The 63,437-nt window shown below is 47.8% G+C and overlaps 2 protein-coding genes across 2 annotated transcripts in view; both read left to right on the top strand.

Annotated features, from left to right (window-relative positions):
* Positions 1-5,104: 5,104 nt before the first annotated feature.
* Positions 5,105-44,957, top strand: LOC119391365 (calpain-B). Its single transcript, XM_037659049.2, has 10 exons — positions 5,105-5,122; positions 7,048-7,191; positions 17,168-17,299; positions 25,379-25,572; positions 28,849-29,017; positions 39,042-39,214; positions 40,574-40,751; positions 42,480-42,603; positions 43,611-43,741; positions 44,745-44,957. Exons 1-10 carry the CDS (start codon positions 5,105-5,107, stop codon positions 44,955-44,957), a joined length of 1,476 nt encoding a protein of 491 aa, XP_037514977.2.
* Positions 44,958-56,937: 11,980 nt separating this feature from the next.
* Positions 56,938-63,437, top strand: part of LOC119391364 (clotting factor C-like) — a 30,151-nt gene continuing 23,651 nt past the window's right edge. The window contains exons 1-4 of the mRNA XM_049415259.1: positions 56,938-57,101; positions 60,343-60,503; positions 62,139-62,234; positions 63,310-63,437. The exon at positions 63,310-63,437 is cut by the window's right edge and continues 37 nt beyond it. Of these exons, the coding sequence (XP_049271216.1) occupies positions 56,950-57,101; positions 60,343-60,503; positions 62,139-62,234; positions 63,310-63,437 (537 nt within the window). The 5' untranslated portion in view covers positions 56,938-56,949. The remainder of the gene's footprint in view (positions 57,102-60,342; positions 60,504-62,138; positions 62,235-63,309) is intronic.

Here is a 63,437-nt window from a genome sequence, read left to right as displayed (position 1 = left end):
TGCCGTGAACAGCAGGTGCGAGCGTCAAACGAAAACGAACACGTGAAAAAAATGAGAGAGAAAGAACGAGATAGAAATAGAGAGAAAATAGAGAGAAAGAGAGACAGAGAAAGAAAGCGATAGAAAGGAAAAGGAAGAGAAAAATAGACAGAAATAAATGGAATAAGGAGACACAAGGATTAATAGACAGAAAAACATAGAGAGAGAAAGAGAGCGATATATATATATATATATATATATATATATATATATATATATATATATATATATATATATATATATATATATATATATATATATATATATATATCTATATATATATATATATATATATAGCACGAAAGAGGCAGCGATAAATAGCAAAAGAGAGAGATCAAGAAATATGGAAAGAGCGAGAAAAAGAACGAAATAGAGTCAGAAGGAAAGAAATAGAAAGAAACAGATACAAAATAGAGCTACAAGAAACATAGAGAAACAGAAGTAAAGAGAATACGAAAGAAAGAAAAAAATAAAGAGAAACAATGAAGGCCGCCCAGCTCCGCCCTTCCTTCAGGCTTGGCACCAGCAGCACGAAGCTGCCGTGATTTTTTTTCACGTTATTCGAACTACTTCTTTTTTTGTACTGCCGTATTTTTCAAACATTCCACCGGCACTTCCCATGCCGGTAGAATAAGCATTTTGTGACAATATTTCGCTTAACACGACGGTCGAATCTCAATTTAACGAAGCTTCGCTATAACGAAGTAAATTGCCTATTTTATCGACTTTGTTATATCGAGGTTTATATATGTAAACTTTCGACTGCGCACCTACGGAGTGTCGTCATACCATGGATATACGTTATTTCGTGGGTGTGCGGCCTAAGTTTGCGATATAACACGCATGGCGCTCGTAGGTTAAGAAATGCGGGAGGATACTGCAACCGTTGTCGGAAACAGTGTTGTCATTCTGGGCGTTTCCTAGTGTATTGCATGTGTGCTTTTCGGCGCTTCTGTTTCGCAAGGGAATTTCTGAGCTTCGTCAAGTTTCAACACTCCGCAGAAAGTACCAGTAGCCTCTTTTTTGAAATATCAAAGCGGCAACAGGCTTATTGCAGGAAGGGCTTCAAATCTCCCATTTGCCCTGGCCGACTGTCTTCTTTCTTTAAAAAGTTGATTATTTAAATTTCTATAGTTAGTGCCGTAAGTAACGTCTTGAGCCATCTTAAAGGGACACTAAAAAGCAAAACGATCTTTCTCATATTAGTAATGTACTCTTTCACGATACCAAAAACACCATGCACGCTGCGAGAAGACGCTTAGTAAGCGAGAAAATGCGCAAAAACAAAATGTGGGTGGCGACACCACCTTGAATTTTCCACACCATTCGCCGTGACGTCACATGTTTTGACGGTGACTACTAGGGAATACGTAGTTCCTAATCGGTAAAAATGAAGTACATTGTCCTCTGAGGGGGACATAGACTTAACATACCAAATTTGGCGTAATTTGGTGAGCCAATGGCGCCAGAATACGATAAATACGCTTTGAAATCTGTGACGTCACACGGGGAGGTTTCGGCGCGAAATTTAAAAATGAAACTTTGAAGGTTTTCTCCTCTATCAACTATGATGGCGAAATTAGCGACATTAGTGTTCTCAGAGCCCAATTTATTGATCTAGGCCGATTCATTGTTTCTCTTTAGTGTCCCTTTAAGATGTCTAACGCCGCACAAGAAATAATTACGAAAGTAGGGGGCAGAGATCGCATTTCCTTTATATGTGAGAATTTTTGGACGCGTTTCTCAAAACACCGGGCTTCAGGTCTGCTCAATACGGCAATGACTTCTTCGTTAGCTCGCTGTACTACACGCCTTCGGACAGTGTTCAAGGTAGCTTACGTGGAACGACCTTGGCGCGATCTTTTCTGAACCTGTGCAGAGTACTGCAGGCTATGGCCCAGTAGCTCAGGCCAACCACTCTGCGTTCCTCTAACAAACCCACTCTTTCTAAGCTTCAACCAAAAAAAAAAAAGAAAGATTGCCCGGCAGTTATGATTGCTCTGTCCAAGAAAACACTGAGCGAAATCGGCAATCGCTTAGCAGTGACCTCAATCGCTTTGCGCCTGCATCGGGCAAGCAGAGCTAAGTACTCAAGGGTCAGGCTCACGACATACACATATTCAAAGCACGTTGGAGAAAGAACTCGTTAAATGCTTCTTTATTTTTTCTGTGGCATGCGCGAGAAAAGAAAAGACATAGAAAAAAGGGTTTCTTCGGCGTGTGCCGAGTGCATGAATATAACGCCACCAGAAAGCGAGCATGAAAGACAATGGCTATGGGGCAAGAGCCACTTTCTTCTTTGTTCGCTCGAGGCTTAGCCGTCTTTCTTCGTAAAAGTGGGGCGCATGTTGGACAGGCCGGAAAAATATTAAAAAAGCAAGGCACTCTGTGCTCGGGGTAGGCGCTTGCAGTCACGCGATTGCGTACGGGGCTGCACACACCCGTGCATCGTCGTTTCGAGGGCGACGGAGAGAAGGCGAGCTCTGAACCCTCTTGTTGAGCCAACGCCGAAGAGGTCGGCGGCGGGACAGGACAGCAGGGCAGGGGAAAGGTATAAAAAAAAAGGCGCGCGGGAGAAGGGAGCGTTTGTTTGCCAATGTCGTGACAGTCGCTCGATGATGTCTCGACGCTGAAGCACTCAGCTCCGCCGAATGCAGGCCGTTGCCGTGCTGAGCGAGGCGCGTTTCAAGCGGGAGACTCTGGTACACTGAGTGTATACCCACAACCGGCGGCCGAAATGGAAGGCTGAAATTAACGTCCTTTCTGATAGGACGCCTTTCGTGCGCCGCAAGGATTGATGAGTCGCGCACGAGCACGCAGCGCCGGCCCGAACGCTCAAACTAGAGCGGGAATATGTAGGACGGTCGGCAACCGCGGTAGTCCTCGGGCTATCGTACTTACTCGAGGTATTTAAAGGTGGAGCTATAGAAACACAAATAAAACAAAATAATCAGAGAAATTGGCTCATGGTGCATTCCCCTTCTGTTAACTGCTTTAAATAACCTCGACAGCTTGCAAGATTCGCCTATATGGAGGACACGGCCATTAATCGTAAATCTAACATATATACAATGAGGCATTGTTCTTTTCGATAGTGTGTAATCCCCTGGCACTGCTCGTTCCCGTCGTCAGTGCGCCAGCGTGCAGTGCGCGCTGTGAGCACGCCCCTGTCTCACCACACGTGAGGCCTTGTGCGCCCCACTTGTCTGAAGGAATCGTAGCGGAAGGCGAGAACGCATCGTGGTGTGAAGTGAGCTGCAGGGCTGGTAAATTTTATCTGGCTTGGTGAGAATTAATTCCACTTGAAGAGCATATACTGTACAAGTGATGTTGTAGGCCGCCCTTCTTATTTTCTGTCTGCATTCGTGAGTGGGGGGCCAATTACTTTGTACAAGAGTGGCAAATTGAAGATACAGGCAGAACTTGATCTGCGTCATCATATCACTGCGAACAGCAACAGGTGCGTTATTTTTAACGTTCTAAACAATGTTAGTTTGACAAATTAAAAAAAAAAGAAGTTAACCGTGCGCTAGACTCAAGCCTGGGTCACTATCGTAATCCGCAGCTTTCACCGCCAATCTAGCTTACTGCAGAAAGTATGATGAAGCGCCGCACACGGTAACATACTTATCTCCGACACTGAAGAATCTCCGGCGTGCGGGTTGCCGCGCTGCGCATTGCAGTGCGCTAGTGTCACTGTATACGCAGTCTTCTAAATGAGGCATGCAAGGGACACACATGGCTTGCCTGCCTGGTTGTGTGTTTGCGTGTTGTCGCGTAAAGCACGGAATAGCTGTCACACGTGGGGCTTTGCTAATAGGTTACGAAGCGTACTGACCACCGTCTTACACAAACTTCCAGATTGACCATACGGCGGGGAGGAGGAGGCGACGCCGGTGGAAGATGGGGTGCGGGCCCTCGTGTTCGGTGACGGCGTGGCACCCCGAGGCCTCGGCGCAGGACCGCGCGGCGGGAGGTCGCAGCCCGCGGGCAGTGCGCGTGTGGCCCATACGTCCGGCGGCGCGAGTGGGCCCCGACGCCTCGGGCTACCGGTCGTCACAGGGACTGGCCCAGGACAGCTGCTGCCACGCTGACGATACTGCGGCGAGGCCGGACTCGGCGTACGAGGCCAGCTCCGTGGCCTTCGAGCTACCCGACGTCCACTCGCTTCACCCACTCCGAGTCACGGTGAGGCGACAAAGAAACTCAATGAGACGTCTCTGCGTTTGACATACGTGATATGAATTGCTATTGGGCCTGTGCCATTACATTATTCATACTTTACTACTTTTCACCTCAGTGATGGTACTTCTTTGAAGTAATGCACAGGTGAAGGTAAAGAGAAGAAATGACGTAAATGAAGGGAAGGTTGGAGCGGATAAGCGAAAAGAAAGGTAAAGAGTTCGCGGTCATTATCAAAGTACAACCGATTATTCAACGTGCCGTGCCCCTTAACAGCGTGTTCTGTAGACATCTCCATAAAGAACGCTCCGCGATCAAATGAAATCAGTGACACGAAAATGTATCGCCTTTCGTGGTACATCAAGTCTGGTGGTATATCAAGTTCATCATGGTGGTACAGTGGTTACGGTTCTCGGCTGCTGACCAGAAAGTCGCGGGTTCGATCCCGGTAGTCCGCGGTCGCATTTTTGATGGAGGCGCAGTACTAAAAGCCCCAGTACTATGCGGTTTCAGTGCACCTTAAAGAACACCGGATGGTCGAAATTTCCGAAGCCCTCCACTAAGGGGTGGCTCATAATCGCAGCGCGGTTTTAGCGCGTAGAACATCAGCTATTATATTATTGTTGTTGTTATTATTATTACTATTACTATTATGCACATGTCTTTTAATGCTTGCTAAGAAGCACGTTCATTAATTGAGTCTTAAAGTCGGCGTCTTAATATACACATAACTTGGCGCACTGTAAATGCAGGAATTGCAGAAACCAAACCGGCTTACAGTATAATGCAAGCAGAGTTTGAGGCCTTGCATGGGCTAAGGTCGTCTCCGTTGTGGTAAGATGCTAAATCTAAGACTACCTCCTTTTACGCGAATATGTCAGGCATGGCGCCTTACACATCGGTGCGTTATCGCAGAATGTCCCTGAACCAAATTTTGCTATGCGGCACAGTACTATGTCAGGGCAGTGTCATGGTCCTGCGGTCACCCCTGGTCACGCATCGGCAGTGAGTGTATTTGGGCCGAAAACAAAAGTCACAAATGAAAAAAAAAAGAAACCCAGGAAGGGTGCCGGGCTTTAGGCGCCGATGGTGGTGCCGAATCGACGGCGTTCGACTGCCGATCACGTTCGCAGTGCCCGCTGGCCCGGCTCCTCCAAGGGCGCCCATTACATTGGGGCAGCAGCTGGTGAGCGGTGTGACAGCTCTCATCAGCACCGCGGCCCAACCTTTTGCGGGGACGGTGATGAAGGAGGACGATCCCCTACCTGCCAATGACGACAGCACTGACCCGATTCCCCCATTCTTCGCTTGCCAGTTTCCTGTGGCATTAATCAGAAACTACATGCCCTTTATCTCCTGTTGGAGGGGGAGGATGGGAAAATAGCGCACTGGATGACAGCGCGATGGTCTTGAATTCCTATTAAGGGTGCATGTGCGTGCGCTGTCTGCAACTATTCCCGAGCAATAAGTTTTCTGAAGGACCTGGTGGAGTACGTAAGAAAGTATAAAACGTGAGAACTTCTTGCTGGGCTAGTGGGTGCATCTCACGGAAGGAATAAAGTGCCAACGAGACGAGACGAATACAACAAGCGACACCGAGAAGCGCTTGTCCGTGTCTTTTGTGTTCATCTCGTTGGCGCCTTATTCCTTCTGTAGTATAGAACGTGAAGTTTCGTGCACAACACGCGTATGACGTGGCCTTTCTTAATGCGATACATACCTTCGAGTCGAGGCATTCGCTATACGAATCGTATGCGGTGAAGACTTTTTTATGCTCGCTTCAATTCCTGCGCTTGTAAACGAAGTAAACTTCTGCGCGCACTTTTCTTTCCCATCGTTGTAATAAGTGATGCACCAAAAAAAGAAAACGCCTGTGATGACATATGTCATGCGTTGCAGTTCACTTACAGTCGGAAACCATCAAATCTGGGTGTCAGAAATTGTCGAGGTAGCCGCAGGTAGTCGTGTCGACAGTGTAACTCTGGCTGCGAGCTCACTTCTAACTTGGTTTCGTCACCGCTTGGACAGTTGGGCCGGATAGTCCAGTACTCAGTCCAAAAGCAATTCAACGGATGTCAGTTATGAGTAAATGCCGTTGAGGATGAGGAGGAGGAAAGAAACTTTGCTCTACAGTTATTTGGCGTGACGGGAGGTTTCGGTGGGGCCCTCAGTCCAGGGCTCCACTTGCTACTGCGACTCGCTTAGCTTGGTTCATGAAGGCCGACTGGCTATCCAGGTCCTTACTTGAGAGCCGTGCCTCCCGTAGCTATCACGAAAGTATTGCAACAAGCAAGGTGGCGGGAAATGAACCCGTAAAAGCGAACGTATTGCCAGGAAAAGTGGCCTGCATGTACTACATTCATTTCAGGAAGAAATATTCGTAGACCTTTCACAGGATTGCTTTCGAGACGGCATGCAAGAGCGATGTTTTCTGCCGAGTAAATATAATGGGGTATCGGTGCTGAAGCTTCGCAGACCGACAGCAGCGCTGTAGCACGAAGACTAGCAAAAAGTCAGCAACATTTATTGGCACGCCCTCCAATTTCAGGTCAGCAAAAGGTCAGCTAGGACAATGTGGGAACGCATGCTCTGATTGTAGCGTGCATTGTCGTGGACAGAGCTTGGACGGACGCATCACTAAAACAAACGTTGATAAAGGCACGCTTCTATATCGTTAAATATGTGTCATTTCCGGAGCCTCCTCACCGAACTCTGTCCACGCGCCTCAGCAGCGCACTGAAAATATCGTACAACGCCTCGTTGTCGATACTGTTTTCCCATCAGTGTTGTCCTCGAACCCTAAAGGCGCGTTCTTTGCGAGTGCAGAAGACCGCGCTCGAGGACGAGCAGGCTATTCGCAACCTGCCTCTGACGGAGCTGTTCGTGGACAGCCACTTCCCGCCTGCCGAGTCGTCACTATTCACGCATCGCAGGCCCGTACCTGGAAGGGTCACCTGGCTCAGACCACACGTACGTCCAATTGTTTCGCCGCTCCTTCGTCTATAACGTAATAGGCGCTTAAACGACGTTTCTGTTTCTCAGCTGAAGCCAATGATTAAGAGCGACAGAAAACGGCTGATAGTACACGGTCAGCTGTGACAGCTATTCTTCTTGCTATTATTTTGCGTGTGAGATGTCGCATGACGTAATGTGGAAGAGAGAGAGAGTGAAATGGAAAAAAAAAGAAGGCTTACTAAAGTTTGTTTGCTTGCACGCACGGAGCAGAGAGACGGGAAATTAAAGTTGGCAGACCAAGAACACGCGCTCTATAGGCAGTGCGCAGCGCTAATCATGCATAAGTCACATACGATCAATATGACACTATAGCGTCATATTGTTCGTATGTAACTTTTGAACAAAATTAAAGGGATTGTCTACCGCTCGGAAACAATTTTCTGATTGTGGTGAAAATCAGAAGATCGTTCGTCACATCGACGGCAACGAACATGCTTTTGCTCCATAAAAAAAGAATAATATTTTTAATTTGATGATGAAAATCGTGAAAGAATGAACGCTAGGGTCACCGAACAGCGATGTGGTCAGTGTACTGGTAGGACAAGAAATCCTCGCATGTAGACTCATTTTGCTTAAAAACAAGATGTATAACTTGAAATTGTATTTTACGCACTTGAGACAACTTTCGGTTGCGTCAGAGAGTTAATTTTTTCATTTTTTTCTCACGCATCCAAAAAGGCTTCAACTCATGCGCTATTCCATGCGGCCCTCCGCGCTGGTCGTACCATGCCGTTGTATTGTTAGGATGTCTCACATGGGCTGCGCTGTGAAGGCGTGCATTTATCGTCTATTTTTGAGGACTAAACATGGCCTGGATTGCGGCAGCAGTGTTAAAATAAACGCATAGACTGCGATTACAGCAAAACAAGTGTTCTGTAACTGTATAATAACGCTTCATTTAACCGTTAGTGAGCTGAGAACGACTGTTACATTCATTATATTAGTGTTCAGCGAAGGTAAAGTAATCCTACAGAAATCACATGTGCTTTGGGTTTTAATTTTTACCGGCACTACAATTTCATCGCGTCCAACAACCAGAGTCGTGGGCATGTTTCACGCCAATGGAAGAAGACGGAACGCAGATCGATAATTCTGTTTTAAAAATTTCTACTCACTTTCCAGAGAAACCGCTGCAAGGTTGGGCACTTCAGACGGTACGCTTTCTATTGCGGCACAAAACAGAAAAGCGCCAGGCCTGCGCTGAAACCGCAGCACAGTCACAGCGAAAGCTGGAAGAGCGGCGTTTCTAGAGCACGTTGTAAGCTCTCTTGGGGCTACTAATACAAGTACACTAGCAAGGTACCCACTACGCCATAAATCACAATTTTTGTGAAGTTGGGAAGCACCCACTAAGCCATTATTCGTCATTCTGCGGAGAAGCGAGGCACCAGCTACACGTCTGTAAAGCATTGTGTGCACTTTGTTGACGCGACGACTGATGACGATGAAGAACTATGGCCCAGCCCTTTGTAATGGGTTGGAAGCTTTAAACGGCCCACCAGTTATGTAATTTGCATTGGGTGACGCCCGGTCGCTATTTCCCTCGCCCGCCATGCTGTATAACATGCGTTAACGTGGGAGAGAGAGAGGGGGGGGGGGCGAGGAACTTTACTGAGACCCCGAGGAAATGGATCATGCGCTTATGGGCTTCCTTGGCAACCAATACAAGTGCACTTGCGAGGAACCCACTACGCTATAAATCATTGTAATTTTTGAGAAGTAGGGCAGCAGGCACTGTGCCATTTTTCGTGATTCTACGGAGAGCGTTGGTACCTGCTAAACGCATGTAAGGCATTATGCGCACTTTATTGATGTTGTGCCTGATGACGATGAAGAATTATGGCAGAGCCCTTTGTAATGGGTTGGAAGCATTCAACAACCTACTCGTTGCGCAATTCGCATTGTGTGACGTCTGCTTACAGAATTCGCGTTGTGCGACGCTTGGTGCTTATTTTACTGTTCTACCACGCTATATTGCATTTGCTAATGTGGTTCCTTCACGACATGAAGCCTGTATAGGACCTTTTTGCAAAGCAGTTTCAAGCACCGGCATTTCTCAGAGGTTGAATACTGGGCTCCCACGCAGAGGGGGCCCAGGTTCGAATCTCGTTCCATCCTGGAATTTTTTTCTTATTTCGTTTTTTTTCTTATTTCGAGCGATACTGGTTATGGACACCGGCGGCGGCGGCGGACAACTACGGCGCCAAAAACGGCAGGTGAAATGATCTCATAACAGCTTTCGCTGTAAAACAATGAAGGATGGTAGACAGTCCCCTTAAGAATGTCATGAGAAATTTCAATAACAAGCAGTCAGAACTAAAAGAACACTTTCTGCAGGCAAGAATGCAAGTACATAAACTGCTGTGTAAACGTACCGAAAACCGGGCGAGTTGAGAGGAATTCATTATGGAAAGTTCTCAGCGCGCTCAACAAACAAGATATCTGTCTTTGTTTCTCTTCTTCCCTTTCGTCTTTGTTTGTTGTGCGCGCTGAAAACTTTCCATGATAATATAAACTGGCATTGATTCTTGAATACTGTTCACTGCAGTAATGGTTGCTAGAACATATGAATATAACGTATTTGAACGCACGTGGTAACCTTCATAAGACATCACGACACTTGCGTACATTTTTTTAACAGCGGAGGTGCTTAAGCGGACTGTTATTCCGTGTAGAGAGAACAGAAAACTATCGTCATCATGGATCGGCACGCGCTCTCTTCATGCTCCTCGTCCTCTTCTTCATCTGCTGCTTCGCTTCCAGAACATGTGCGCCGATTTGTCCGGCGTGGGACGTAATAACTCTCATGGGCGAGGGAAAGAGTTTAAAGAGAGAGAGAGAGAGAGAAAGAAAGAGATATAAAGAGAGAGACAGGGAGAAAGAAAGGGAAGAAAGACAGAAAAATATGACAACTCGTCTGCGACGCCGGCTCGTCCGTTATGGGGCAGAAATTAAACGGTTTCCGCGGCTCGCTTTTTCTAACGAATGTCGTTCTTGTGTAGGTATTGATGTAGTTCGAAGTCTTACGCTTATTGCAGCTCCACTACCGTGAAACCCGAGGCAGTGCACGGACAACTCAGCTATTCCCTTAGCGCTTGCTACCGCCTCGGCGATAGCGCTCTTGGTGAGGCGGTGGCGCCCTCCCTTGCTTGGCGCTGTTATCAGCCGCATGTAGGAAGCGTATTTCGTGATTTAGGTAAACTATTGCGATTATTTCTTGGTTACTTCTGTCGTGCATATTATTTTAGACCTTGTTAGTTTATGTTGCACTGGTTTGGAGCATTGTTAGCTTTGTTTTAGGCCTGTATTGGCCACTGCGTGACCATGCGACATGAGATAAGCCGGGCCGCTATAGTGCTATTCACCTAAAGACAGAAAGACAGAGTAAGAAATACGCAAAGAGAGAAAACTATCGAATGAAACAGACACAAAAAGAGATAGAAAAAACAGAGTGCTAGATAGAAGGAAAAAGAAGGATGGAAAGAGAGCGAATTCAAAGAAAGAGAAAGAAAGAAATAGAAAGAGAGACAGAAGAAAAAGATAGAAAGAAAAGAATAAGCGAGAAATGGAGGGAGACAAAGAAAGGGAAAGAAAGATAGAAAGAGTGAGAAAGAGAAAGAAATATGTATAGAGAAAAATACAGGAATAAAAATCAACCGACAAAAAACAGTTATAAAAACCGAGAGAAAAAGAGAAAGAAAGAGAGGACGAAAGAAAGAGAAAATAAAGAGAAACGAGGCAGACCGCCCAGCCCCGCACTTCCTTCAGGCTTGGCACCACTAGTACTAAGCTGCCTTTATTTTTTTTTATTTATTTTTTGCTCACGGTGCCATCGCTTTTATTAAAGGCCAACTGCAACGAAATTTCGCAAAACTCAAACAGCCAATTTGTAGGCAGTCTAGCTGGGGATAATGCTACCTGCCAAATTTCACCTTCGAAATGCAAGTGGTTACGTAAGAAAAATACCCGCCAACAACGCGATTTCTGATACCGAAACTAGAAAATAAAAACGCCAGGCCTGCGCGGAAAGCGCAGCACAGTCACAGCGAAAGCTCGAAAGCGGCATTTCTAGAGCCCGTTATAAATTCTCTTGTGGCTACTAGCACAAGTACACTAGCAACGTATCCACTACGCCACAAATCATAATTTTTGTGAAGTTAGGAAACACCCACCACGACATTACTCGTCATTCTGCGGAGAAGCGAGGTACCATCTGTAAGGCATTATGAGCAGTTTCTTGACGCGATGGCTAATGACGATGAAGAATTACGACTGAGCTTTTGTAATGGGTTGGAAGCTTTAAAGGACCCACTAGTTACTTAATTCGCATTGTGTGACGCCCGGTCGTTATGTCACTCTCCCACCACGCTTTATGACATACGCTAACGTGAGAGAGACAGAGAGACAGAAATAACTTTATTGAAACCAGGGCTGGGCCGTATCGCGATACAAGAGTATCGCGATAGTATTTCAGAGATACTTTTGAATATCTGTATTTCTGTATCGAGATACATTTGAAAAATGTATTTGTATCTCAGTAGTGAAATACTTTTACGATGTATTGCTTGTATCGCGATACAATGCAGGACACGGGTATCTCGTTGCATTTTCTTTTTGTCGGAAATGAGTTGACGCGTGAGTTGAGCACTAGATAGACTTTTTTCATTCTTTCGCGAGTCTTGTGCTGAGGCCGAATCGACACTGTCTAGAAGACAGCCTGCTTCAGAAGCTCACACAGCAACCTGCTCAGCAAAGCCGATCTTATGTGCAAACTAAATGTATACTTTTTCTCAATTCACTGGTATTCATTAGTGATTCGAGTGATTTGCTTAAACTATGCTATTTCTGGCATAGCTGATTTAGTTGTCACCAAGCATGTCGATGTCGGTGCCCAATGCTTGTTAGTGTTGCTGTGAAATAGTGTACTTTTTTATTGCGATTTATATGTGTAATTATGTCATTATTATTAATTATGTACTTTGTAAGCCACCCCCCTGTGATGTTTTAATGGCGCTGAGGGTACTCTAATAAACAAATAAACTAAAAGGTTCAATGCACTGCAGCTTTATTTACACCATTATGCCGCACTAATAAATGTCCTTGCGGAATACGAGCATCTTTGAAATGAAAAAAAGAAGTATCTGTATCTGTAAAAAAGAAATATTGCAGTATCTGTATTCCGGAATACTTTTTTCGTCATATTGCAAAAGTATCTCCGAAATATCCCGTTACGCTAAAGGCAAATGTATCTCAGTATCTGTATTTTACGCTTCCGGTCCATGTATTTCGATATCTGTATTCCGGAATACTTTTCCGAGTATCTCATTGTACCAGGAATCAAGAAAAAATCTGATTTGTCATCGCCTGTCCTGAAACAGCTATCTCTGCTTCTACTGCACGAGAAATACACCGACCACATACATGTTTACACCGACGGCTCAACGACCATCCGTGATTCGTCCGGGGCAGTAGTTGTCCCAGCGAAAGGTGTAACTGTTAGCTTTAAGACCGACCACCCAACAACATCAACAGCTGCTGAACTGACAGCTCTTCGCGCTGCACTTTGTGTTATCAATCGCGAACAACCGCAGCGATGGTCAATTTTTAGTGACTCCAAAGCAGCCCTACAATCTCTCTTGTCAGCCCTGCGGCGTGGACCATATGAACAACTGGTATTCGAGATAAGACACCTCATTCATACGTCATTCGAGAAGGGACACCAAGTGACATTTCAATGGTTGCCAAGTCACTGCGGCGTGCTTGGCAACGAACATGCCAATAATGCTGCTCGGTCAGCTTTGCAAGGAGACAAGGAAGAGGCTATACCGCTTTCAAGGTCTGATGCTGCTGCCATGCTTCAAAGGATCGCAAAGAATATTTCGCACTCAACACTGAATACGTCAAGAAGCCAAAACTATCGGCAACACCACCTCAACGAGTTGCGGCGACTTCAAATACCATCCGAACTCCGCCGAAGAGAGGCCACTCTGCTATGCCGCTTATGGCTAAGAGTGGCTTTCACGAAGTCATATTCGTTTCGAATAGGGATGGCCGACAACGCTCTTTGCGACGCCTGCGGCACCGAGGAGACCTTGCAATATATCTTCTGCGACTGTCCTCGCTACGCTGCGCAGAGACGATCCCTGGTATTCGCTCATCTTCACAACAGACCGTTGACACTAGACACGATTCTCCAGTGCCATCCTGATAAGTCATCGAGAGTTCAAGCAACCAAGGCATTGCTCAAATTCCTAAGGACAACAGACTTACACGAGCGGCTGTAGACTTTTTAATGATGCCGCATACGGCACAAGACTGCCGCTCTGCGCTGTGACGTTATGTTTGTGCGTGTGTGTTCCCCTCTCTTTCTCTCTTTCTTTACTCTTCTTTCGATCTCCCCCATCCCTTCCCCCTGTACAGGGTAGCATACCGGTTATGCCAAACTGGTTAACATCCCTGTCTTTCCTCTCTCCCGTTTTCTTCTTCTCTGCCCAGCCCTGATTGAAACCCTGAGGAAGTGGATCATGGGAGCCTTATGGGCTTCCTTGGCAACCAATAGAAGTGCACTTGCGAGGAACCCACTATACTAAAAATCATCATAATTTTTGTGAAGTAGAGAAGCAGCCACTATGCAATTTTTCGTCATTCTGCGGAGAACCATGGTACCTGCTAAACACCTGTAAGGCATTATGTGCACTTTGTTGATGCTGTGGCTGATGACGATGAAGAATTATGGCAGATCACTTTGTAATGGGTTGGAAGCATTCAACAACCCACTCGTTGCGCAATTCGCATTGTGTTAAGCCTGGTTACAGAATTCGCATTGTGTGACGCATGGTCGTTATTTTGCTCTTCTACCACACCACTTCACATAGGTAAATGTGGTTCCTTCCCGACATGAAGCCTGTTTAAGGTCTTTTTGCAAGACAGTTTCAAGCACCGGCATGGCTCTGAGGTAGAATGCTGGGTTCCCACGCAGAGGGCCCAAGTTCGAACCTCGTTCCATCCCGGATATTTTTTCTTATTTAGTTTTTTTTTATTTCGAGCGATAGTGGTTACGGACACCAGCGGTGGCGGCGGACAACTACGGCGCCAAAAATGGCCCTTGTTCTGACCTCATAACAGCTTTCGCTGTGAAATCTGGGGGACTCTTGAGCTTCGCCTTCAAGAGTAAAACAAGATAGCGTGATCGGGCCCCGATCTCATCGAATTCTCAATCGCTAGCCTGGTTCTCAGTGGTCCCCTCAGCCGTGCCGCAAGGAAAGGAACATCTGAGCCCGTAACATAGGCTCTTTCAAACTATTCTAAAAGACACTCCAAGGCAATGTTATATCTCAGCTCCTTTTCAGCCTAGTCACGCTTGGGCTCTGCAGCAAACTACAGAAATTTGAAGAAATCCATACGCAGACGACATAACCATCACGGCGGACCGCGGCGGTGTCGGCCAAATTGAGAACGCATTACAACGTCGAAGACTGTCTCCAAGGAACGGGACTCAAACTCGCACGTTCGAACTACTCATTTACCGGCCAACGTGTAGAGGCACACCGCCAAAGAGCTACACGACACCTCGGGAGTACGAGGAAGCCAGCCTATACACACAAGACGGAATGCAACAAGACCAAAATTCTCGGAATAATCATTGAGGACAACGGAGCTAACGGTGAAACCGTGAGGAAGCTCGAAGGCAAAGTCACCAGTGCCACGAGACTTATCAAGAGGATAACTTGGCTCCCACGCAGAGGACCCAGGTTCGAACCTCGTTCCATCCTGAAAATTTTTCTTTGTTTCGTTTTTTTCTTATTTCGAGCGATAGTGGTTACGGACACCGGCGGCGGACAACTACGGTGCCAAAAACGGCCCTTGATGTGATCCCATAACAGCTTTCGCTGTAAAACAACGCCATTACAGCTGACCGGAAATGACGCAGACCGCAGCCCGACAGACCGACCGATGCAGGCGAATCGCCTGCTTTGTGCTCCGAAGTATTCGCTTCGCGGCCGCGCCAGAGCGTTTACTTTTTAAATGGTAACGAAAAAACAATGTATGTAAACATCCACCATGAAGGAAACACGGATACATGCCCATAAAGCATTCCTCTAAGCAACGGCTGCCGCTTTGCACCTATCATCTCGCCCTACACTATTTTGGAGAACTTGCTGGTTCACAATAAATGATGCTGCTGGTTTACACATCGGGTATTCTCGCTTCGTTGATAGACTACGGACGGTAAGACACCGTTGTTTTCGATATCGGTGCTTGGTTTGGCACTCTCCCATGTCCACCGAAAGCGTCCATGCATTTCTGCATGCAAGCACTTGCTTGTCTGACTGCGCCCAATACTTTTACATTAAACCTAACGTAGCGCATTTTGTTGTCTATAAATACGTTTACGTGCTTGAAATCCTTTGAACCGAATTTCTGTCGAAATTTGCTGCTCTGACCACTCGCAACTAGAAGCGAGGCAATCAGCTTTCGGAGCTTATATTACTCGCGCATAGATAGCGCAGTTAGTCTAGCGCTTTGCGGGACGTCGTCTTACCTGCTTTACGCTATACTAAATGTCTTTCGAATAGCGTTACGCTAGATTTTAGCGTGCGAACCACGCTAACGCAAGCATTTTACGCTATACTAAAGCTCTCTGTAATACGAATACCTCTTGTCGCCGGTGCTTCTCCACACGCTGGTCGGGGCTTCCCGCTCTTGGGTTTGCAGTGGCTGAATAGTGAAGGCACTTCGTCAGGAATCAACATTCTTTTCAGTTTCAGCAGTATTTGGGCGAAAAGACACCGGTCGTACATAAAGTCGTCATCCTTGAAGTGCGCCGCGTAAAGTACCACGCTCTTCGGTAGCTTCCATTCCTTTCGCCTCACTGCGTTAACCCGCAGCTATTGGAGCTTTACGTTTTTTGTAGCGTTAGCTACACTTGCCTAGCCGGAGCCGATTTCGCGTGGAGCGTCATGAACCGTGCTGCGCATGCGCGAGGATCAGTGATATCACACAGCTGGGTCACCGGAGCTAGCATCTCACGCGCTCTCCGACACCGCCGCGCGCGGCTTGCCGCTGCTTGTCTGCGCGTTCAGGAGGAGTGGCGTCGAAGCCGCGGCAGAAAAACTGACGCCGGCGCGCGCGCAGACTCCGCCACCGCCGCGCGCGACTCGCCGCCGCTGGTCTGCGCTTTCCAGAGTGACGTCGTAGCCTTGGCAGACGTATTGGCGCCAGCGCGCGCGCAGCTATTCGCCTTCGCTTTGCAGTCGCCGTCTGACACTGTGCTGCAGCCGCTTGATAGCTCCTCTGACTGCGTTTGCAGGTGGGCAACGCCATGGAGAAGGAGAGCGCAAATGCTGCTCAACGGCGCAGAAGAGAAGCTTATCTCATCGGATCCCGAAGCAGTTGCCTGTCAATTAGCGGTTCAGCGTACGAAGAATGAACAGAAGAAGGCTGATATTCCTAGACAATCTGGAAAGCTAAGAATAATCAGCTGAACCTTTGCTAACGCTACGTATATCCTGGCATGGCCGAGCTATGCCACTGCGAATTTTGGAAAAGCGTGAAAGCTAGTCCCGCTCGCAACATACGTGTTACAGCAGCCTACGGCCCCACATTTCGTCCTACAAAAGAGTGCGTCACGCAGGAAAGGAAGGGATTTGGCTGCAGGGAGTTCTGCTGGTTCTGCTCATGAGCGGCCGCGAGCTGCGATTTACGTCGTTGCCGTTTGTGTCCGATTCGCTCGGGCACACCGCTAGGGCTCCGCGTCGTCTTCTATCTGATAATTAGAGCACTGATTTTAAATGAAGTACGCGACTGCAGCATTTTTCACTGTGATTATCATTACTTACCCAACATATACTGCGCATTCCGAGCTAATTCTGTCCAAGTCAAATTTCGTTGCAGTTGGCCTTTAAAGAGCCAACACATGATTGCCATGCAGGAGATGGTCTCCGAACCGCAACTGCTGGTCAATGGAGTAAGCCGCAACGACATCGTCCAGGGCGCCCTCGGCGACTGCTGGTTCCTGTCGTCGTGCGCAGCTGTGGCACAGCGGCCGGACCTCATGCACAGGGTGAGCATATGTTCTACGCAGTGCGGGCGACTCATACAGACCGATTTAGCACAACACCGAGGATAAAAGACAAAATTCAGTGCTTTTATAGTGATCATGTCTCCTAGCAACTTCATATCCGAATCACGCCAACTGAAGAATATTGCCACGCCCACTTCTTGTCTTGTTTTGATGTATTCGGGTTTGACCGGCAGGGACGGTTATCAACGCTCGACGCTGTCCGCGAAGCATTGTTCGAGAAGCTTCACGTCTATAGTAGATCGTTCTGTTAAGATTGCGCCCCGCACGCGAACGTTCCAGCTTTGTCTAGAGATAACGCCGCCACCAGCGATATTGCTGGAAAGTTCGATACCGCCTGTATAAAAGCCGACGCGATTGACCGCTTGTCAGTTGATCGACGGACGACGCCCTGTTCGCCGCTATATTTGTACAGCGTGTATTGCTGTAGTTCTAGTTCTCATTTTCCGGCCACAAGTTCGGCCAAATAAACAGTTTCATCCTGCAAACGCCGACTGCTGTCTTCATCGACGTCACGACCACGTGACATCTGGTGGAGGTGCTGCTTCGCTCATGTTCCGGTCGCCCCCGTCAGGCCGTGAACCCAGTCCGGGCCGCAACGAAGACATCGACGCCTACCCCGAACAGCGAGCAAGCCGCAGGACACAAGGACTACCTCCAGAATACCAGCCTTTACCCGACAAGACCAGGAAGACCCCGACCATGACCAACACAACAGCGACAATGACAGCAACCATGCCGCTTGCACCCGTGCTGCTACAGCGCCCAAAGGAACCACCGACCTTTCACGGATCATCTGCTGAAGACCCGGAAAGTTGGCTGGAGAAGTACGACCGCGTCGCCATTTTTAACGAATGGACCGATGAAGACAAGTTAAGACACGTCTACTTCGCCTTGGAGGACTCTGCCCGAACTTGGTTCGAGAACCAAGAGCGAAGCCTCACAAAGTGGGACATTTTTCGCACAAGATTCCTTGCCACATTCACGAGTGTCGTCCGCAAGGAGAGGGCCGAAGCTCTGCTGGAAACCCGTGTGCAGCTTCCAAACGAGAACGTGGTGCTGTACGCGGAAGAGATGAGCAGACTGTTCCGACACGCCGACCCAGCCATGCCCGAGGACAAGAAAGTCCGCTTGCTCATGCGAGGGGTAAAGCAAGAGCTCTTCGCTGGGCTAATGCGGAACCCACCGTCGACAGTCCAAGAGTTCGTCTCAGAGGCGACGACGATTGAGAAGACGTTGGAAATGCGCAACCGGCAGTATAATCGCCGATCGATTCAAGACAACCCAGTTGTTCATGCTGTCGGCTCCGACGACCTGCGCGAAACGATCCGAGCGATCGTGCGGGAAGAACTACGCAAGCTCTTACCCTCACCACAGCCTGAAGTTGCGTCGATCGCTGACATCGTCCGAGAGGAAATCCAGCAGTCTCTGGGCACCCCCGAGTCAGCGCAGCCGCAGCTGCAAACAGTGACCTATGCTGCTGCAGCCCGACGCAACGCCCCCCCTCCTCGCCCAAGTCAAGACGCCGCGCCGCCTCAACAGTTCCGCCGCCAGGCACCACCGCCGCCGCCACCGACGTCACACCGCCCGCCAGCCGGCCAACGATACACGCCGAGGAAGACCGACGTTTGGCGCGCCCCCGACCACCGCCCACTCTGTTACCATTGCGGAGAAGCTGGCCACACTTACCGCCGCTGCCAGTACCGACAGATGGGACTGCGTGGATTCGCCATCGACGCGCCGCGTCCACAGCGAGGGGAAAGACCACGTGACATCGCCGACTACCTCGCGGGAACGCAATGGACGCCCCGACAACCTTCCCGTTCGCCGTCGCCAGGCCGCTACGTCTCTCCCCAACGCCGACCATACACTGGCCCAACTCGGGGCCGGTCACCTAGCCCGTATCCGGAAAACTAAGGGCAGCAACCGATGGAGGTGCGGTTGCTGTACGACGAAATACCGAAGATCCTCCGCCGCCGACGACAACGCCGCAACGACATCTAAAGAACACGCCGCAAGCCGAACGAAGCCCTGACGTCGAAACTTCACGGCCCGAAGAAGACCTGACGACACAACGACGAAGCAGCGGGACAAACCGACGTAGCCGTGATCCGACGCCGCGACCAAATCGAAACGGTAGGCGACGAACGAGTGACCTCGACGTTCTCATCGACGGCCACAACGTCACCGCTCTCGTCGATACTGGAGCCGACTATTCCGTCATCAGTGGACCGTTCGCGACGAAGCTGAAGAAAGTCAAGACCGCCTGGGAAGGCCCCGAAATCCGCACAGCGGGAGGTCACCTAGTAACGCCGGCAGGAATCTGCACAGCGAGGGTCTCCATCAACAACCGGATTTATCCCGCAAGCTTTGTAGTCCTTCAGCATTGCTCCCGAGATGTCATCCTTGGTATGGACTTCTTAGGCCTTCATGGTGCAGTCATCGACCTCAGATCGAAGTCGATAACACTATCTACAGAAAAAGCATTACCGCGGTACACGCCGCCAGGGAAGCATGCCTTGAATGTGCTGGAAGACCAAGTCACCATTCCCCCTCGCTCCAGCGTCATCATTTCCGTCGGCTCTCAGAAAGTAGCAGACCTGGAAGGCGTCATTGAAGGCGACCAGCACCAGTTGATTAACCGCGAGATTTGCGTCGCAAGAGGAATAGCAGAGTTGCGGGGAGGCAAAGCAACAGTGATGCTCACAAATTTTAGCAACGAGTATAAGCACGTAAACAAAGGCACGACAGTCGCCTACATCGAAGAAATCACGGCTACGTCGATGGCTTTCGCCATCGCCGATTCTTCCGAGTCAACACCGACGAACCAAGCTTCTCAACCAGTTTTCGACGTTAATCCTAGCCTTCCGAAGCATAAACAAGAACAGCTCAAAACCCTGCTCTTGAAATACAGGGACTGCTTTTCGTCATCGTCAAGAATCCGCCAGACCCCAGTCGCAAAACATCGCATCATAACAGAGGAAAATGCCAGGCCACTCCGGCAGAGCCCGTACAGAGTTTCAACGCGAGAACGCGAATCCATAAAGAAACAAGTCGACGAAATGCTACGCGACGACATCATCCAGCCGTCGAAGAGTCCATGGGCATCACCCGTGGTGTTAGTGAAGAAGAAAGACGGAACCCTACGCTTCTGCGTCGATTATCGCCGCCTGAACAAAATCACGAAGAAGGACGTCTACCCTCTCCCACGGATAGACGACACCCTGGATCGACTCTACAACGCGAGGTACTTTTCGTCGATGGACCTCAAGACCGGCTATTGGCAAATCGAAGTCGACGAGAGAGACCGAGAGAAGACTGCCTTTATAACACCAGACGGCCTCTTCGAGTTCAAGGTTATGCCCTTTGGTCTTTGCTCGGCACCTGCGACGTTCCAGCGCGTTATGGACACCGTGCTGGCTGGACTGAAGTGGCAGACTTGCCTTGTGTACTTGGACGACGTCATTGTGTTTGCCTCAAGCTTCGACGAACACCTCCGGCGCCTTGACACTGTACTACAAGCAATCAAGACTTCTGGCCTCACCTTGAAGCCTGAAAAGTGCCGCTTTGCATACGAGGAGCTGCTGTTTTTGGGTCACGTGATCAGCAAGGGTGGTGTTCGCCCAGACCCGCGGAAAACAGCTGCCATCGCTGCCTTCCCGCCCCCCACCGACACGAAAGCCGTGCGCCGTTTTCTCGGCTTGTGCGCCTACTACAGGCGCTTTGTCAAGGAATTTTCACGAATCGCCGAACCGCTAACTCACCTCACGAAGACCGACGTGCCATTCAAGTGGGAAACGGCGCAAATCGAAGCATTTGAAGAACTGAAACGACGCCTTCAGATGCCTCCTATACTAGCACATTTCGACGAATACGCCGATACGGAAATCCACACCGACGCAAGCAGCGTAGGACTCGGCGCCGTCCTTGTGCAGAAGACTGACGGGCAGGAAAGGGTCATCAGTTATGCTAGCCGGTCGCTATCAAAGGCAGAAACGAACTATTCCACAACAGAAAAGGAGTGCCTAGCGATCATCTGGGCTGCATCCAAGTTTCGCCCCTACCTCTACGGCAGGCCCTTCAAAGTTGTGAGCGACCACCACGCATTGTGTTGGCTAGCTAACTTGAAGGACCCTTCAGGTCGCCTCGCACGGTGGAGCCTACGACTTCAAGAATTCGACATTACCGTCGTTTACAAGTCCGGAAGGAAACACTCCGACGCTGACTGCCTGTCTCGCGCCCCCGTCGACCCACCGCCGCAAGACGACAAGGAGGACGACTCCTTCTTGGGAATCATAAGTGCCGACGACTTCGCCGAACGACAGCGAACGGATCCAGAACTCAGGGGCCTTGTGGAATACCTCGAGGGCAGGACCACCGTTGTTCCGAAGGTATTCACGCGGGGACTGCCGTCATTTTTCTTGCGCAACGGTGTTCTCCTAAAGAAGAACTTCTCACCGCTTCGAGCCGATAGCCTTCTCGTGGTACCCTCGACATTGCGGCCAGAGGTCCTCCAGGCTCTGCACGACGACCCGACGGCTGGACACCTCGGTGTTTCTCGCACGCTAGCAAGAATACAGGAGAAGTACTACTGGCCGCGCCTTTCCGCCGACGTCACTCGTTACGTGAAGACCTGCCGGGACTGTCAGCGACGCAAGACACCGCCCACTAGGCCAGCCGGACTTCTGCAGCCTATCGAGCCGCCTCGACGGCCGTTCCAGCAAATCGGGATGGACTTACTGGGTCCGTTCCCGACGTCCAATACCGGAAACAAATGGATCGTCGTAGCTACAGACTACCTCACCCGCTACGCCGAGACGAGGGCCCTGCCTAGAGGCAGTGCCGCCGATGTAGCGAAGTTCTTCGTTGAGAACATCGTCCTGCGTCATGGCGCCCCAGAAGTTCTCATCACCGACAGAGGTACGGCGTTTACTGCTGACCTAACTCAGGCAATACTGAGATACAGCCAAACAAGCCACCGCCGGACCACAGCGTACCACCCACAGACAAATGGCCTGACCGAGCGGCTAAACAAGACCATCGCCGACATGTTGGCCATGTATGTCGACGTCGAACACAAGACGTGGGATGCCATCCTTCCGTATGTGACCTTCGCATACAACACGGCCGTCCAAGAAACGACGCAGATGACTCCGTACAAGTTGGTCTACGGAAGGAGCCCGGCGACGACGCTCGACGCCATGCTACCCAACGTCACCGACGAAGAAAACCTCGATGCCGCCGCTTACTTACAACGTGCCGAAGAAGCTCGACAGCTCGCCCGCCTGCGCATCAAGACCCAGCAGCACACCGACAGCCGTCGCTACAATCTTCGACGACGCTTCGCGGAATACCAGCCCGGCGACCATGTTTGGGTCTGGACGCCGATACGCCGACGTGGGCTTAGCGAAAAACTCCTTCGGCGATACTTCGGGCCATACAAGGTTCTTCGACGCCTCGGCGCTCTTGACTACGAGGTGATCCCGGACGGCATTACGAACTCCCAGCGACGCCGCGCACGACCTGAAGTCGTCCATGTCGTGCGCCTTAAGCCGTTTTTTGCGCGTTAGCGAACCTGGGGACTCTATTTTTCTTCCTTTGTTATTGTAATTTATTTTTGTATGCACTTGTTTTTTTTTCTCTCTTCTATGTTCTTTCACAAGCATCGGGACGATGCTTTTTCAGAGGGGGGCAATGCCACGCCCACTTCTTGTCTTGTTTTGATGTATTCGGGTTTGACCGGCAGGGACGGTTATCAACGCTCGACGCTGTCCGCGAAGCATTGTTCGAGAAGCTTCACGTCTATAGTAGATCGTTCTGTTAAGATTGCGCCCCGCACGCGAACGTTCCAGCTTTGTCTAGAGATAACGCCGCCACCAGCGATATTGCTGGAAAGTTCGATACCGCCTGTATAAAAGCCGACGCGATTGACCGCTTGTCAGTTGATCGACGGACGACGCCCTGTTCGCCGCTATATTTGTACAGCGTGTATTGCTGTAGTTCTAGTTCTCATTTTCCGGCCACAAGTTCGGCCAAATAAACAGTTTCATCCTGCAAACGCCGACTGCTGTCTTCATCGACGTCACGACCACGTGACAATATTAATATTTTTCTGTAATAGATTGAGCGCAAAGGGACGGGACACAAGAAGACAAGACGACTACACGAGCGCTTCTTGTCTTCTTGTGTCCCGTCCCTTCGCGCTCACTCTATTACAGAATGAACCAACGCGCCCAACAAAGCATTTTATTAACATTCTTTATTGCGGAAATGTTTGTACTGCTACCAAATGTATGATTTTGACGTCGTGATCTTTCTACTACAAAATAGTAAAAGTTGGGGGATTTATAGCGCGGACTCTTTAAGGGAAGAAGATCAGTCCTAAATAAACTGGCTATTGTTCCATTAATCGCCGTTTTGTTATACGCACAGCATATGGCCTCCGGGGTCAAATAATGCATTAGCAAAGAAGTAGTGTTATCAACATCTTTAAGTTAAATAAAATACGTCACAGTAACACTACGTGATAATGGCATGTTGGAAAAAAGGAAACAAAATTTGCTTGATATAAAATTGTGTCGCAGCGAGAAATAAAGCCAGAGAAAGCTGCTCGCGTTGCTTGAATGAAAGAGCCTTAATGAAAACCAGCAGATAATGAAGCCAAAGAAGGTAGAGGCGACGTAATTGTAGAGTTTCAAGGGTATTGTGTAATTGCGTGATAAAGCTGTGAAGAAGAAATGAAGGGAGAAGTGGTTCACACCTTTATCACAGTTACTACGATACACTTAAAACACTACAATTAACGTCCCATATACCTTTCTTGGCTTCATTATTCGCTGGTTTTCATTAAGGTTGCGTAAAAACTGAAAGAAATGAGCCCTCAAAATTCCATCCCTTCATTCACTCACAACGCGGCTCTCGTTCCGGCAGATTTGATGCGTTCAGTTAATATGCGACGGCTTATTGGTCAGCTGTCCGCTCGTTAAAGAATCACGTGCTCCGTGACGCCAGCTGGCAAAGAACAGAGTGTTCCACACGCTGTCATGGCTACAAGCGGCGCTGACTACCACTCCCAGGTTTGCATACACATAAATACCCGATTAAAACAACGAGAGAAGGACCGTCGCTGTAGCTGAATTGATAAGAGCATCGGGCACGTAATCCGAAGGTTGCAGGTTCGGTCCCTGCTGGCGCAAAGTTGTCTTTTTGTCCACTTTATCGTCTTCGCATCTTTATTAAAATTATTACGATACACTTAAAACACTACAATTAACGTCTCCTATACTTTCCTTTGCTTCATTATCTTCTGGTTTTCATTAGGTTGTGTCAAAACTGAAAGAAACGAGCCCTGAAAATTCGTTCCCTTGAATGAAAGAGGACGTTTGAGGCGGAAGAAGGAAGCAGAATAAATTATAGGAAATATGAGAGGAAAGGAACGGTAGGCGGAGGAAATGAAACAAGAACGCATGAACGGGTGATCGACTAAAACTGCTTTGCTGCAGCGAAAAAAAAAAAAACACTTTTATTGAGCTATACGCATACTTTTGCTCTTGCGAAGAACAGTTTCTTTCAGGGCCGAAAGAAGTCTGCAGGGCCTATAGCACTCACCTTTTATTGTGAGAGTTCGCAATCTGAGGCATATTACTGGAAACATGTTGCATGGCAAGTATTCATTCGCCATACGGAAGATTAAGATGTTAAATTTATATACCTGCAATAAATTGCGCGTGGCTTTTCCGTTTTATGAAAGAGAATTAAAAATGTACTTGCTTCTGGGCTACGGTGACCTGGCCTTTATTAAGCAAAATTCTTTGTGGCATTGCTTCCAGCATTGTAACAGTTTTTCTCAACAGGACTTACGAAATGCGTAATGGTAAAAACATTTTTTTTAAGGTGAAACTTACAGTGCGGACCGGGACAGGCTACAAAAGATCAGAAGGGACAGGCGCTGGTGCTATTTTAAAGCGACGCTCTGGAATTACGTAGGAAGGCGTAAAATCATTCTATTGATTTACCGCTACCGGTGCTTACTGTCTGTGACCACAAACCACCCATTCGCAGGTTGTTCCCCAAGAGCAGCAGCTGTACGGATCGGAGTACAAGGGTGCGGTGCGTTTCAACCTGTGGCGCTTCGGTCGCTGGGTCGTGGTGTACGTGGACGACCTTCTGCCCACCAGTGAGGACCGGCTCATCTACTCGAGATGTAGCGACCCGCGAGAGTTCTGGGTCGCCCTGCTCGAGAAGGCCTACGCCAAGTGAGCATCTCGTGCCATTTCAGGCTCCCCTTTCTTTCTGTTGATTCGACCAATGAGACGGGACGGATCGAGCACGTGACCGACTTTCGTAACGTCCTGCTGCTAGAAAGGTGGACGACTTCACTGCAGAATCGATGGAATAAATTTAAAATTCTGTCTTCAAGCGTCTCCACTGCACATACTAATGGACGCGAATAGCAACACGTAACTATATATAGCATGTGCCATATGCTAATAAAGTTGAAAAAACAAGAGAACAAGTTTTCTTTTAAGCTTGCTACAATTGACTGTGCAAAAAATACGAATTCTCGTTGTTGCATACTGCGCGATAATTCGCTTCTTCTTGTGGTCGCGGTTCATTCATTGCTGACTGCAAACGTGATTTGAGCACGTCACCTCTGAAACCGTCTGCCTGACCACAGGGCATAGTTGTTTCGCGCAATGTTGTGTGTATCATATATTATGCCATGTCGTATGTAAGTTCATAACTCATATGTAATTTCATAGCTTTCTTTTGCCCACCACTGTGCAGTCGCAATCGTCATGACTCAATTACAGTGCGGTAACGTTCATTCCGAACACAGTAATAGATGCACTTTGATTGGCACTGTTTGAGTACAGCACAGAAAAAAGAGAAAAGATCACAACTTGTTACTATGCAGCACAGGCATTGACAATAGTAAAATTGTACTAACGTGCTCATAAGCGTGCGCAGGGTTCCCCTTCAGGGGGGGTGAAGGTTCGTCGCAGCGCCCCCTTCCCTATTATGTCAATGTATGCGGCTGCCCTTGCGCCCCTCTTCTCGCCCCCCCTACAATGTATAGGGCTGAGTTTGCGCTCCCCCTTCTCGCCCCCTTGCCCCCCCCCCCCCCCTGCGCACGCCTATGAACGTGCTGACAGTGCGCCAAGTTCCCATATTTTTTCGCCGAGGTGCTGTGAGGCTTGTAGCAGGAACTACACATAATACGCATATGGTGTGAAAGTGGACCACTGGGTGTGCTGCAAGTGCCAAGACTCTCAATTCTACTTTGCATTCAAACAAGAGCAATCTAAAGTCAAGTCAAGTTTCTTAAACAGTTCAGTTTAGTTACATGGTTAGCGTATTACAGCAGGAGGTCCCAAAGTTTCAGAGAAGCTGACAGGGGGACCTCCTATGGCTACATGAATGGGTTAATTACAAAAAATACAGCATTAGTATACGGACGTGCGAATAATAATGAATAAACATGATTAACAATAAAAATACTATCAGTACATAACATAATGGTAATACTCACTATTAGAAAAAATAACATGAACATAATCAAAAGCAAGTGATGAAACAAGAAAGACAAAAAGCAATATTAATGAACAGTTTACATGAGAAATGCAACTCGTTTCATTATCAGTTGTATCAGTTATAGAAAAGCAAATTTAAATAATAAAATAGCGCAGAAATGATGAGAGCTGTTAACAGTTAAATACACAATTCAGATGAGTTGATTAATTCTTGAACAAAAAAATTTCTTGCTGCGCGAGGTGAAAGTATGAATGTTGTGCGATGATTTTAATTCGAAAGGCAATGACTTTCAAATTCCTGACGTAGATTACATCACTTATGCACAAACTGTGGCTGATCTGGGTGCACGTCTTAAGTAAGCATAAGCTCTGGTCAACTAAAAGTTGCAGGTTACATCCTTTAGCGCCGAAAAAGCTCACTGGAAATGTTAGTTCGGAAAAATAACAAAAAGAAAAGCAGATTGGACAGGATTGACCACCTCCCTCATGTATAACTGGGTATACCTTTTTATTGTAAGTGTTGTTTGTGTGTCGCGGCGACTGTTAAGGTCAAGAAAACAAGAGAGGGAGTAAGCCGGGTCTACTTTTACTGCTGGTGGCCCTTCAGAGGTGGCTTGCAAGGTGTGTTGGTGGTATTTGTGGGCTTGTCCATAGCCATGCCCAAAGGGGGGAAGGCCTCACCTCTCCCTGTTCAATCAAAAGGGCACCAAGTCTGCCCCGTACCTTTTAGTCGGACCTGTACCGTCGTTATTTAATGTGTAGAGCAAGGGCCATGCGGGTTTTTAAATAATTGCTGGTTTAACGTCCCAAAACCATGACATGATTATGAGGGACGCCGGAGGGCTCCGGAAATTTCGACCACATGGGGTTCTTTAACGTGCACCTAAATCTAAGTACATGGGCCTCAAGCATTTTCGCCTCCATCGAAAATGCGGCCGCCGCTGCCGAGATTCGATCCCGTGACCTTCGGGTCAGAAGTCGAGCATCATAACCACTGACCACCGTGACGGGTGCATGAGGCTTTTTGACGATAATGGCGGCCGTGGACTCCCAGCTGATGCTGCATTCCCTTCCCTCTTTTACCTCCGGAAAGCAGGTACAAATGGCAGGCTGTGAAACACCTCATCGCTTAATTTTCACTTTTGTAGCGTTAGCCACACTGGCCTAGCCAAGCCAGTTTCGCGTGGCTCCTCAAGAGCCATGCTGCGCATGCGCGAGGATCAGTGATGTCACAGAGCTGGCGCATCGGAGCCGGCACCTCCCGCGCACTCCGCCGCTGCCGCGCGCTACTCACTGCCGCCCGCCTGCGCTTTCCAGAGGAGTGACGTCGTAGCCGAGGTAGACATGCTGGCGCCGGCGCTCGCGCAGCTATTCGCCTTCGCTGTACAGTCGCCCTCTGACACTGCGTTGGAGCCGCTTGATAGCGCCTCTGACTGGCGTTTGCTAGTGTGGTTTAGCCATGGAGAAGAAGAGCGCAAATGCTGCTCAACGGCGCAGAAGAGCGGGGAAGTTTAACTAATCGGATACCGAAGTAGTTGCCTGGCAAAATAAATATACATATGCGCCACATAATATGTATACCATGTGTGTGTCATTGGAGCAGCAGTAAGCATGATAATCAAGCTTTTCCTAGACAATCAGGAAAGCTAAGAACAATCAGCTGAACCTTTGCTAACGCTACGTTTTCCTGACATAGCCGAGCTAGGCCACTGCAACATTTTTTGCATTTATTACGGATCTTGTTTTCTTTCGTACTACACCAATATGGGGCAGTGGGAGGGCTGAAGTGAAACTGCCATCACCCCCCCCCCACTGGAGAACCTTACGCTCATCTGTGGCTTGTCGATGTGTTCCGACCGTTGGAGCTTCTAGTTCTTGGAGGAAACCATGGATCGCCTCGCAACGTGGTCCACTTCTGCGATAGAGAGCGATCCAAGACAGCGAAATGTACTGAATGACAGCTGACATAATGAAGTGAAATGAACCGGTTCTGTGCAGGCTACACGGTAGCTACGAGGCCCTAGAAGGGGGTCAGGCCATGGACGCCATGGTTGACCTGACCAGTGGTCTGGCCGAGCGGTACGACTTGCAGGACGCTCCAGAGAACTTGTTCGGATTCCTTCTCAAGGCGTCCGAGCACGGTGCTTTCGTCACTTGTTCGCGCAAGGCAAGTTCTCGGATCTCCAGCACTTCTGATTTGGCCGTTTTGCCGGCTCTTTATTCCTTAGCGCTTCGAAGATGAAGATACCTATAGTCTGCTAAAACCTGTGTATGAATGTTCACAGCGTTCGCTGACCGACGCTGGTTGCACCGTGTAATTTGTTGCGCCATCTAATTGAATTTTTTGGTTGCAACGTCTGGTAGCGCCATATGATTGCATTTGTTCATTTCCGTGACGTCAGACACTTTTCGCGTGTATCAAGTAGCTGATTTTCTTATACGTACAAGTGTCCTTGTCGCTGTTTTATTTTGTTCGAAAACTTGAACGTCCTGGCAAACTTCATCAAAAATTCCGGCATCACTGTTCGGGGCAAGGTAATATTTTAAGTGTGGACAACTGAGGTTTAATTCTTAATATGAGCAGTATTTACATTAAGAGCGAAAACATACTTGTGTTCACAACGCAAACTACCTAGGGCGACTCAATTGCACAGATGAATGGCAGTCGCACCGCAGTTTCGGAACTGTCGGGGGCAGAACTTGTGTGTGATCTTAAGTTGTAGCCGACTTGAGATGACTGGGGATCGGATTTTAGGCAAATGCCTATTTTGTTCCTTGGGCTGCTATCACGTCACTTTGACATATGGACATGAATTAGAGGTTAACAACGCCTTTTATGGTGTTTTTATTGTGCCTATAAATGCCTACTTTTGGCGTTTGTGCCTAAATGCCTATTTTCAAAATCGGGGTAGTTTTGCTTTCACGTTCAGTTTGAGACAATGATTCATGCTAGCCGGCAACATTGACCGTTAAGAACTTTATGGGTTCCAACCTTATCCTCTATTTCAGCGAACTTCCGGAAAACAGCCGCTAACAGCAGTGAAAGGGGACGCGCCGGTGAGCACACGCCGCCGCGCTGACATGGCGCATGCGGTGGGCGAATGCGAAACTGCAGATAGCAAAGAAATAAAGAAAAATGTGGTGTGCACGCGGCTTTTGTTTTGTTTGTAATTTACTTTTTAAGGTGCTCGTCTGGAGTGGCGATTATTGCGCAAGAGTGAAGCTGTGCCCACCACAAGATGGCGGCTGCGCCCGCCATCTTAGTAGGGGCACGATAAACCATCGGAGTTTGGCGAAGGAAAGCGAGCGTTTTCCTCGCACGCCCGATGAGTTTAATATGGCAGCTTTTACGGGTCACATACTGCTCCAAGTGTGTCTTTGTGTTACTAGTTTTCGTAAGTAAGCTTCAATGTCATGGCAAATTTTATTGGCGATCAATCGCCAATACTCCTCTCGACGGGTTGCTTTTGTCGGCAACGACGATCTTTTATTTTATAATTAACGCAGTTTTTACACTAACAGATCAAAGCCATTTGATCTCCAAGTAGGCACCACCAGAAAAGAGCATGTTTCCGAGCTCTTTGGTGGGCAAAAGCTGGCTTCACTTTCGCTGGCAAGGCGTTGCGAGAGCTTCCACTCCAGAATTTTTTTTAAACCTCCTTGTCACCGACAGGGGAGAAAATTGTCCCTACGCGATTCGAGCCGGTCAATAGGAGGCACCCCTCCCCTCTGGTCTTTTACTGGTCTGGCTATCCGCTCCGGCTCTGCCCTTCTCAGCCATGCCGAAAAGAAAGAGACCCAGAAGTGTGTTGACTCGACAGTGGACACATGACTTGCTATGGCAATGAACAAAACGAGAGACCGTGTTGTGCGAACCGTGCAGGAAAAGGACAATTGCACGGCTATGGACTGTATGCGCGTTTGTGCTATCATAAACAATATCATTCCTTGCTCTCCTCTTGTAGATAGGGTCGTGTACCTCTCTCTTTTGAAGTTATTTGCATTTAAGTAAAAATTTATTGGGCCTATAATAGGCCTAAAACTTTGTTTTGCGTGCCTATTTTCGGCGTCTAAAACGCGTTTTTTAAATGCCTAAAAATCCGGCCTCCGGTGATCAAACTTGCTTTGCACAGATGAAGATGACGTCCATGTAATTGCAGCACTTCTCTATCCAATAAAAAATAACACTCAAAGCAGTACAAGTTCTGACCACTGATCAAGTGAAAAAAGATTATTTCGTTATGGCGAGTCGATGTTGGGCTTTGCGTGTGCGTATTCATCTCCATCTCAAGTTCTTGCGCTTTATTGTAACTTAAAAAATATTATATGTTACATGCACGCCGCCTCATGAACTGCCCGTAATGTCGCGGGTACATTGCCTCCGCAAAGCGTGCAGCAGAAAAGCTTTTTAGATGCAAAGCATCTCATAGCGGAGCTCAAACCGGTGGTGGTGGTGGTGGCGGTGTGCGGCGAGACCACCCTTACTGCGCATGCGCACACCCTCTCCAGATACCTCCTCTCCACAACCCCCTCCCCACTCCTTCTCCCCTCTCCACTTCACCTCTCCCTATTTCCCCCTTTCCACTACCCCTCTGAAACGCGGGCTCGACATGCCGAAACGCTGCTTCGCATCGCCTCATGGTCCCCTTTGGCGGGAGATGTAGTGCCCCTCTCCTGTGCAACGCCGCGATGAGCGCCAGCGCATGCGCGTGCCCTCCCCCTCTCTCTCCTCTCCTGCGCTCCCCCTCTCGCACACCTGATGACCGCGTTCCCCGATCGCCTTGTGAGAAATAACGGCAAGGCTAGAGGGAAGACACGACGCGCGCAGCGTTCCTCTTCGCGTTCCACGGCGCGAGGCCGGTAGCATGCCCAACGAACGCCAACGGAACGCGATCGTGCAAGTGCTCCGGCTTCGCGTCGCCTCATGGTCCCATTTAGCGCGAGATGATGTAATTTTTTAAGCATTTATCAGTCATGTACTGCTTCGTTAAATTTAGCTCAGCATGCATAACAGAGTTACCAAATGCTACAAACATAACAAGCTAATAATCATCACAAGAGAAGCCAAAAAAGGAAATTTAGTTAATTTCCCGATTCTTGAAAATATTTTTAATTTTAATGAAAAAATGCACTCAAATACAAAGGGGAGTTGAAAAAAATCACTGATTATTTTGTACAGCTAGAATATCCGCAACTATGAGCGAAAGCACATATTTACTTTTTAACATTGTCTCCAAAGTAATCTACATTAGGTTGAATACACGTTTGCCAGTCCATGATTAATGTTACTTGTTGATTCCCCCAACGTATGTTTGACTTCAATACTCAACTACTCAAAATCATCGACAAACGCGCTATTAGTGAACGGCAAACGCGCTATTGGTGAACGCGATGACCACTAAAATAACTATATTTGTTTAAAAAACGCAGAGGCCCAGAAAATGCGACAAGCGACTGGAGAATTCTACAAGCGACTTGGCGAAAAAAAAAAGAAGCCTAAATCCGCTTATTACAAGCGGAACTGGCAACTCTGATGCATAGCAATCTTAACGAGGAAATTTTTGCCATTTTTCTTCGTACTGAAAGTTTTTAGGCAAAGGACTTAGATGCTTCATCAAACGCCAAAACTAACCGTCGGCGCCAACATGACTAGTCCAAAAAATTTCATCACATGATGACGTCACTATAAGACGTCAAATGACGTCACAGATTGCCGAAATACGTCGCGTCATCACATGACATTGTCGCTTGGTCAAAGGAGGGCCGATAACGGAGGCAGTGCAAAACCAGGTCAGGTACAGAAAGCTCACAATGCCTCCGAACCGATGGAAGGATCGGAGGCATTGCGAGCTTTCTGTACCTGACCAGGTTTTACACTGCCTCCGTGATCGGCCCTCCTTTGACCAAGCATTGGAGGATCGGCGGCCGAGCAAGCTTTCAGAGAAGCCTTCACTGCGGCGTGCCTAATAATCATATCGCGGTTTTGACACGTAAAACCTGAAGTTATTGTAATTAAGACGAAAGCCTAGTATCTCTTATCAAACTCGAAAATTGACCTACAGCGTCGGCGGCGTAAACTCGAGTAATGCAAAAAATCATTATTACGTGATTACGCCACATTGTGGCATCATCATGACGTCACAGATCGCCATAATTTGTGATGTGATCATGATGTTACATCATGACATCTTGATGACATCACAACATCCCTATTGCAAAATCCAGCGCCGTTCCAGTACCCCCAGCGTGATACCAGTACGTTTTTTGGCGCTGGACCGCACTGGGAGCACTGGTACACGCTCGAATTCACTGGGACTCCGGTGAAAGCACTGGGAAAGAGCTGGTCGCACTGGTATAGGGGCACTGGCTTTGCCGCTGTGACGCTGGCGCTCACTGGGAAGCGCTGGAGACGCGGGAATTCTCACTGGCGTGCGCTGGCACATACTAAAGCCTGCACTGTTCTGCCAGTGCCGCGCGCTGCTTTCAGTATCGTTCGCTGTGGAATGCTTTGGTATCGTTGAATATCGAATATCTGATTCGATGGTACCTATAGATGCTATCTTAATGGGTCCCAAACATGTGTCACAAATTCTAGCTTGGCAGAGAAAGACGAGGAGATGCGCACTATTTTCATGATATACGTGATATATATATGTAAAATCACGGTCACTTTTAATGTTTCCCTGTCGAATGTGGAAAAAAATATGTTAATAACCCAAAGCAGCCAAAACCGATCATTTTGCTTTCTACCACGTTTTTTTTTTATTCATGCAGTGCCAATAATGTCGTTAATTTTTGCGGAGCACGTAGCAGCAATGAATACACATTTTATGCATGCCGCTCATATATATCAATAAGGTACGCATTTGGGTTGGTTGGTTCATGATTAACTGTAGAAACAGTGCTAAAAGACGGGACGAAGAAAGGACACAAACCACGGCGCTGTGGTTTGTGTCCTTTCTTCGTCCCGTCTTTAGCGCTGTTTCTACAGTTAATCATATATATCAGTTTTGCATTCGTGATGTGTTGCGGTAATGACTTCATATTGTAATGTTTATAAGTCTGGAGGCGTTGGTATGAACATACAGAGCAAATCGTTACATCGCCGTGCAGTTGGCAAGAAGTAAATGAGCTCTGGCTTCGCGACCCCTCCCAACGGAGGCCAGAAAAACAGCCGTCGTTCGATATCGCTACACCGGAAACGCATCTCGGGCAATTCTCGCACTTCCACTTACTTCAGCTATACGTTAGGTAACAGTTAAAAAGGTGTTGAGGCTAAAATGCAGAAACTTCAACCATCGCAACTCATCTGCGCCGAGATCGGTCCTACCCAGTGCGGCTCCCAGCGAGTGTTAGGCCTAGCGTACCGGCCGAGTCCGTCTACATGCCACCGGCGCTTCTTGGTTTAAGTACACGCAATTCCAACTTGTAAGATTTACTGTGAAGTATAGTCTGGACACCCGTTTACCTAAATTAAACCATGTTTTCTTGTGTACGGTGTCCGCACAAGGAGCGATGACCATCGATGCGACGCGCTTTCAGCAACAAACGCCGGCTCACCGAATGCAGCCGGCCGCACTCGCCGGTACTTCTCTGACTCATACGTCAGAACACATACCTGTCAACTGGTACGCGTTAGTGAACTAACACACCGGCATCTTTGTTCAACTAATTGTATTTGTTTTTGCGGAGCGGTTTTATAGTTGTATGTATCGATTGAACAGCAAGACAGAATACAGACACGCCCGCCCCGCAGTAATATCGTCGCTCGCGCGAGAACACTACTCAGTATGAATTCATGTAGGCGCGTGTTTATCGAACGAGTCATCATAAAGCTTCTATACATGTTCATCATTAGCAAGGGCGAGAAACGGCTATTAAAAATCAGCAGTAACAGCCGCCAAACTCTACCCGGCTCCTCGATCCATTGGATATTTTTCGGAGTCAAAACGGGAATTCTTAAAGAATCCTAGCGCTCTTCCCATTTTGGGCATTTCATTCGTTTCCGGCCACCCTTTGTTTGTGTCTAATAAAGAAGCAAGCGTGATTTGGAAAGGAAGATTGTGTCTTCCTTGAATACGCGACACCGAAATATGAAACGAAACGCTGTCTTACTGTATTGACTAGCCCTTTTTGAAACCAATTTGGCATGTTTCAGCGTGGCGCAGTATCTTTATAATATTCCAGTGGGATACCACGGTACTTAACGGGTGTGGTCACCCACTTAACATTGGCAAAATAGTCAGAACTACTGGCAAGAACAAGCGAAAGAAATTCAGCTGAAAGCCAACAGATGGAACGGTAATCACCTGTCAATGTTTTCGAGAGCGACTGTTTGCAATCTGTTCTTTGCCGCAAAACTTTGGTATGTTATGCAAGTATTGCATTGTTCAAGGGCAAACATACAGAAGCTCCATCGCATATTCGCAGTTTTCGTTTGGGCGTCGAATTGGGAGAGATGCAGACGAACTAATCTGTTTAGACGAGTGAAACAGGGAGGGTTGGGATTACCACATCTTTTCATACGCCAAGTAGTAAACAGGTTCCTTTTCTTCCGCAACACAAATGATCCTTTCCTGCGTACGGTGTGTCAACTGAGACCGATGCGGGCTTTACCTGGATATGTGGTTGGTACGAATCACATGACAGGCGCTGTCTGCGGGTATCTTAAGAAGGTTATTCTAAGTGTACGCTTTTTATCTGTTAGATTTTCTAATGAGTATCTGTTTTCAGTGACACGTAAAAAGCTCTACAAAGATGTATGTGATGCTGTTCTACCTGTACCTCTATACCGAGCCATATACATTGGAAGTCAAGGGCAAGATGTGCTTAAGAGGGTGAAGAGAATGCAAGTGGCTCCTGCTGCGAAGTCTTTCTTTTTTAAGCTTCATACAGGTACATTATCTGTCAAGGCATTTCAAGAAGACCGTGGTCTTTTCTTACCTTGGGGGCCAGATTGCCTCATCAGTAAAAAACCGGAAACTATATACCACGTTTTCTTACATTGCTGGGAAGGAGTTTATTTTTGGGATGTGCTTCAAAGGACGATAAAGAAGGATTTACCGTTAGATCCACATGGTATAAGATTTCTGCCAGTAAATGATGAAGAGGGACTCCCTTTTGACTTGATTATGCTAATTGGCCTTCACTGTTTATGGCGGGCTCGCATGGCGGGGTTTTATTGCGATTCTGACGCACGGCCCGCACGGATGTATTTTCGTGAGTGTATGACTAAGTTTGTGGAACTCCAGAAAGCTCAGGAGTTTGTACCTGAGTGGTTGTCGAGGGTAGAACTCTTGACAGCGCTCAAGGAATTTTAAATTTGTGTCTGTCCAGTGGGACTGACACAACTTTTGTCTTTTCTTTCATGTCCTTATTGTTTGATGTACGTGTCTAATAACAAGTAATAAAGCAAAAAAAAAAAAATCAGCGTGGCGCAGTGGTAGAGTACTCGCTCCGAGATTGGGAGGAGGGGAGTTCGAATCCTCTTGCTGGAGCTTTTTTTTTTCTTCATACGGCTTTTTTTAGGGGTGTGCGAATATTCGAAAGTCTCGAATATTCGTCGAATATTACATTCGAAATATTCGTATTCGATTCGAATATTGTGTATTCGAAATGTTTCCAATATTCGATAACTTCGATTATTCGAAAAATTCGAATGCGATTCGATTATCATGCATAAAATAACTCTTCTTCCACATTTCTGCTGCGTTCCTATAGCTAAAAACGTTGCCGAGAGGAGCGATAAACATCGTAAGTACACGGAGGCACGATATCTGCCTGCGACGAGCGCCCCAATACGTATTATTTATTGCTGGTGCATCTCCGACGTGCAGCGCTGTTGGCGATCATGTAACCATACATTTTCAATATTATGCGGCCGTAACGTGCCGCACTACCACTTGTTCACTATGCGGGACCACTTCTGAAGAAAGACAGTGACTCATGTGACTGGTGGCGGACTGTAGGCACCTTCAGATACCCCAGTCTGGCAAAGCTTTGCCCCATGTACCTCCAAGCGAGCGTGCCTTTTCAGTGGCAGTGGGGGTGGTGGGGGGGGGGGGGGTTGTCTCTGTTAGAAGGGAGCGCCTGCTGCCTGATCATGTGGAGCAACTCTTATTTCTTCATGATAACATCTAGTCATTACTTTCATTGTGCCGTGATATTTGCTTGTGTTGTGATGTGCATTGTGCTAGCCTGGACATTGTGTTCTGGAGATAGCAGTATATGTTGTGTTGCCAGTCAGGCTGTTAATGCTTTTTTTTTGAAATAGCTGCATGTTAAATAAAATATTGTTACTGTGCAGGCATTTTTCCTTGGATATTGGATATTCGATATTCGATTCGATATTCGAAGGTGGATATTCGTATTCGATTCGTATTCGAAAAATTTGATATTCGCACACCCCTACTTTTTTTTATTGTACTAATGATTTCTATATGACTTTCTGTACTAATATATTTATGCAGGGAACGTAGGCACCGCCGTTTTAACGCTGTAGAGCCGTTTTGCGCTGGAGTACCCAGCGCCTCCCAATACAACGCCGCTCCAGCGGCCCAGTATCCAGCGCGACGCTGGGCCCATAATCAGGCAAGGCACTGGACGCTGGTACCCAGTGGCGCTGGGTTTTGCCCAAGGATGTTAAAAAAAATTACACCATCTCCCGCTAAAGGGGACCATGAGCCGATGCGAAGCCGGAGCACTTGCACGATCGCGTTCCGTTGGCGTTCGTTGGGCATGCTACAACCTCGCGTCGTGGAACGCGAAGAAGGACGCTACGCGCGTCGTATCTTCCATCTAGCCTGGCTGTTAATTCTCACAGGGCGAGCGGAGAACGCGACAGGCGGGCGAGAGGGGGGCAGCGTAGGAGAGGAGAGAGAAGGGGAGGGGACGCGCATGCGCTCGAGCTCATCGCGGCGTTGCGCAGGAGAGAATTTCGGCATGTCTAGCCCGCGTTTCAGATGAAGAGTGGAAAGGGGGAGGGGAGAGGGAAGTAGAGAGGGGTATGGGAGAGGGGGAGGGGAGAGGGAAAGGGGGATGGGAATGGGAATGGGAGAGGGTGAGTGGAGAGAGGAAAGGATAGAGGGGTAGCGGACAGGGGGAATGGTGAGGGGGAGGGGAGAGGAGGTGTGTGGGGAGGGTATGCGCAGTAAGGGTGGTCACGCCGCACACCACCACCACCACCGGATTGAGCTCCGCCTTAAGATACTTCGCATCTAAAATTCTGGAGTGGAAGCTCTCGCAACGCCTTGCCAGCAAAAGTGAAGCCAGCTTTTGCCCACCAATGTGCTCGGAAACATGCTCTTTTCTGGTGGTGCCTACTTAGAGATCAAATGGCTTTGATCTGTTAGCGTAAAAACTACGTTAATTATAAAATAAAGGATCGTTGTTGCCGACAAAAGTAACCCGTCGAGAGGAGTATTGGCGATTGATCTCCAATAAAACTTGCCATGACTTTGAGGTTTATTTTCGAAAACTAGTAAGACAAAGACACACTTGGAGAAATATGTGGGCCGTAGAAGTTGACATAATAAACTCGTCTGGCGTGCGAGGAAAATGCGCGCTTTCCTTCGCCAAACGCCGATGGTTCTTCGTGCCTCTACTAAGATGGCGGGCGCAGCCGCCATCTTGTGGTGGGCATGGCTTCACTCTTGCGCAATAATCGCCACTCCAGCAATTTTGTTTAACCTCCTTGGTTTTGCAATAGGGATGTCGCCATCACACGACATCGTCACTTGGTCAAAGGAGGGCCGATCACGGAGGCTGTGCAAAACCAGGTCAGGTACAGAAAGCTTGCAATGCCTTTGAACCTGGTGGCAGTCAAGACCACTTTAGGAGCGGAAAACTTTCGGAAAAATGGAGGAGGGGGGGGGAGGGGCGAGGATCTCTACATCGACTCAGATGAAAAAGAAGGCGGATTTCGCCTTCGAGTCGTCTTAGGCGAATGCGTAAGGGATTATGCGGGTTTTTTTATACGCCGGGCCAAGAAATTTCGTTCACGCGTTATTTCTTTTGTCCGAATAAGGCAGTCGTTCAATCACAACCACGGCGGCTGCCTCGCTCAAGGTTTGAGGGTTTTAGTTTTGCTTTAAGTTTAGTTTTGCCATCGCTTTGAAGGGGCACGTTTTTTTTAACGTCCCAAGAAGAGGGCACGCTTCTGTGCTGATAGTTAACGGCGCCCAACTTTGCAGGGTGACTGGTGGCTGGCCACAACGGCCGACCCCAATGGCCTGGTGTCGGGCCACGCGTACACGGTGAGCGCCGTGCGTCGGGTGGCTCTGAGCAACGGCAACGACGCCTGCCTGCTGCGCGTGCGAAACCCCTGGGGGAACGGCATCGAGTGGACCGGCGACTGGAGCGATGCGTACGCGCAAGCCAGCACAATTAAGTCTTACATAAACCGCACACATCATCATTACCGTGGCCCTAGTGAAGCCAACGGCAGGTTGCTGACGCTTTCCGACCATTTCGAATTGCACCTGTCATGTAATTTTTTTATTTCCTACCCGAAGCAAAGAGCAACCATAATAATAACACCCCTTCTTTCTGTCTTTATTTCTTTCTCTGTTTTTTCTTGCGTTGTCCTCGCCTGCACTCTCCCTTTTTCCTAACATTCTCACTTTATTTTTACTTTTAGGACTGTTGCTGAGGCGGCGTGAACTTGTAATGGCCATGCGTTTTGCCTTTATTTTTTAGAACTGTGTTTACCTATATTCATTAGTCGAAGCTAATTTTAGGCCCTATACACCACTGTTGGTGCTGTATCCTCCAGCTTTTCAACTGCTATTGTATGAGTCGACCAGCGATCTTACGTTTCGCGCTCTTTGGCCACAGTTGCCCTTGCGCCAAAAACAGAGAAAGAAAATCAGCTATCATCAGCACATTCCTGCCTGATTCTATGCAGCTTAAGTTAGACCAATATTAAGACGAGTATTTCGTGTATCTACTAATATTTCGAGATAAGCTCACCCTGTCACGGCTTTGGGACAACAGCGCACACCGGAGAATAGAAATGTCGCACTTGTTACTTGTATAACGGTACAGCATGCGCATCATAAGCTCGTTGGGAAAGCGAAAAGTTTTATGCCTTTTGGTGGTTTTCGATGGACGTACCGCATATTCCGAAGTGTAAAGGTGGAAACTCCGCGTATGCGCAGCTTGGTGAGGATAAGCGGGTTCTGAGAGAAGAAAAGCACAGTCCGTATTCGCGAGGCCTGAACCTCGCTTGGAGCTTTCGATCGAAGATTGGAATCAACGGGTTAGTGATGAAGGGATAGTGACGACGGAATAGTGTGTAACTTATGCACAGTCCTGTAAGGATAAGGGTGTTTGTATGTATATCATGCTCTACATGTATATCTAACCTATACAAAGCATGACTTGAATTCTGGAGTTTTACAAACCTAAGTAACGATAACATTATCGAATGTCTATCGAATTATTGCTGACCCCAGAATCATATCGTCGTTGAATGTCAGTGAGCCCACAGAATGATTTACGGCCAAGGCTAAAGTTACGGCAACCACATCGTTTCAGTGCAAGCCACTTCCCGCCTTGCGCGTACCTGTTAAGGGATCTATCTGTGTGACATATTAGTCGCTAAAGAGGCACGCAACGCATGAAAGAAACACAAACACGTCGAGACGGGCGTGTGTCTTTTCAGTGGAAATTATGTGATGTAGCGAGTGCCAACCATAGGCCGTGAACGACTCCTTCTGTACAGGGATCCCCAGTGGTCCTTGGTGGACGTCGAGACGAAGAAGCAGATGGAGTGGCGCCAGCACGGTGACGGCGAGTTCTGGATGAAGTACGAGGACTTCTGCCGCGAGTTCGAGGAGGTTTCCATCTGCACTCTGGGGCCGGATTTCGACGGCGATGGCATTCCCGAGAAGCCAGGAGAGGTACACTGCCTATGACTATATATGCTCGCTTTGTGTACAACGCAAGTTCGTAGTGTTGAGACTGGGGGACCGGGTGCGTGGACGCCGAAGCCACCACGAAGGGTTGCGAGACCTCAGAGTGAAGGGCCCGACATTCAGGACGCTCGCGCTGTCAAAAACAACTGTATTTACAGATATGTACAGTCCCGCTCAATATGACTTGCAACACGGGAGCGCGTGGCCTCACGAGTTTAAGGATTGCGCATTCCTTCCACTAACCCTTAATTCTACAACTAAGCGCTGTGCTCTCACTGGAGGATGTTCCCGAGAAAGAAAAATATTTAGTTAGAGAAATGAAGCAAGTTGAAGCCATGCGAAATCTTTAAACTCGTGAGGCCACGGGCTCCCGTGTAGCAAGTCATACTGAGCGCGACTGTACAGTGAGCAAGGTGATTATACAGAGACGTCTTTAAAAGTCGACTGACGGGTGACGACGAGCCTTCTCCCCGCTTTTCAAGACTGTCCTCAACCGGAGCAGTCGTGATACCAAGGTTGGTTACGATGACTAAATTCAAGAAATCTCACGCAACAACATTGACGGCAGCACAACTGGCAACCTTTCGTACCGTGTTACAATTCGTCATCAACCAACCGACACACAAGTGGACTTTCTTCTGCGACTGTAAGGCGGCACTGCAGTCTCTACTGTTAGCCCTACGCCGCTGATCGCACGAACAGCTGGTACTAGAGACTGCATAGGTAATACAGTACCTAACTGAGAAATTACATAAGTCCCTTTTCAATGGCTACCAAACCACTGTGGAATTATCGGCAAGAAACGGGCCGATAAAGCGGCCTGCTCCGCTCATACAGAAGACGACGAACTACCCTACCGCTTTCTAGGACCGGTGGTGGATGGAAGCTCCGCTTGCTTGCTCGCCAACGCACCACCTCACAGTCCAATGAGGCGCACTTGCATGCCGAATTTAATTCATTTGATCCAACCTTAAGTATTGCAGTCCCATCGAAGTTTCGCCGTGTAGATGCTACCCTTTTGTGTAGACTGTGGCTGGGCGTTGCGTTTACCAACGCCTATGCGTTCAACATTGGGATGGCCGACACCGCAGCCTGTGACCACTGCGGCATTGAAGAAACAGTTGGATATATATTTTCCGACGGCCCACAGTACAGTGCACAGCGAGTATTACTTTCCAACATACTCAACAAGTTGGATGACCGTCGAATTAAGTCGGAAAAAAGAGCTCTCCGATATGACAGGACACAACTTCGCAGAAGAGGGCCCTGCAAGCGCTATACTGCGCTTCTTGCGATCGACCGGCCTTTCTCAACGACTGTATTGAGAACAACTTTCCTGTGTGTGTTCTTTTTTTTCTGTGTGTGTGTGTGCGTGCGTGCGTGCGTGTGTGTGTGTGTGTGTGTGTGTGTGTACGCGCTCTTTTCTGTTTTCTTTTCCTTTTTTCTCTCTCTCTCTGCGCCCTCTTTCTTGCCTTTATTTCCCCACCCCAGTGCAGAGTAGCAAACCGGAAGGTAATATATGGTTATCCTCCCGGCAGTCCTCTTCATATCTTTCTATTTCTCTCTTTCCCTAGAGCACATGCAGAAACGGCCGTGTGCTGATACTACTTAGACGGGCATCAGCCTAAATCTGGACTCTACCTCGAAAACTGCAGTAACTTGTGTGAACGCCAGAACTCAACGGGCTTGTTCTTTTTTGGATGGCTTTTTCAGGTGCGTGCAATCCGTGGCGTCTGGGTCGACGGCGTCAACTCGGGTGGATCAAGAAACAACCTAGGCTCGTTCAGCACCAATCCGCAGTACCTGTTGTCTATAAGGCCCACACCAGGTGACCAAGGTGAGCGAATTTCTTTTTTCGATTTGTTAAATGCAGTAACAGGAAAATTAAATTTATAGGGATGTCAGTCTGTCTTCAACATAACTACTAATAAGCAGACCTTGTGAAAAAAACAAAACAAAAAACAAGACGTTATCGCGCAAAATGTTTGATCAATAGGAAGCTACACTATAAAGGAAGCTACACTCGCTAGTGAATGAAGGAAAGAAGTGTTAATTTTAAGGGCTCTTTTTTCTTTGTTATACACAATATTAATGAGCACTAACAGACAATAATGCGAAGGAGAGTATAGGGGTTGTTCTTAGTAGTAAATGTGAGGTAAATGTGAAGAAAGAAAAGTGGACGAAAAGATAACTTGCTGCGGGCAGGGACCGAACCTGCGACCTTCGAATAACGCGTTATTCGAAGGTCGCAACCGACTGACCGACTAAGAGGAAAGCTGGGTGGTAGTTTGCGAACAAAGTTACTCTTTATTTGCCTATTTGGCTTTGCTTACGATTCCGAGGTCTCGATGTCGCGCTGAAAATCTACGCGTTATAGCTATTTTACGTGTACACAGGCGACAGCGCAGTAGATATACCTGAAGACTAGTCGCCGGTCCCTGTATGCATTATAGATGGCTTGTACCGACGTCATTCAAGCGGTCATGCTGTAGTACAAGCGCGGTTTGAAGCTTGGTCTTCATGACGTCACGTGAATGTTCTAAGTATATCGCACCTGGTATCCGGCACTATTCTGCCACAGATGCCAATAACATTCAGATTGCGTTATTCTGGCAATGAAGCAGCAACAAATATGCGGCGTTGGCTGGCGTCATTGTAGCTTCCTCGTTGTAGCACCGGTATGTTCGGAAGGTGCGCCCCGGGTGTCACCTGCAAGTAACCAACATGTCTCGGAACCCAGGGACATGTTGGTAGTTTCGCAGTTGGTATCGCTGAAGATTAGTCGTGGTACACGGGACTTCTTGCGGCCACACGTTTAGTACTGCCGCTCTTTCGTGTGTGCAGGCAATGTCCCAGCGACCGATGACACCACGGCGAGCGTCGTGGTGGCACTAATGCAGGTGCATCCACCCCACAATGCGTTCATCACACGGAACCGCCTGCGCATGCATCAGATAGGATTCGTCATCTATCAAGTAAGTGAACGGATGCGGCGTTAAAGCAGCCAGTCCTCATAATTTCTTCTCGCAGGCGAACTGATTTCATGCAGCGGAAGTATATGTTCAGCATTTAATTGTTGGAAGACTTTATGATCACAGCATTCTTTAAAAATGGTGGAAGAAGTGTGGAAGAAGTGCGGACAAGCAGTCATTTTTTAGCTTTCCAGATCTCTTACGTGTTCAAAGATACACGGATACTAATAAAAACAAAAAAATGACGAAGGCTTCTGATCACTGAAAAAATCAAAAGGTCATTGACAATTCAGATATAGAACGAATTCCTTATTGGGATGCCACAGGAATATTCTGGCAACCAAGGATATTGTCTATATAGGTCCCAAGATAGCAGTCTTGTTTCAACTTGGTCACCAACTGTTATGTTTTTTCGGAGAGTTTGCATCAAATTCTTGGGTAAGTACACTAATTTTAGCGAGCTTCTTTTTATGGCTCTGATTGATGTTAATTTTCACGTTATATTACATTCCATATCTTGAGAGTGCTGCAAAACACAGGCTGCGTTAATAAAACCTGTTTTCGATGCTATTTATGGGGTTGTTTAATTGTATCTACAGCCGGATACAACTTAGGAAATCCGGAGAGGTGCCGCCCAGATTACCGAAGCACGGCCGTCGATCGCCTCCGATGCTAAAAAAATAGTCCCTCCCATGCACTCGGCAATGTTTTCCGAAGGCAAGGTCACCGCCCTCCGGCTCATGACGTCAGTCTGGAGCGCGCTCCTATTAATGCAGACTTGTGTGCATACGTCTTTGAAGAAGAAATGCTACGGACTTCTCAAATTGTACCCAACTATAGTACGTATACAGGTGCATTGCAAGTGCTGCCAAGTGAGATATCGAGTGAGCAAAATGAAATTAATTAACCCAGGATATTTGCAGCATGGTGTTCCTGTTAGCTACAGAAATAGTGCACTGATGTGGGATCTGTAAATATTGATAACGCTATTGCTTTCCGCACGCAGGCGACGGACCAATTCCGCCGTCTTTCTCTGGATCACTTCGCTCGTACGCCGGACGTGGCCAACTCTGGGGCGTACATCAACTACCGCGAGGTCTTCGGTCGCTTCGAGCTGCGACCGGGTCACTACGTCATTATACCGGCCACCTTCGACCCACGCTGCCCCGGGGCGTTCATGATACGAGTGTACGCCAGCAGCCCCTTCCACCTGAGGTGAACACACTGTCGCGTTAAGGCCCGAACACACGTACGCGTTGCAGCGTGTCAGCGCGTGACCTTTTCACGCGGCGCCGCGCCCTCTCCCTATGGAGAGGGAGGGCGCGCAGCTTCGCGTAGCCGCGCGCCCTCTCTCCCCATAGGGAAAGGGCGCGACGCCGCGTCAAAAAGTCACGCGTTGACGCGCTGCAACGCGTACGTGTGTTCGGGCCTTTACTTTGTGAGCAATGATTCGTAGATCACTCGGAAGGAACTAAGCGCATTTGCTGCCGGCAGGAACCACGTCCAGTGTATTTTATCGAAAATAAAAGCAGAACGCAAAAAAGACGGGACAAAAGAGACAAAAAGGCGGGACGGGCGCTCCCCGGGGCGTGGAGCGCCCGTCCCGTATTCTCGTCTCTTGTGTGCGGTCTTATTTGCGCTTTGCTTTTATTTTCAGACAATGCACCAAATCGCCAAGCAACGCATTCTACTTTATCGAACATGTGCATAGAACCGTTTATCAAAGTAGCCAAAGCCACGGGGCGCATTGTTGACTCAGGGACTTTAAAGAGGCCTGATAGAAAACACGATATTTCTCAAATTAGGAAATTACACTTTCATAACGCCAAAACCATCACTCTTGCCTGAAGAAGTGGATTGGTAAGCAAAAAAAGCAATAAAAAGCAAAAAAAAAAAAAACAGAGAAAAAGCTCGCGAAGGCACAAGAGAGTTCCAGCTTAATGTTTTCGCGCCAACTCGCCGTAGCGTGGTGGATTTAACAGCACCTTCCAGGACCTGAACGATTCTTTATTCGGTAAAAATTGATTTAAGATAGCAAGGTTGAGGAAACAGTATTAAGCCACTGTGGCGAAAACACACACACACACACAAAACAACTTGACTTTTAAGTCCGCGACGTCACTCAGATTCAAGTGCTGAGGTTACGTCGTGAAATTCGTAAACTATACTTCGACCTTCGTTTCCACTTTTAATAATGCATTTATGATGGCGGAATAAAGACAATAGGGTGCCGGAGGAATAATTTATCGGTCTTAACTAATTTCGTGTTGCACTTTAATATCGCTTTAAGAGGACCACCTGTTGTATCCGTCTCGCTGCAATAGCGAGTTTTAGTATAGCGGGAAACGCTTACGTTAGCGTTAGCGTGCGTCTCAACGCAAACGCTAAAACGGACCGCGCTGCGTGCCAACTGGTGGTCTTTTAGTACAGCGGAAGGCATTCCCGCTAACGCTAACGCAAGCACATACGGCGCCATCTAGACATAAAAACACTAAATGCGCTGTAGAATCCACAAACGCGCCACTAAGTTGAGCTGATCCAAAGTCACCGTTGTTGAGCCTCCACGTCGCGTTTGCAGGAGTGTTTTGCAGAAGTGAAACGCACACGCATCACGCATCAGATTCATGCACTGCCGCGAAAAACATGAAGGGAAACAAATCTTGACATGCCTCGGCTTGACTTGTGACCGTATCTTAGAAAGAGGCGACTGGAGACAGCGTCGCCATCTCTGTGCGGCTACAGAAAAGATGAGCGGACCTTTTAAACAAATTTTCTTAAGCCTCCTGCACCGCAAATCCACTTTGTATCTAAAAAACGGAGCTATTTTATCGGCGGTAAACGGTTGGCGAAGCCTCATTACTCAAATCTAAATCGAATACGAACATTATTTGGGAATGAATGAGTTTATAATGCAGCACGACGACTACAAACATTCGAGGTGGACGCCTCTCACTTCAACAGCCACCGCCATCTTACCCTACGTACGGGATCTCTTGCGAGCGTTAGCGTTGAACGCTATATTCCAGAAATAGCGTTCGTACGTAAGAGCTCGGGCTACGTTTACGTTCTGCTCATGCGCGGTTAAGAGCACGCAACGCTAACGCTAAATCCTTGCGTTTGCTGTTTTCCGCTATACTAAAACTCGCTAATGTTTCGCCGAGGTAGGCGCACACACTTACCTTCACCGATCTAAGTTTGCTAGGGCTAAGATTCTGCACCGTGTCACGCACCCAACTGCGAAGCGGAATTTCACAATTATTTCCTTTGATACAACACTATTTTTACAATCGTCGCCCAGAGGGCCTGACCCCACAGATAAGTTGTCTCAGATAGCCCTCAAACTTATCTCTCTCCGTGGTATACCGCGCTGCTGGTCATGTCCATGCAAGCGACTGACTATTCAATGCGCAAAACTTAAGGCATAGTGCCGGCAGTGACCTATACGTTCACGTGCGGTCTTTTGTTACATTTATTCTAAAATAACAGGTAACGCTAAGAGCTGTCTGGCCTATATCTAGCAGAACAAACAGTAAGATGTCGCTGATAGCATTGCTTATACAATTCACGTCTCCCGTAACGTCGTACTGCGTGAAGGCTCGTGTGTTTCAGAATTAGGCGCCCTGTTCTGATACTCGGATATTATTTTTTTTCTCGAAGGGAGCTTCACTAAGCAGAACGAAGAAAGCTCATCCAATGAGGATTGATCTCCTGAAGAACAAGGCGCTCGAGAGACCTGCGCCTATTGCAAAGGGCACACTGCAACATGACCAAGAGATTGCGCTCAAGAGTGAGTGTTGATAACTATTACCATACATCGCTTGTATGCAAAAGTTATAATCGTGCACTGCGTCCCAGTGATTGAAAGCATGCAGCCTATGCACGCACGGAATTGATTCTTAGGTTTCTGCATTCGCGGCCTGCACTTCCTTATTGCAAACGAAAATTAATGGCAACTTCATAGGGGGAATGAGAGTGATCAATTTTGAACAATGTCATTTGTTGTTCGAGTCAGCGAGCAGCAGAAAGAAACCAATTTGCTTTTACAGCTCGCTACGCAGTACACTTAGCATATTGTTTGGACACTGGGGATAAAGAAGTATTCAATGTAGTTTAGTAGTACATAGCTTGAGAACTATGGTTTCACTTCTCAGCGGAATGAATGTAGTTATAAATTGCCAAATAAAAGTCATCATCATTTCATAATTAACAGCCTCTTTTTTTCTCTACTGCAGGACCCAGACATGCAATGAATATCCTTCCTTAAATGTTTCGCCCAAAACCGAAGGGCTGGTTATTTAGCAACGAGGTCAGGGCTTTTTTGATGTCCCTACATATATGAATAATTAAGGTCTAAAAACCGCACCGCTCCGAGATCGTAGTATTTACAAAATATGTTATTTAATGCACTGTTGATTTCATCAAATTTAGTAAGCTACGGGTCGATACTTACCGATACCAATAAGTCACGCTGTGTCCATTATTGGTCTCACTACAAGCCGGTATCAGTCATGCAGCTTTCGCTCTTATGTCGTGTCTGCATTACCAAAGTGGCTACGGGAGGCAACTGTGATCCATCTGGCTCCATCCATCTGGAACCCACAGAAAATAGCGATATTATTAGAATCATTCGTTCTACGTGAGTGGATAGGAGTAGTTAGTTTTTTACCTAAAGGGACAAATACAAATAACGGCAAGTGGTCACTTAGACCAGACGAAAACACTCCGGAAAAAACGGCGTCCCAAAAAAGTTCGTGTAGCAAAGATCTATTATTGTTTTTGTTTATTTGTTTACTCGTGCTGGGGACTCAATCGTATCGGTACAGTCATACAGTAGCATCATTTCAGTTAAGGCCGCTTGAATCGGAAATCCAACCATAACATCAATATTGAAATCACCAATTGCAATAACACGCCATTTCTTTGAATTCGCATTTTCTAATCATGTCTCAATAAACTGAAGAAAGGCTTCTGTGCTACCTTGAGGGGGGGGGGGGGGGTACAGCGCAATGAAAAGATGTTCCGGTGTAATAGGCTAACACATTCGAAATCTTCGAAAACGCCCATGTGATCAGTCTGGATGTCAAAAGATAAGCTTTGGCGCGTGTATATGGTCACACCCCCACCTCGTGTTTCTTTACTGAATTGAGTTACGTTTGTAACCAGTGAATTGAATGACGTCTTCCTCCGAGCGGAAGCACAACTCGGTAAAAGCAAGAAAATCAAAAGTGTAGTTGTTCTTCATTTCAGCCTCGACTTCCTCTCCTTTGGTTCTTAAGCTTTGCGCATTTAAATAATAAAAAGACACTATTGTTTCTATTGTATCCAGACGTTTTTAGCACTTCTTGGAATGACTCAGCAGAAAAATAGGCCATTTTTCACTAACTTCTTTTCAGAAGAAACACACAGTCTGTTCTAGAGAATTTTGTCTAAGTCGTTTTCATTCTTGATGTTGATGGCGCGAGTACTTGCTTCCTTTCAAGAAAATATCTTCCCTTCCTTCGTCCAGACAAACCGGTAGTGTGCTTCCGAAGCCTTTGTCTTTGCGAGCCACAATAGCCTCTTGTTTTGCGCAGTTAAGTTGTCGAAAAACTTAACATCCTTCATGCATTGCTTCAGAATGCTACGCTTCGCAATCCACTGTGCCTTTGTGGACTGTTTGCAAAACCTGATGAGCACGACCGGGGTTTTGTCTGACCTTGAGAGAATGCGGTGCAGCCTATCAACATCATTCTTATGTAAGCACCGGCAAATGAAGCTTTCTTGCCAGTTCATTCACATTTTCCATCAAACCTTCGCGTTCGGTTTCAGGCAAGCCATGAATTTCCATGTTTGGTTTTCTGCTATATTGATTTAGGGCATTCAGCTCCGTGGGCAGCTCTGCAATTGTTTGCTTGTTATTAGCTGCTTCGAGCGTGTCAACTGTCTTTTGTAGGGCTTCGATTCGCTTGTCATGTCTATTTGAGGCGTCTATCAGCTTATCATAAGTGTCAGACATGTGTTGCACAGATGTCTCAATGTTGCTCACTGTCTCTTTAAGATTCGTTATCTGATCGACCTTTACTGTGCGCAGCAAGCGTTCTGCTTATGTCCGCCAGCTGCCTGCTCAAAGCAATGGGTACGTTGCCATCCTGCAGTCGAACAGTGGCAGCGCTTCGAGACGCTGTTAAGCGACGTGTCTGACACTTCATACTAGACCTCGCGTCAACGCCTTTGGATTTGTACGTGCGCTCGCAAACACCTGAGCACTTTTCGAGATGATAACGCAGACCGCATTCTGCACATTTCATGCATTCGTCCTCTGTCAGTAATTCCTCAAAACCTGCTAGACACGTTTCGCCATGGTCGTTGCGCATGGCGCAAGCACAGGCTGCACAACTACAATAGTTACAAAGCGACGGTGCACAGGTAGTTTCTCTAGAAGGCTAGTAAACGCGATACATAAGGAACACTTGCTTGCTCAGTAAACGCGTTACACAAGCTCAGTAACACTTGCTCAGTAACGCGTCACACAAGGAACGCTTGCTCGGGCAGTAGAGCAGCAGCAAAACATAGGAATGGGTACAAGTGCGGAAAAAACATTGGCAGAACAGCGAACTAAACACGCAAAAGTGAGCAAAATTTCTTAGATGCTGCTCCTGCGTATACGCCGCCGCCACCACTGCCCGAGTGTGAACACCGGTCTGCAGTAGGCGTTTACAGCTGATTAGATGGGGGTAGCAGCAGGTCACGTGGTGCGTTGACGCTTGAATATGTTTTCTGCAGCATCGTCGTATTTCGTTCTCCGGGACCCTTGCGTCAGTGGATTCCTCGGTAGAAACCTGGGAGGGGTGGGTTGCCGGCACTTCGACGGCGCGTCTTAGTTCCGAGCTTCGATTACCAGTTGGCACTGCAAAAGTGAGCAAAATTTCTTAGATGCTGTTCCTGTGTATCTGCCGCCGCCGCCACCAATGACACGTCCTAATGTGCAAATCATGTAACGCATGTCATGTACAGCATGATTTACATGAAATGGTTTCGGGGCACTCGAGGCTATGAATATATACCAAAAATTACACAATTTCCCGCTAAAGGGGACCATGAGGCGATGCGAAGCCGGAGCACTTGCACGATCGCGTTCCGTTCGCGTTCTTTGGGCATGCTACCGACCTCGCGTCGTGGAACGCGAAGAGGAACGCTACGCGCGTCTTGTCTTCCCTCTAGCCTGGTCGTTAATTCTCACAGGGCGAGCGGGGAACGCAGTGGGCCGGCGTGCGAGAGGGGGGCAGCGCAGGAGAGGAGACAGAGAGAGAGGGGGGACGCGCTTGCGCTCATCGCGGCGTTGCGCAGGAGAGAATTTCGGCATGTCTAGCCCGCGTTTCAGAGGAAGAGTGGAGAGGGGTGAGGGAAATTGGAGAGGGGGAGGGGAGAGGGAAAGTGGAGAGATGAAAAGGGGAGAGAGGAAGTGGAGAGGGGGAAGAGGGGAAGTGGAGAGGGGGAGGGGAGAGGGTATGCGCATGCGCAGTAAGGGTGGTCACGCCGCACACCACCACCACCACCACCACCGGATTGAACTCCGCCATAAGATACTTCGCATCTAATATTGGTGTGACAAAACATTTCTAGATGATGAACATAAATAGCAGGTGGTAACATGAAAATCATGGCATGCATATCATCCACGGCAGGATTTACATGCCACGGTTATGGTGCGCTCGCGGCCGTTTTGCTAGTGTGACATGTACCAAATTTGGTATTGCAAGATATGACTGCATGGCGCACATAAATGACAGATAGTAACATGGTAATCATGACATGCATGTCATGTAGGGCATAATTTACGTACCACGCTCGTGGTGCGCTCGCGGCCTGTTCGCTAGCTTGATATACACCAAAACTATTATTGGGTGATGTGATTGTATGAGGAACATAAATGACAGGTGGTTACATGACATGGATGTCATGTAGCGCATGACTCACATGCCACGTTCATGGTGCACTCGCGGCCGTTTCGCTATCTTGATATGTACCAAAATTAGTTTTGCGGGACGTGTCTGTACGACGAACATAAATGACAGATGGTAACATGTCAATCATGATATGCATGTCATGTAGGGCATGATTTACATGCCACGCTCATGGTGCGGTCGCGACCGGTTCGCTAGCTTGATATACACTAAAAGTGGAATTGCCCAACGTGACTGAAAGACGAATATAAGTGACAGCTAGTAACATGAAAATCATAACGTACATGTCGTGTATGGCATGACTTACATGCACAGTGTAAGAATACACTCAAGTGCTGACACTCGTCCCCCAACGCATGGAAAACTGCAATCCACATGCGGCCATATAATGTTCGGGTTCTTATCAGTTGACTTGCAGTTTCATCGGCGCCTCCTTGGAGGGCGCTACGAAAAGCGGGGCAGTCGTCTCTATAGCAACGCGCATGCTGCTGGTAATGTGCCTTTTGCTGGCATGTGCAGCCGCGCTGTTTTGAAGGCAGGCATTTTTGTTCGTGTGCGTTTTTTGCACGGTGGTTTCATGCTCTTGTATCGGCGAAGGTGGCAACGGACTGCTGAGAGGTGTTTGCAATGGGTAGGACGTGCCTCGTATCGAACTGCCGATCTGGCTATCGGACTTGCGCGGAGCGTGTGCCTCTCTTCAAAGCACCGTCCGACACGGATCGTCTATCTGTAGCAGTGGCGCCGTGCAATTCCCAGGGCAGACCGAACGCTAATGCCTACAGAATGAATGCCTTGAACAGACGAAACGAAACTACAAGTGCGCGCGAGCAGAACTTGAGTGGGATTTGAGTGCAGCCCAATCGATTCGCGTTCACGACATCCACACCCTGCACGAGGTATTTTCAACTTAGCGAATTCTCAAGCCTGGCACACTTTTCATTTTAATCTGAAATAACGAATTTCCTTCGCCTTTTGAGAGTTACTCACGCCACTACGAACGAAAGCGTTGGGGAGGCAGAAAATTTTCAAGTAGCCAGCACCGCTTCGTTGGGTCCCGGGTTTGGGCGACGAAGCCATGGACGCTGCCTCACAAAACCGCGTTGCTACATTGCATGAGAACTTAGTGATGCCCGCGCACGCCGACTCGAATAGGTATGTTCAATCATTTCTCACAAACAGACTCGGATGCGTCTGAACTTTTCGACTGCCACAATAGAGGCACCCCACAGGGAGCATATTTTTCATGTAGGCCTCATAAAGCTAAGACAACAAACTTTTGGGCTGGTTGGTTTGTAACGTTCATTGTAGCGCACGTCCCGTCCTCTTTCTGTGGCCCCTGTATTAACAGCGCTATGGCTTCAATGAACTCATAAAGCTAGCATGTGCGCTGGGAAATCTGAAAGGTAGGGACAGCTCTTCATGAAGGCGATGTCATTTTATGGGCAAAGGATGGGTCTTATGCGGAAATGTAAAACGAGTGCTAGCGTAGCCATGGACTGAGGGCCCGACGATAACTGCCTGAATTTACTTTTTGCTAGATAAAACTTCTTTTTCCTCCTAGTCGGTGAGTTGACTGGGGTTCAATTTATTGCTCCGGTAATAGTCTTATTGACAGCTTATTTCATTGTTGTTTCTGTTACTGCCGTAGCAACAACTTTGGTCAACGTTCGTGATTCTTTTTAGCAGAAGAACGAAAAAGAGCGAAAGGTGGGCGCGCGGGCGGCGGAGAGCGTCGTCTGCTTGGCGCGCGGTTTAGCTTGGCGGAGCCGCTAAGCGGCGTTGAGGAGGCCACGGCGAGCGCGGCGGCAATCACGCGGCACCACCGCGGTTCGGCTACTCGCGGGCGCTCTCCGCCTCGAGCCATTAGATGGCGCTACGCTCAACGGACCCATGACCGAACATTTTCTGGCCGCTTCGGCGCGCGCAGTGTCAACACCTGAATATTCTTACACCGTGCTTACATGCCATGCTAATGGTGCGCTCGCGGCCCTTTCGCTAGCTTGATATGCACCAAAATTGGTACTCCGCGGCATGTCTGTATGATGAACATAAGCGACAGTACCTCACATGCAAATCATAATATTCATGTCATGTACGGCATGATTTATACGACATTGTCTTGGTGCACTTCCGGCTGTTTTTTAGATGCGAAACATCTTATAGCGGAGTTCAATCCGGCGTCGGTGGTGGTGGTGTACGGCGTGACCACCCTTACTGCGCATGCGCAAACCCTCTCCACACACCTCTCCACTCCCCCTCTCCCCTCCCCCTCTCCAATATTCCTTCCCTTCTCCTGCGCAACGGCGCGATAAGCGCCATCGCATGCGCGTCCCCTCCCCCTCTCTCTCCTGTCCTACGCTCCCCCCTCGTGCGCCTGTCGACCGCGTTCCCTACTCGCTCTGTGAAAATTAACGTCCAGGCTAGAGGGAAGACACGACGCACGTAGCGTTCATCTTCGCGTTCCATGACGAACGCCAACAGAACGCGATCGTGCAAGTGCTCCGGCTTCGCATCGCCTCATGGTCCCCTTTAGCAGGAGATACTGTAATATTTTAAGTTGATATGTACCAAAATTGGTATGACATGACGTTAGTGTGTGACGAACATAAACGACAGGCCATGCATTGTATGTACCACAAATACGTTTCATTAGCATGGTACATACCGTATCGTACATGCACGCATGCATGTACAATATGTGCGATACTATAGCGATAGTCCACTATATGCGATATATAGCAGACTAGATGTCATGACATGAATGCATTCATTTGCCTCAAAGACAAACAAGGCGTTGTATGCAGCTGTTTGCTGGCTGCTTCGCATCACATCGATTCCCACAGTGCGTGGGACCTGCCGAATATTTTTTCTTCCGTATTTGAACACAAATCTGACAAACATATTTATTTATTTATTATTTATTTATTTATTTATTTATTTATTTATTGAAAATTCTCAGAGAGGAGTGGTTAATACATGTACCTTGTACAATGTTATGCAAGACATCTGAAACGATGAATGGACTCGGTTTTTGGTGACGGAGGCGGGATGGGATTCTATGCAGCTGGTGTCTTTCACATACATTTCTCTCGAAAAAAAAAAAGAAAAGCATAATGCTGCTCTGGCACGAGTGCCTCATAAATTTATATTGATCAAGTCAGTGATGTCACGGAAGCTTGTATGCATTTAAAAAAAAAAAGCATATGTCCCACGTTGCGCACCCATTCGCTTCCCGGATGCGTTGTTAAACCTAGTGCTGAAACACCCGTCAACAACATGGCCGCGGAGCGGCGGGACAGCGCCCTGTGGCACGTGCGCGCTGATTGCGCCGGTGTTCGTTTTCGCGTCGCCCGTCGGTATCGCAGAAAGAAGGATGCGCGACGACGGCGATAAAGCCCTTCATGCCACCGCGAGCGAGCCTCTACCGAAAGCCGCAGCATTGGGCGTACGGAAACGTGCATAGTAAAAGAAGCCTTGAGTAACAGCCCACTCGGTGTTGCCCCCTCTTGCTCAGCGGGGTGGGACGAGGAAGTTCTGTCACATGTTCCGTTCTTTCTCCCTCTCTCGTAAGAGACGCTCGTAATCGACGTGCGGGGAAAGCCCACTTCTCCTCTGGCGTTCGAAAGCGGCCGTCGCGGTGTGACGTATGCGTGCGAAGCGCGAAAAAGAAAAAAAAAAAACAACAACAACAGGGATTGATTTGACGGCGTTCCTCGCGCCTTCGCAGGGGAAGGCGGCGAAGTATCGTCATCCGGCTCCTCCCATATACGATGCCAAGTCCGGCTTCATCGTAGAGGTGCTTGTCCCGGCACGATCACTCTTTACTCTGGTTCTTTCCAGCGTCAGCGCCCTTTTGAAGGCAAGTCGATCCCTCACACCGTCGCTGTATTGTCGAGTCGCTTTTTACGTGCGACAGGGTGCGTGGTACTTTTTTGTTCTTGAAGGGGATGTTTTGATTCACATGCTTGTGAAAGAATTACTTCGTGTTTTGTAGAAGGAAAGTATGTTTCGAAAGTATGTTGCGCTAGAAACAGCCGGACAATTAGCGTGCTGTGGCATATAATACTAGATGAGTTTCTTGTGCTTAGCTATCAGTAATGGCTTAGCTATGTGTAATGGACGTTCGACTGGTGGTCTACGCAGCTAATGAATCTATGATCTCAAATGTTAGGTGTTGATGATGCGAGTTCGGCGGGAAGAGAAATTCAGTGTTAAATTTGTCCCCTTAGATATTTTTTCCCCGCTGGGGTAGCTTTCGCTGAGTGAAGTATTTAGCCAGTTATGCCATAATGCGCGAACTAGTAAGTTGCTCCTTGTGACACGATTTCAGCTTTGGAGACCTTGTTTTTAACTAAGTGAGGAGTGTAAGCTTCTAAAAAAAAACGACAAAGCAGCACGACTAAACAACTCATTGCTTAATAAATACCTGAGCAATTACAAAAGAGACGAAACACCAGTAGATTCATGAAACATTCTTACATCTTGGTAGAAAGAAATGCGAGAGACCGGTTCTTCATCTGAATATGCGGACTGCTGGTCTTACGAATACTCCTTCCTATTCTTGTCATATTTTCTTCGCTTCTGTGATTCCGGATTTTCTGACCATCTGGAGTTCTTTAACATACACCTAGATCTTAGAACACAGGCGTTTATTTTTTTAAAACTCTCTGAGTACGCATGCTCCGCATGACGCGGCGGCACTTATGGTCTAAATAGAATGACGATCATCGCTAAACGTGAGCCTGGCATAGCTCCCCGTGTAATAAATAATAAGAACAACTGTTGGCCTTTTACGACCCAAAAGCACTATTTGATCATGAAAGACACCGCTAGTACAGATGTCCAGAAATGTCGAACGACTTGGGTTGTTTAAGCACATGGGCCTTTACCACTTTGCCTCTATCGAAATGCGGCCGCCGTGGTCGGGATTCGCTTCCTCTACCTTTGGGCCAGCAGTCAGACACCACAGCCACTAAAAGAATGCGGCATGCATTCGTGTGTGGATTAAATTAGCGATGAAACAAAGTTGGCTGGCATGATGAGCGTCATATTATTTTCTTCGCTCGCCTAATAGCTGGAGTCGGTGACGCTTTGCAAGATAAATGAAAGGGTCGTAGTGCCATCGTGCCGGTGCAAGATGTCTCTAAACAACGATTACATGGTTAGGTACCTGGCTATGTTAACTGCTTATTCGTGGATGTGTGCAGAAATGGAGTGAGTCATTGAGATTAATATTTCGCCGATGTCTCCTTTCTGCAGACTCGAGTCATGTCGACAGTGCAGCTTTCGTGGCTTTTACTGGTAGCTCTGTGCTTCCGTGCCGAAGCCAGCAAGGACTACAACCTTGGTCTCTGCAGCAAGACCTTCTTCAGCTGCCAGTGCGGCACGCCCGGTTACACACTGCACGTGACAGTTAAACAGTGAGTTACAGAACGTGAAGAAATTTTGTAAACAGGGTTACCCAAGCAGTCGTTGGTGAAGTGTCATGGACTTCTGCCGAAACTCATTAAAGTCTTACGCGACTATTTTAGCACGTATTCTTGTACGGATAGCTTACATTCTAAATATGAATCACATAGTATTTCGTATTAAACTCCTATGCAGCTTGATAACCCACTTTTAGGAGTCGTTGAATAAAGGTCCTTGCTTGAGTATTATGCGAGATATAAAATGTTTGTTTCTTTCACTCTTCATGAAGTATGAAAGAAACAAGCAAGACCTTCAGAAGTATTCAGCTGAGAAGAACCATGTTTTAGCGGGGTTGAGAGGCAGAGAGAGAGAAAAAAAATTACACCATCCCCCACTAAAGGGAACCTTGTGGGTATGCGAGGCAGCGCATGGGTCGACTCAAAGTTCTGTTCATCACGGGCACTTTGCCCGATGTTAATGCGTCCTTGCAAGAGGAGCACACCATGGATTCACTGTGGTTGCTGTTGCTGTTACTCGTCCCGAGCTCTTGTTGGAGCACGCCACGCGGGTTCATCGAACGCCTGCAGAATCTCGTTCCCGTTCCCCCGACGCCATCACGTGATTGCTGCGAGAGTGTAAGGGGGAGAGGCCACAGCGTCTTACCCAGCCCCTTACACAGGCCCTAACGCGATAGCGCGTGCCAGCGCTTTCTTACTAGGATACAACGCGTTGGTTCATCTGGGTAGATGGTGTGCAGATCTGCACGGTTAGAAAATGATTTTGTCTATAAGAGCCTTAGGGTGACTTCTTGGCCTCTGTATAATGAAAAGTAAGCCAGGGACCACTTTCGTCACGATAGATGGTAGCGTTTGCAGATGTCGTTGTACATCTCTAGTGGCTAGGCCCCACACGCGGACTCGGAAGAGGAGACATGGTCGGTCAATCCTAGTTGCCAATAATTTTTCTAAAAAACGGGGGTTTTGGGGGTGGGGGCGCACTCGACCAGAGCACTAGTGCGGGCGGAGAGGGGCGTAGGAGGTAGTCGAGCGTTCTCTGCAACGTTTTCTGTACAGCTGCGAGACACTAGTGGTACATTCACAAACTATGACCGTTAACCCTTTGTGCGTGAGCGGGACACATACGTCCCACTTTTCCTTCGACAGAAAATTTTTTCTTCCACATCCCCCGTCGCAGTTAGTGCGACGCTAAGCTACTCATATCTTACCTTTGTCTTCGTAATCTCGAAGAAAATTCTTTTACCGAGCTCTCGGAAGGTGGAGGTAGTGCTAATGGCGTTGAATTTTGATCAATTTTTCAGGATAGCTTCTGAATTTTCCTCTAGCTGAGATAGAAAGAACCTACCATTCAAAATGCCGGATGATTTTATGTTTTTCGAGAGGCGATCCTAACTTCCAGTCATCCCGTGTTTTTGTAAATTTGCGTAGTAGCTTGACCGATAAATGCATCGAAACGCAATCCCCTGCAAAATTGCCACTTTCATCACTAAGCGTAATTGTGGATATTGGTGGGTGGAAATTTTTTCCTTGATATCATATAGCTCTTGAAAAGTGGGTGCATATTCTGGGACAAGAACAGTACTCGATAATTTTCGACAGCCAAAGAAACGACAGGGAAATGGACAAAAAGAAATCGTTGGCGCTCGCGGTGAAGTGAGCTTTTCAGGAACAGACCACTGCTCAGTGAAGGCCTACAAAAGGTGTAGGTGTAGATGGCGTTCTACTGCTAGAAATGAGGTGCGCACAACGTTCCTTTGCACGACTTGAGAAGTGCTACTCTGTGCCAAATGCTTCGACCGTATCATCCCAAATATCAGGTGACGCAATCGCAAGATGGTACCTTCATGAGTCAGTGGGGCAATGTTTTCCCCCTTTTGAAAACCCTCTCATGTGTCAGCGGGACGTATGTGTCCCACTTTTTTTTTCGGTATAGTACTGGCTTGATTTTAATTAAATTTATTTCATACTATTTGTTTGTAGTTTATATCTATATACCACAGCCGGTTTTTATATCATCGTGTCAAAAATATAGGCGAACTATAAAGGGTTAAGCAACAAATTTATTCTTTTCTACGTAACCACCTTTACTCCTCGCTCCTCGTAACATCTCCAAGTACACACAGCGCAGCACCTATATTGCATTGCCGTTGAGCGTTTACTTTGTTCCAAGATTCTTGTGTTTTATTTACTGTTTAGTCGGACGCACGTGTCGTTAGCAAACTTGCTGGTATGCTTAGAATGGTGATTTGAACCAAGAGGGCGGCCAAAGGGTCAAGGGAAGGGTGCCAGAAAGCCAAGAGCTACGTTATAGGGTATTCGGAATGTTTTGTTCTTGGAGAAGGAATGCATGGAGGGCACAAAGCAGGGCCTTTTATGGAGCAGATTTTATTGGAATGCAATAGAATGAGTGAAATGCGATATCGCTAGGGAAAAAAACATGAGATAGAAATGATTCATCGTGGACTCAACATAATCGTTTGGTTATGTTTCTACTTTTGTTGCTTCAATTTGGAGTGCCCCTTCTAAAGAAATTATGCGGCTTTTGCCTTATTTTATGCTGCAGTTTCTTTTTTATATTTATCAGTGTTAATTTCTGTTGAGTATGCGATTGCTCTGCCTTTATTTCACCTGCCTGCTCATGTACTTTTGCCCCTTCTGCTTGGGACCCTATTTGGGCCTGCAGTATTTTGTAAATAAAATAAAATAAAAAAACAGCACACTGACAGGCTCTGTCATGTTACTACGCTTTGTACTGTAGTAAAAATAACAAAGGACTAAATAGAATACTAACGTTCGGACCATATGGATGCTCATATTGGGCATACCGTAAAAAAATTACAATAAACATTGAAAAGGTAAATCACGAAATCTAAATGGCGACGACTTTTACTAAAATCGTTGATCACGTTGGAAGCTCTGATACTTACGTGCATATAACAGTACATTAGCGCCAGCCCTATAAAACGTTCCTCAGACAGTGTCGAACAGAAGTAGTTTTTTAATAACCGAAGCCTCGAAAAACTCTTTTTTGTGGTGGTGGTGAGTGGAAGTGGGACCGATATTAACGCTATTGTGTTAAAGAAGCCGTGTAGCCGAAAACGCGGTGTCGGCGTCGGTGGAGTTGGTTGTGAGTAAAAAATCGGCGCTGTTCGTGAGCCAAAAATCCCGTAGAGATTGGTGATTTGTTGTTGCAGGAGCACCACTTACACGATTTAACCCCCCCCCCCCACCCCAGGTGCAGCTACGTTCACCGGTGGCAGTTCAAGTGCCGGCCATGCAGCAATCAAAAGCCCGAGGAAGTGTGCCCCATGCTCAAGAACTGCAAGGAGTGCCACAGCGACGCCAAGGGCTGTTCCTCGTGTCCTCCCGGCCGTTTCGGCCACTGGTGCGAGGAACGTAAGTGACACGCCACTCACGTTCAAGACATTCAGTGTGCTACACGATCGCCGCTGAAATATAATAATAATAATAATAATAATAATAATAATAATAATAATAATAATAATAATAATAATAATAATAATAATAATAATAATAGTGTCAAAACCATGATATGATTGTGAGGATGCATAGATCAAGGATGCATATATAAATGGACGAAGCCTCTACTTGCAGCCAATGGCTGGTGATTTCTACAGTTGCGGGAGGCGAAGGGGTTTAGTTGGTCCAGAACATTTGGCCTCTGACGGCTGCCTATGCCCGCCCCGTGAGGCCGATCGGACTACTATTCGTGTCTACTAGTTTGCGTCTAAGCCGAGCAGTGCGTCCTGCCACTGCTGTGTCGTGGTAATTTCCAAGCACTGTTGGCTACTAAGGATATGTGCGTGCACAAGGCCAGAGCCATAGTATGTGAAAAAAGCTCGCCATATCCACGAAGTAAATCATGAGGAGTGGGCGAAGCTGCGGAGGTAATCTGGTAAACCGTGAATCCTCCGCACATTTTGCGCACTCGATCACCATACAAAGACGTCACACAGAAACACGGGGGTGTGGTGTGATTATATATAAAGTAAATACACAATGTTTGATTATTTACGCCCGTGCCACCTCCGGCTCTTCTTGTCGCAGCTTCCGTCTCGTTCGGGCATCGAGGGCTCTCAGCTCCGGGTCCGTTTCGCTTCGGCTGCGCGGTGCCTCGCCGCCTCTGGATCGGTGGTGGCTTGTGCTTGCTGCCGGCGCTGACGTCTCGCTTCGGCCTCGCGGGCCCTCAGGTGCGGGTCCGCTTGTAGAAGAGCCCGCGCCGCTTCCGTTTCGCGAGCTCTCACCGCATGGTTTTGACGGCGAGCCCGCGCTGCAGCCGCTTTGCGAGCCCTCCGCTCTGCCGCCGCCTTGTCTTCTTCGGTGTATATAGTAGCAGGGTAGCAGTATCGAAGCGCGCTGAGTGACGACCGGCGAAAGAGAAAGGAAGCGCGCCAAGAGCAAACACTATATATAGACGCGGCCCTCTAGCGGTCTTCTACCGAATTAGAGCACGCGTCGAGAGGGAGCGAGCGCCGCCGCGCTATCTAGTGGGCGCCATTCAAATCAAACGAGAGCACAGCTGCTGCCTCTAGCGGGAGCAGCGAGTACTAGCGTGGCTACAACGGCGCGACAACGGACAAGCCTCGACCCTAACGAGCTTCGCCCCTAAAAGGTCGACGCAGGGGGCTCGGCACAGTTTTCACAGATGAGTAACTTTGGTGAGATAAATTTACAAATATACGGTCCCATAGACAGATAATGGCGGAGACTGATGAGTGCATGTGATGGCAACATGTCCGGTGTGGGGTCCCTTGCCTCTGCTTCTATCCTGGACACGGTACTGCTAAGGTGTGGTGCAGAGTCCATTTTTTTTCTCGCTCATTGCTTCTAAAGCGGCCAAGAGTAGATAGCATTAGAAGAGTGATTAAAATTAGCAACATACTTTCGGCAAACATAACAACGGCATTGCAACTGTCTGACGGTGGCCGGATATATTGGCCTCTAAACTACTTCACATGATGAGCCAACGGGTCTGCTGCCATCTAGCGATAACGTTCCGTACATTTGCAGGTTGCCAATGCCAGAACGGAGGAACCTGCGACTCCAACACGGGAGCCTGCGCCTGCCCGCCCTCGTTTAGCGGCACCCACTGCGAGCTCTTTCAAGGTTCGCCCATACGACAACACAGCTATTGTTATGTTTAAAATTATCGTACAGCAATCTCCGTGATTTTTGTTCATCCGACTGCGACATCGGCAATCGCCATTAACAGCGGCAACTATATGCCAGTCTTTTGCCGAGTGTGAACCCTCCAGCCTCTAAGACGTCCTTTTCTAAATGGCAAATATGAAACTGTCTATCACTGTTAATTGGTTTTCTCATCTACTCTGCTGTCTATAGAGCTCTCACTGTCACGCTTACAATATGACCTTCCACCGCACGCCGCGTGCTTCCTAACTTCTCAAGTTTTTTTTGTTATTCGCCAAGTTTCTGCGCCCTATGCTAGCCCTGACAAAATGTAATGGTTGTATGCACTCCGCTTTCGGGACAGGGGTAAGCTTCTGTCAAGAGCTAGAAATGCCTACTGCGTGCGCACCAACCTGGTAGTCCGTTGGGGCTGGCTAAATGATTGGTACTGCCGGCTGGTATTGGCTAATGTGGGCTGGTGCCAACATATGTTGTGCTAATTGGATGCCGAATAATGCTCACACACTACCTGACATTATCTCAAGAGTTCCTGTTAACTGTCCGAAAATTTCCACTATTCTATGATGGGAATATCTGTTTTAAGCGGTACGTCCAACAGGCCGGTAGCCAGGAATTTTATTGGGGGGGGGGGGGGGGGGGGGGAGCACTTGCTGAAGGCCTTCACTATTTGAGAAAAACACATATCCTCATTATATATTTCCGGCAAAATACGCCCGTCCATGAAAATCTCGAGAGGGGGGGGGGGGGAGAGCCCTAAACCCCCCAATCCCCCTCCCTGGTTCCGGGCCTGATGTCAATCAGCGGGAAGCGAGAGATAAGTTTCGCTGAACTTTACGACTATTCTCAGTTGATCGAAAAAAAAGCGTTTTCGACAACGAGAGTGCATCTGTGCTCTTTTTTTATTTTTATTTTGTCCCCCTGGATTTCATGAGTAAAAACCTTTCAGGCTCCTCTTCGTGATGATTGAAATGAGCCTGAAGTGCAGTTGTGTTAACCGAGTACGCGCCGCCCTTGGCCTATTTTACCGATGCAGGATGCACGCCGCCTCAGATAGGCGCTAACGTGCAGGTGACCATGGACCATCCCGAGACTCCGACGGTGGCTTACTTCGCCTGCGAGCGCGGCTTCTACCTGCTGGGCGCTACCACCGCCACATGCCTG

This window comes from Rhipicephalus sanguineus, chromosome 4, assembly GCF_013339695.2.
Source record: "Rhipicephalus sanguineus isolate Rsan-2018 chromosome 4, BIME_Rsan_1.4, whole genome shotgun sequence".
Classification (NCBI taxonomy): domain Eukaryota; kingdom Metazoa; phylum Arthropoda; class Arachnida; order Ixodida; family Ixodidae; genus Rhipicephalus; species Rhipicephalus sanguineus.
Note: the sequence above shows the minus strand (reverse complement) of the source record. Positions and strands in the feature narration are given on the sequence as shown.

Coding starts and splice junctions, on each gene's coding strand:
- LOC119391365 (XM_037659049.2), top strand. Junction 29,018..39,041: donor TCGTCACTTGTTCGCGCAAG/GCAAGTTCTCGG, acceptor CCAACTTTGCAG/GGTGACTGGTGGCTGGCCAC. Junction 40,752..42,479: donor TTCCCGAGAAGCCAGGAGAG/GTACACTGCCTA, acceptor TGGCTTTTTCAG/GTGCGTGCAATCCGTGGCGT.